Source organism: the organism of the source record quoted next, unplaced genomic scaffold (genome assembly GCF_019419815.1).
Source record: "Pyrus x bretschneideri cultivar Hongxiangsu unplaced genomic scaffold, Pyrus_bretschneideri_v1 Contig43, whole genome shotgun sequence".
In the NCBI taxonomy this organism is placed as follows: Eukaryota; Viridiplantae; Streptophyta; class Magnoliopsida; order Rosales; family Rosaceae; genus Pyrus; species Pyrus x bretschneideri.
The window spans coordinates 2,712,789-2,784,877 of NW_025999757.1; the positions used below are offsets into that span (position 1 = coordinate 2,712,789).

The 72,089-nt window shown below is 37.9% G+C and overlaps 1 protein-coding gene across 1 annotated transcript; it reads left to right on the top strand.

Annotated features, from left to right (window-relative positions):
- The first annotated feature begins 26,566 nt into the window (after positions 1-26,566).
- Positions 26,567-29,302, top strand: LOC125469438 (probable plastid-lipid-associated protein 11, chloroplastic). Its single transcript, XM_048566774.1, has 3 exons — positions 26,567-27,039; positions 27,185-27,250; positions 28,970-29,302. The coding sequence occupies exons 1-3, from the start codon at positions 26,582-26,584 to the stop codon at positions 29,067-29,069; spliced, it is 624 nt and encodes a 207-aa protein (XP_048422731.1). The 5' UTR covers positions 26,567-26,581; the 3' UTR covers positions 29,070-29,302.
- The last annotated feature ends 42,787 nt before the right edge of the window (positions 29,303-72,089 follow it).

A 72,089-nucleotide genomic window follows, 5' to 3' on the forward strand; every position in this document is an offset into this window, starting at 1 on the left:
TTAGTCTAGTACTCAATGAAAATGTCGTTATGCCCAGATATGTCGACAGCTTCCAAGGCCTAATGTCAAAGGCCTGTATAGCATCACTTGCCAAGCCCTGCCGAAGAAGCACTTACTAGAGTAGTTTGTGTACATAGGTCCCATACCAAATGACCATTGGGTCTTCTAGTGATTGTCCCCTTATATTTCCTGACTTCCACATATAGGGTCCCGGGACTCAGGAGACCCCTTTGGATCTGCCCCTAATGTTTCTTCCATTTTTAATTTTAAATATGTCGTTGTATGATAAATTTTATGCTAAGAGAAACTTATAATGACACTGACGCTATTGTTTGTACTTAAAAAAAAGAAAAATTATACATTACACCATACCATTTCAAAATAACGTTGAATCCATGTCAGAAGTCCTCTTACTAATGACATCTTCAATGTATTTCGTTGCATATGCACGAACACCGATAGTTCCTTCAATGTTGGGTATGGTCATTTTGACTTTGTATTTTACAAGAAAACGTTAATTTTTTTTTCGTTCAAAAAAAAAAAATTAACGTTTTCTTGTAAAATACAAAGTGATCAACTTATAAGTTAGCACAAATTAACCTTACTTTAGTGCTTAATTTGCACTTTGAGTGACCCCACGTTGGAGATTTCAAATTTTATATATCCATTCGCATCTCAAAAGATAAATATAGAGCGTGGCATTAGCACAATAGTCAAGTTGAAGTCGTATGAAGAGCGTTTTGATTTTATTAAAATTTATTCTTTGAGGTTGTAACGTACGTTACTTGATGAAAGCAGTGTGCTTTGTTGGGATATTTCCTTTTTCTTGAACCAAATGACAGTTTTGCATAACTTATGCAGTTATACTATAGTCAGTACATTTGTCATGGACTGAAGTTTCTTAATTTCGGATGTAACTAAAATGATATGAATTGAGACTTTCCATTAATTCGCTTATCTGATTTGACACATTCTAGTAACCCATTCAATTAATCCAAAATTGTTCGTGTTGTTGCACGTGGTGTATTGCACTGGTGAATATGACATTTATTTTCAGCCGCTATGTCTCGAGATTGATTTGACGAAGATCCTGAACTTGAAGGCCTATGGTTCTATTTATAGTGGAGAAGGAACAACCTCAACCTCATTGTTGAGCTGGAGCAGAGGTAGATCAAACATTTGGCGTTGACAATGATTGTAATTCTTGGTAGGTAGCCTTCAGTTGTGTCAAGTGGCGTTTCACACGATTACTGCAACAACATCAGCCTGTTGGATTACACATTCATAGGCATATAAGAAGGCGAGATATTTTGGATTTTGGTCCTCTATGTGGCAGACGCGCTTCAGAGAGAACTTTGTCCGAGCCCTTGGACAGGTTGGAGTGATGCGAGGTGGTGGTTTGAGCCCCATGATGAGATCCTAAACTAATCTTTGAAGTTGCTAGGCTGAAGTCGTGCGATTTTGTGCAAATAAAGATGTGTTGGTCCGACAGCAGACATTATTTTTACTTATGGCCCAAACATGTTATAGATGCATGCGAGTTCATACTGACTACAATATCATTGTTTGATAGTTAACCACTCTTTCACCATTCTCCTACGTGTATGTGAATTTGATCATGGTTTAAGATTATGGACGAGTAATGTTAGGGAGACCAAAATTTTAAACCAAATTTGTAAATCATGTCATCAATAGAAAATAAGCACGTTAATTAGCATTTAAGAAATAATCCATTTATATCCACATCATTAGTTTACAAAATTAATTTAAAATTTTGATTTCTCTAGCTTTATCCGTTCTGAACACATCTATATTTCACATACAGTAAGGATTAACAATTACCAATGTGATTAGTTTGTAAATGTAATCTAAATTCTAAAGAACTACAAATTAACACATACGAAGCAACTTTTTCATTTTGGCACATAATCATAAGTAAGCAAACGTGGAGTGTTTTTTTTTACGTCCATTTTATTATTAGCTAGACCATCTCATCTTCAATATGATGTTCAAATCCTCAGATTTGGGTTCAAAAGTGGTGGAAATAACGACTTATAATTTATTTTTGCTTCGAAGCGCATTATTGAATTCTTAGTTAAACTCAAACTCAAACTCATATATGAATTCTAAGTTACATTAATTTAGACCCAGATATGAGTTCTAAGTTATGTTTAGTCCCAGATATGAGTTTTAAGTTATATTCAAATCCATATATATATGAACTTCAATTATGAATAGAAATAGAATTATAGTTTTGGAGTTTGGTTGTGTATTTCAGAAGCCCTAACTTATATTTCAACCAAACACTTAAGGGTTAGGTCTTGCCACTGCCATTGCCTTAAAGCATGTCCACCCGTGGAGAGTAAAGGCTATTAAATTGCCCAAAAGCCAAAATAACTACTCCACCGTCACGTAATGAGGAGGGCAAAAGGTGGGCCACACGAAGCTTGACCAAAAGGAAAGGGATCCTCTCCGGATCCCTTCCTTCTAATTTATCATGTTCGGAGATTCGAGTTGTTGAAATTTAATTCAACGGCTACAAATAAGGGTTCATTTGAAAAGTTATAATAACTTTAGCTATTAGATCAAATTTCAACGATTTGGATTGTTAGAATTCCTCTATCCCACATCGGCCAGAAGGCTTGAGAACAAGCCCCTTAAATAGAATTACCACACTCTAACTAATACCGAGGCCTTTTGTATTAAAACCCCATACCTGACGGATTAAGCAGGTGGTCAAGTAGGGACAATATTGGTGTTGTTGGAGTGGGCCCATGGCCCGTCTACCTGAAATTTAAGATGGTATCAGAGCTAAGTGACGGGCTCGTATTGCAACGTGAATGGGTGGGACCCCTTTGACCCCACAAGAATGGGTGAACCCCGACTTGGCTCCACATAGGCTGAGAGATGCCACGTGAATGGGTGGATCCCCATTGGCTCCACATAGGCCGAGAGATGCCACGTGAACGGGTGGGTCCCTATTGGCCCTACGCGAACAGGTGAGCCCCGGCTTGGCTCCACGTGGTTGCCGATCTGTGGAACTTCACGTGTGACCCATAAAATGGGGTCTTTTACGTGTGGGGGAGTGTTAGAATTCCTCTATCCCACATCCACCAAAAGGCTTGAGAACAAGCCCTTTAAATAGAATTACCCCACTCTAACTAATACAGAGGCATTTTGTATTAAAACCCCACACCTAACAGATTGAGCAGGTGGTCAAGTGGGGATAGTATCGATGTTGTTGGAGTGGGCCCATAACCCGTCTACCTGAAATTTAAGACGGATCTCTAGATTTGGTGGATTAGGAGGAAGGGATTCGGAAATGATCCCTTTCTCGACCAAAAGCTAGGTCAAGATTTACCAGCCTCTATGCCTGCTGACTGGGCTAACATTAGCCAACAGAAACTATGGTCCTAGGGGCTACTGCAACAGCTTCAATACAAGAGCCCAACAACTTTATGACGTGGCACGATGACAATCGTTTGATTACTAGCAATTAGGACAAGTGACACGATGTGAATGGTCGATAATATTATATAAAAAAATGAGCGAATATGATGAATAGATAATGACACATTGCACAATGAGAGTGATTGAAAATCTCATCGATAATCTAAGGCGATAATAACACGTGGAGAATAAGACCAACAAAGCATAAAAAACTTATTAAAAATACATTTGCGAATAGTAATTGTCATGGCAATGGAAAATGGATAGAGTTGCACAAAGACAATTACTTTTTAGATTGGCTAGTAACTGCCATTAGGCTACTCTTGCCATGGCAATGAAAAAACGGGTGAAAGTGCTCTTAGGAAGCTGCAGTCGTGGAATCACGAAGGATTTTCCATTCAAATCAACCTCTTTTCCTTCCATTTCCTTAATTACTTAGGAGTAGTGCTATCTACATACTTGTTTTTACATTACACATATTCTTTGTTAATTTTTATTATTTGATCTTTTTCAATTTATTCGATTTAATAATCAAAATTGAGAGGTGTGTGCGATAAATATGTACATCAACCTTGAAGATCGTCTAAATCTCTATAAATATTAAATGGAAAATTAATCTACCAAGTAGCTTTTGTCATAAGCGAGAAAGATGCCTCGAATCACATGACACATATGACATGAAAAATGGTGATCCCGAAGCGTAACGCATTTTTTTCCCTCAAAAGTAACGCATTTCATTCATGTGCATGGTCATGTGCCCATTAATCCTGATCAATTAAAATAATAATACAATTAATTAACTAATGGTGTCAATGATCATCATATGTTTCTACCAATCCCATCTTGTTTGAAGAGATTCTGATTCTCTCAATTTCGGAAAGGAATTTATATAATTAAGAAATTAAGAAAATCAAGTGACTATAAATTAATTGGGCTATGTCGGTGGACATGGGATGTGGGGCCAGGCTCGCATCACATAGTAATTAAGTAAGATATCGGCTTGGGGCCACGACACGTGTTCTACTTCCGTGATAGGATCATAAGAGACACCTTTTCTTACCAAACGGCCCCTTGCATGCAAAACTTGGACTTTGATCTTCTCAGTGGTCGCCTTCTATTGGCCGTAAGGTTTGAATGCGGTGTTTTGGAGATGATGAATGCTAGAGAGATCAAATTTTTTAAATTAAATTTACAAACCAAATGATATGATTGTATTATTAATTAAGTGTAAATTAATATACTTATTTCTTATTGATGATACATCATTTGATTTGCAATTTAGTTTAAAAAATTTAGTCTCCCTATCATCATCTTTTGGAGAGCAACTTATATTGAACATGTTTGTTATTACTATAACATTTCACTCTAATAATACATCGTTGTGTAAAAAACCTTATAATAATACACTATTAATAGAAACTTCATGTGACAGTAAAGCCATTTCATCCAACTTATCCTGAACAAGTTTGTTCTTACTGTAACATTTTGCTCCAATAATAGATCGTTATGTAAAAACCTTATAACAATAAACTATTAATAGAAACTTTATGTGACAGTAAAGTTATTTCATATAAATTCTTGTCATTGATTTTTGTTTAATAAACAAATTCTAGGATATGGACACTATTCTCTCAACAATCCTTGAGTAATATTTATGAGTTAAACTTAGAACAAGGTTTAAGATTTTAAGTTGTGATTTAAATCAATTTAAGTTGGTAACAAAATCAAACACAGTTACATGGAAACCAAAATGATAAATTAAAATCAAAAGTATTTTATTTCGAACTGAAAGTGAAAAATAAAATAGAAGTTTTTGTTGAAAGATTACTCACACTGGTCGATCTAAAAATGTATTTTACATTTTGTATTTGAATTTTAAGTATTTAAATTAGCTAAAATTGCTAAATGTTTATGTTGAAAGATCTTGTCATGAATTCGGAGAATTGTCAGTTGCAAACACTATCAAACCAAGAACTTCTAGTTCAAAAAAAAAATTAACAAAGCATGTTATTAAGCAAGCAAGACTACCATACTTAATTACTAAACTTGTGTGTATATATATATATATGTGCGTGTGAATTTCTACCTGAAACATCTTCACTTTGCTCATTTTGCTGGCTCAATGACCCTATGCATCCAAGCTATGGAATAAGTTCAGTTGCATTGTTATCATATTGTTATACATTTTTTTAAAGAAAAACTAATGAAAAGAGCTTGAAAACTTTGAGTTTTAATCAAAAGGACAAAAAGGTGTTGTAAGTGAATAGTACCAGGAGTGACTTTTTAGAGTAAAAATGTCATTTTTCGTTAAAGTGAACAGTACCGGGAGTGTTTCGTTAAAACTGCATTTTTTTTGTTCAAGCAAGTTTCAATTTTAAACTAATCTAAACTAGGAGAGGAAGCATATGTGCTCTAGCTAGTTAATGTATTGGCATACTTTTGTTAGCCTGCTGGCTGCTGACTTTGAGCAAGCATAACCACAATGCCACAAAAACTAAAACCCACGAAGAGGTATACGAAATAAGAACAAGGAAAAAGTACGTAGATTTTTCCATGACATAGCAATCAGAATGTAAACTACATTGCAGAGGATGAAGTTGGTACAGAGAAGAGAAAGAATTGGTAGAGATAAACAAAAGAGATTGTATTGATTGATTAGAAAAAATGTCTACAAATGAACTTAAGGAAATGATAGCTACACAATCTCTTATATAGCCATACATCCCAATTACTATGATACCCTTCTAACTATATTAACAAACTCAATCACTAGAATAATGCCATGTGGCATTTCTGTTATATCAATTATCACTCCCCCCCTTAAACTACACTTGGAGTATCCAATTGAAATTTGAACTAGCCAGGTATTTGAGATTGATCTGGAAATGCGAGAGCAAAATATCTGTCATGCTTTAAGAATTAACCTGCTGCAAACATGAAAACAACCACTGACACCTTTGTAACTGTTGACCAAAACCTTTGCTCACCCCATTATGATCACACAAGACTACAACTTTTGCCGTTGGTGAAGCCATGATGAAAGCCACAAGTACAATCCAGCTTTATCGTTAACATACCCAACAGATTTTCGACTTTGAACTGACTGTAAATTACCAAACCATACTAACACACTTACTGTATATGCAAATTACCCCTCCTAAATCTTTATAGAGATTGGCACTAAACCAACCAAGGAGAATGACACTCTAAGAAACCAAAACAACCAAGGAGATTGACACTCCTGATAGTTTCCTAAATCTTCCCAGATGCCAAAATTAACTAAGGAGACCAAATCAACCAAGGAGAATGACCTTCCAAGAAACCAAATCAACCAAGCAGATTGACACTCCTGATAGCTTCCTAAATCTTCTCAGATACCAAAATTAACGAAGGAGAATGACACTCCAAGAAATCAAATCAACCAAGGAGATTGACACTCCCGATAGCTTCCTAAATCTTCCCAAATACCAAAATTAACCAAGGAGAATGACACTCCAAGAAATCAACATTATAGGCTGTTATAAGCTTCTTAACAATTCAAACCTAATAAAGAGACAACAAAAATTCAAGGACTTACAATATACAATCTTGAAATTAAGTCCCATTTGGAACAAATTATGGTAACAACAACTGCATTATCAAGGACCATGAGTAACTTCGACATGTGTGTTTCTTGGGTGTTGACAGGTAATCTCTAGATCACATCCTATAACCATTCAAGAAAAATTGAGGGTTGTGCTTCCACGTGCACCAGAAAAGCAACTTTATGATGCTGCTATTCTTCATACTTCATTTGCAAGGCTTCTTGGTCACCCCAAAGCATTATCCACGGTGCTATCTAATACTTCAGAACAAGTCCACTTCTTCCAAGAGCTTGTTAATCATCTAAACAATGAACTCCAAGACCCAATTGAGAGTAAAATCCACAAACCATCAACAAAATATTTATTCCAATAATATTGAACCCCAATATCAGAAAATCAACATGAAACTCAGAAAAGATGATCGAAAGTGAGATGATTTCATGCCTTAACTTGGATGAAAACAATTGATTGTCACATCCCAAAAGTAATCGCAGTAAGAAATCATTTCAATTCTTCAAAGAATTTAGAGAAAGTAACAAGAAACATAACCTTCACAAAAAATCTTGAGTTGTCATTTCGTCGAACATGTAATGTGCAAGAATGCACTAGACAACTTCTTCCAATCCATTCCATTCCACCAATTCGTAGTTTCAATTCGCTTCTCCATTATTCCACAACTTTTTCCTCTTCATTCATTACACACAAATTTCTCGTCTTCGTCCTTGATCAATCGTCTTTGTTTCGATCTTCTTCTTACGAACGCAAGAAATAAAGAACTGCTAGTTTTTCAAGGTCGCAAAATGTTGGCAATGAAGGTGATCATTGTGGTGGCGGTGATGTTCGCATCAATGTTTTTCCATTGTGGCGTCTCTGCTAGTAATGGGGCGACAGCGGATACCCAGATGAAGGATATAATGCACAAGAGAAAAATAGAACTGCCTGAAAGCAAGGCAGCTCAAAATTGGAGCCTGCCCAATACAAAGCTCTTTTCAGAGGGAGAAATCTTCAAACCAGAATAATCAGCCCAACAATCGTAACAATCACAGAAAAGTCAACCCAAGAACAATCTCGGAAGCACCGAAAATCTAATGAAAATTTGAAAAGAAACTAAGCTAGAAACAGATGAAAAATAATAGGAAATGGAACCACCAGAATCAAAGGCGTGAGACTAGTGGCTCTGATACCATGTAAACTACATTGCAGAGGATGAAGTTGGTACAGAGGAAGAGAAATAATTGGTAGAGAGAAACAAAAGAGATTGTATTGATATATTAGAGAAAATGTATACAAATGAACTTAAGGAAATGATAGCTAAACAATCCATTATATAGCCATATATCCCAATTACAATGATACCCTTCTAACTATATTAACAAACTCAATCACTAGAATAATGCCATATGGAATTTTTGTTATATCTGTTATTACAAAATACCTAGACAAATGCTTCTTGTCAGCCCTAGTTTGTGCGGTGTGGTGGAAGGCTCGTAGTTTAGCAACCAACTCTGTAGAATCCTTAGCAGCATTGATAGCCAGAACTTGTGACCAATAAATTCACAATGTTGATGAAAAGCATGAACAGAGGACATTAGCAAATGCTAGAGGGATACAATATTCAAAAATTACAAGGGTGGAGGTAGAGTATGTCTAGGTTGGGCTATAGCCTAGGGTCAATTTGGAATTTTAGAAAACAGTGTGTAGTTTGATAAGACAAAGTTGTGTAATTTTGAAATTAGCACGGCCTTCTTTGATAAAATTGTTAAAGTTAATCCTTTGCTTTAAAGTTAATCCTTTTATGTAATATGAAATGTTTTGGGTCTTTAACCTATTTCCACATGTATGGCTTAGATCTTTTGTAAAAAGGCAATCTAAATGCCTTATTAGATGTCCCATATGCTGAAATCAAATGAAGAAAATATCTCTTTGTGAGAAATATCTCTTTGCTCTTTGTTTATCCCGTATCCTCTGCCCTCTATTTTCTCATTTTGCTGCTGCTACTGCCTCTTATAAAGATTTTCATCTTTCTCATTTTTATTCAAGTTTTGTTAATGATGAAGATGGTTTGAATACCAACATGGTATCAGAGCTAATCTGATCAAAGAGTGGGGCGTTTTTAGATTCTCAAAAGGGGGAAATTTCTAAGTGAAACCCTAGAATCAAGATTTTCAAATTCTTGGCTGGTTCAAGTAGTAGTGGAGAGAATTGAACTCCTATCTTCAGTGGAGTGAATTATGACTTCTGGAGAACAAAGTTGAGAACAGTTTTTGTATCTCATCATTTGTGGAGCTTGATTGAAGAAGGTTATGTGGCACCTCTATGTACTGTGGTTTTGATAGAGACGCAAACAAGGGAACTGAAGGAAAACATCAAGAGAGATGCAAAAGCTCTTGGGGTAATCCAAAATGCTATCTCAGATGAATTTTTTCCGAGTATTTCGAATGAGACAAATGCCAAATCAGCTTGGGATGTGCTGGAGAAAGTCTACAGAAGCTCTACTAAGGTAAGGGCAGTCAAACTCCAATCTTTGAGAAGAGATTTTGAGTACATAAGAATGAAAGGTGATGAATTGCTATATGATTACCTGAGTAGATTGTTTGAGATTATTAATCAAATGAAAAGTTATGGTGAAACCTTGTTTGATGAAAGAATAGTTCAGAAGTATCTAATTAGCTTGCCAAGAAAGTATAACAACATAATTTCAATCATAGAGGAGACTAAGGATTTGTCAACTTTGAGTGTTGAATAATTGATTGGTTCACTCAAAGGTTTTGCTTAGAAACTATCCAGGCATGACAACAATGATGTAGAAAATGTTTTCCGAACACTTACAATGAATCCAAAAACTGAAGCTAGTTTAAGTCAAGCCAAGTCCAACAAGAATTGGAAAGGCAAAAACAAAGTGTGGGAAGGAAAAGGTAATTTTGAAGAGAAGAAAAAGATTGAGAAGAGTTTGTATGTTTCGAAGCGCAAAATTTGTGACAAAGCTCATTCTGGTGAATGTTGGTTCAAGGGAAAAGTGAAATGCCACAAGTGTAGCAGATTTGAGCATATGCAAAAGGATTGTACCTACAAAGATAATCAGCTAGCTCATTACACCAAAGCAAAAGGTGAAGAGACCAATATGTTTTATGTTGGTCATGATACAACCGTCCAAGAAGAAGCTAAAGTTTGGTTTGTGGACAGCAGCTGTAGCAATCATATGACGGCGAACTGATAGGAGCATATTCATGCGACTTAATTAGCTTGTTCTCGTGCATTTATGTTGTGTTTACTTATCTATTTTAGTGTTTAAGGCCACTTTTGTGTATTTTCAGATTAAAAGGCCAAAGTGTGCAAGAAGATGCAAATTGGAGCCTTTTGGAGCGAAAGAGGAATGAATGAGTTGAAGACGTGAAGAAACGACGAATTCCTACGCCAACGATGAATTCCTACCAAAACGATGAATTCCTACCAAAACGAGGAATCTTACTCAAACAAGGTTTCCTATTTTAGGAAAGTTAACCCTAATTTTCCCGTTTTGGTAACCTTTCCTAATCTTAAACGTCCATATTTTCTAGCCACTTTGTAACCCTTTGCCGTGCCCTTTCATTTCACACTAGCCGTCACTTTTCATTCTCCCATTCAGATTCTCACCCTAACTCACCCTAGTCGACCTAATTGTTTCACTTTAATTCATATTTTCAGCCACCACTCTAATTCCCTCTCTAGCTGTCACACTCCTATCCATTTAGTTGACAAAACCATCTTATTCATTCACCCTAAATCTGCCCATTAACCCTTCAATCCGTCATCCCCATTTTACACCCTAATTCCTCCATTCTCTCCCTAATTAATTCACAAAAATCTGCAGCCCACTACATACATATTCATTAAGCCGTGCCATGCCCATTAACCCTTCAATCCTCTGATGTTTTATTCCATCCGCAAAAATGCCATTATTCTTTGTCCTTTAGAAGCATGCAACCATTCAACCATCCCATATTCTATCCTATTGCTGCAGTCACTAATTTCCCATTAAGCCGTGCATCCCACCATTCCATTCCATAATTTCCATTAGTGCAATTCCCCCACCATTCCACCCACACCACTTCCCATTATCCATTTCATTCGTGCATTGCCATTAACCCTAACACTAACCAATTCGTGCATTACCTCCACTATTCCATTTCAGCCGTGTTCTAACACTATCCCATTTACATCCACTATCCCATTTACATCCACTAAACCATGCATTTGATGCACCATAAATCAGCCACCATCCATTATCACAAACAGCCACACCTTTTCCCTTTCACCAAATACCTTAAACAAACATCCATTAACACCCATTCTCTTCCTATAAATACCCATTCATTCCATTCACCAAAGCATCTCATTTTCCATTGTAATACACAAACACTTCCCCTTCTCCATCTTCTCCATTTCCACTCCATTCCACACTTTCATCCCCCCAACCAACCTATCCTTAAACCTTGTGCTACAACAACGAGGAAGAGAAGAGTGCCTAAACGTTCATACAATTCAAGTTTGAGTTGTTGGAATGTTTAGGTGTTTCTTTGATTTCAAAGTTTCATTTTAATTCTCTTTGTTTTGTACGTATAAGGAATGGAAGAGAAGAGTGCTTAAACGTTCATACAATTCAAGTTTTGAGTTGTTGGAATGTTTAGGTGTTTCTTTGATTTCAAAGTTATGAGGAACTAAACCCCCTTTAGCTAGGGGGTGATTCGAAACTATGTTTATATTTGCAATATGAATTGATTAACTTTCGTTGGAATTTCATAAGTTGTGGATTCAATTTGTTTAACCGTTTGATTGATAACTTATTTATGAATGTTTATTAAGAATGCGCGCTTAATTTTCATGCATAAATATGACGCTAGAATATAAGTGATTTTCACCTAATCGTTATGAACTTATATTCACAAGTAGTGGAGGTTGCTTATAAACAATCGCGTTAAATGAATTCTTGGCACGAGTTTCATGCTCATCATAGTAACGAATGCCTCGTCAACACTTATAGTTTTCATAATACTTAATGATCTTTGATTGTATCTTTATTGTGCTGTTCACGTAAAGGACTTTTGGAGAATGTTGTGAATTGCGTTGCGCAAACCCATCCAATTCATTAACTTAAGGAAAACTTGACGGTTAATTTAAGCGGACCTAATTAATCTGGAGTGTTGAGTTTCATAATTTATCGAAAGACCAACTGAGAATCAATCTTGTATGCAAGTATAACATGTGTGGAGAAGAACCCCTTAGCTAGCCTTCATTCCATTCATTCCATCACAAATTCATATTTACATTCCGCTTAATTTATTAACTTGTTTGGTTATTTCAATTTTCGTCAAATCAAAACTTTCCCCCCTCTTTTACTTTCTTGTTCTTTAGTGCTTAGAATCTGTTTAGTTTATGTTTTAAAGTATTTTGAATCAAGCCATAATCTTAAATTCGTCCAAAATTAGTTTTGAGTCTTTTGGTTTGTTTTAATGTTTTAAATTTTAGTTTTGCATTCTTTGAGTCTAGTTTAGTGTTTTATATTGTTTTTACGTTCTTAAGTCAATTTAGAAGGTTTTAGCAAGCCCTCCTAATCCCCGGTCTAGAACGATCCCTCACTTATCCATTCTACTACAATTGTCAAACGAGGGTTTAATTTGAGTGTCAAGTAAATCTCACATCACGAACAAGAACATTCTCCATAATATTGACACTACAAACCCAACCCGAGTGAAGATGGGAAATGGGCAGCTAGTCGATACATTGTCGTGCATATGAAGAATGGAAAGATGTTCATCAAGGATGTCATGTTAGTTCCTGATTTGAAGCAAAATTTGCTAAGTCTTGGACAACTCATTGAGCATGGCTACTGCTTATATTTTAGAGACAATACTTGCAAGATATATGATCGGAGGAATCGTGAACAACTCTTGGTTAAGATTGAGATGAGGAAGAGTAGAAGTTTTCCTCTTACAATTGAGTATGCAACTCAATATGCACTCAAGATGGAAGTGCAAGAAGATTCAAAGCTATAGCATAAAAAGGCTTGGCCACTTGAATTTTCAATGTCTCAAGAAGCTACAAGAAAAAGAAATGGTGCATGTGTTGTCGAGTATCCAAGAAAATGAAGAAATCTGTGAAGCTTGTGCACTTGGGAAGCATCATAGATATTAATTTCCGCATGGTAAAGCTTGGAGAGCAAAATCTCCATTGGAATTGACTTATACAGATGTTTGCGGACCCATGAAGACCTCCACTCAAGTGGGAAACAAGTATTTCCTAATCTTCGTGGATGATTACTCCATAATGACTTAGGTATACTTTTTAAGACATAAATCAGAAGTATTCTCAATCTTCAAGAAGTTTTAAGCTATGGTTGAGCGACAATCTGGTTATCCAATTAAAGTTCTTAGAAGTGACAGAGAAGAAGAGTATACATCCACATAATTTGATAAGTTTTATCAAGATATTGGCTTGGAAAGGCAGCTTACTGTCTATTAGATCCCACATCGCCCAGGGGAGTGGATCATCTATGCCTTATATGTACATGCCCACCTCCATATAGCATGAGGCCTTTTGGGAGCTTATTGGCTTTGGGTTCCATCGGAACTCCGAAGTTAAGCGAGTTCGGGCGAGAGCATTCCTAGGATGGGTGACCTACTGGGAAGTTCTCGCATGAATTCCCAGAAACAAAAGCGTGAGGGCGTGGTCAGGGCCCAAAGTGGACAATATCGTGCTACGGCGGAGTCGAGCTTGGGATGTGGTGGAGCCTGGGTCGGGATGTGACAATTTGGTATTAGAGCCAATCCCTGGCAGGAAGTGTGCCGATGAGGACGTCGGGCCCTTAAAGGGGGTGGATTGTTAGATCCTATATCACCCATGAGAGTGGATCCTCTATGCCTTATATGTACATGCCCACCTCCATATAACATGAGGCCTTTTGGGAGCTCATTGGCTTTAGGTTCCATAGGAATTCCGAAGTTAAAGGAGTTCGGGTGAGAGCATTTCTAGGATGGGTGACCCACTGGGAAGTTTTTGCGTGATTTCCTAGAAACAAAACCGTGAGGGTGTGGTTGGGGCCCAAAGTGGATAATATCGTGCTAAGATGGAGTTGAGCTTGGGATGTGGTGGAGCCCGGGTCGGGATGTGACACTGTCAGCTACACTTCACAACAAAATGGAGTAGTTGAGAGAAAAAACAGAACCATAGTCGAAATGGTTAAGGTGATGTTGCATGACAAGGGAATGCCTCAATATTTGTGGGGTGAGGCAATTAATACAGCGGTTTACTTGATGAATAGGCATCCGATAGTGGCAATTGAAGGAAAGACACCATTTGAGGCATGGAGTGAAAGAAAGCCTTCCGTGAATCACTTGAGATTGTTTGGGTCAATCTGCTTTGCTTATGTTCAGAAACAACTAAGACAAAAACTTGATGAGTCAAGTGAAAGATGCATTTTCGTAGGCTATGCTTCACACACAAAAAGGTATAGACTCTACAAATTAAAAAAGAAGAAAGTTATGGTTTGTAGAGATGTTCTCTTTAGTGAGAAATCTTTGTGGGATTGGAATCAAGCAACCATCCAAGAGGAATCTACACTAATTAGAATTGAAGAAGAAAATTAGCCAAATGAAGAGGGAGTTGAGCCGGAAATTCCATAATTGTCACCTGAAAACAATCCTGAAGTTCACTCTCCCACACCTTCGAGTCCAAGTTCAATGTCGGTTCGGTTAAGGAGCTTAAATAAAGTCTATGAAAGCTGCAATTTCTATGTTGCAGAACTGGAAAACTTTGATGGTGCAGTGAAAGAAGATACATGGAAGGGTGCAATGTAAGAGGAGATCAATGTCATTGTGAAAAACAAGACATGGGAACCAATGGACAGACTTTGTGACAACTCCGTCATTGGAGCGCAATGGATCTATAAGACTAAGCTCAAACAAGATGGTTCCGTTCAAAGGAACAAAGCTAGATTGGTAGCAAATGGTTATTCTCAAAAACCTGAGATTGACTTCCAAGAAACCTTTGCACCAATAGCTAGGCATGAAACAATCAAAGGCCTTATTTCTATAACTGCTCAGAAGGGGTCGTTGCTACACCAACTTGACATCAAGTCCGCTTTCCTAAATGGAGTCCTAAAAGAAGAAGTGTTTGTTGATCAACCTCAAGGATTTGTTCTTAGAGGACAAGAGCACAAGGTGTACAAGCTTAAGAAGGCACTTTTTGGTTTGAAACAAGCTCCGGGAGCATGGTATGGAGAGATCGACTCATATTTCAATGAAAGGGGATTTCAAATAAGTGAGAATGAACCTGCTCTCTATGTCAAAACCGAAGGTATTTCAGATAACCTTATCATTTCCTTATATGTTGATGATTTGGTTTATATTGGAAGTATTGATAAAATGATCTTGAATTTCAAGAATGACATGATGAGGAAATATGAGATGAGTGATCTAGGCATGTTGCATTATTTTTTGGGAATTAGTATCATTCAATCAAATGATGGTATCTTTATTACTCAAAAGAAATATGCAAAAACACTTCTAGAAAAATTCAAAATGGTTGATTGCAAGCCTGTTGCAACACCTCTAGTTGTGAATGAAAAGTTTCAAAGAGAAGATGGTAATGGTGATGTTGATGAATCTGTATATAGAAGCCTAGTTGGGAGTTTGTTGTATTTGACAGTGACTAGACTCGATATTATGTATGCTACAAGCTTGTTGTCCATATTTATGCATAAGCCTACTCGCATTCATTATGGAGCTATAAAGAGGATCCTAAGATACATACAAGGTACACTTGACTTTGGTATTATGTATGAAAGGAATGTTGAGCCAAAATTGTATGGGTTCTGTGATAGTGACTGGGGAGAAAGTGTGGATGACTTGAAAAACACATCTGGCTATACTTTTACACTAAGGATTGGTGTATTCTCTTGGGCGTCTAAGAAGCAGAAATTAGTTGCACTATTAACTGCAGAGGCTGAGTATGTGTCAGCTTCAATTGCAACTTCTTAAGCAGAGTGGCTGAGAAGAATTATGCAAGACTTTGGTGAAAAACAAGAATCAGCAACTCCTATCCTTTGTGACAACAAGTCAGCTATTGCCATTAGCAAGCATCCTGTTTGTCATGGTAAATCAAAACATATTGCTCTGAAGCATCACTACATCAGAGGTGTTATGGAAGACAATGAAGTCGATGTGGTCTACTACAAGACAGAAGATCAAGTTGCTGATATCTTCACCAAGGCATTACCAAAGGGTAGATTCATTTACTTAAGAGAACTTTTAGGAGTGAAGCAACAAAGCATTAAGAGGGAGTGTTAAAGTTAATCCTTTGCTTTAAAGTTAATCCTTTTATGTAATATGAAATGTTTTGGGCCTTTAATTTATTGCCACATGTATGGCTTAGATCTTTTGTAAAAGGGCTGTCTAAATGCCTTATTAGATGTCCCATGTGCTGAAATCAAATGAAGAAAATATCTCTTTGTGAGAAAGATCTCTCTGTTCTCTGTTTTTCCCGTATCCTCTTTGCCCTTTGTTTTCTCATTTTGTTGCTGCTACTGCCCCTTATAAAGATTTCCATCTTTCTCATTTTTATTCAAGTTTTATTAATGATGAAGATGGTCTGAATACCAACAAAAATTAGCCTACCTTGAAGACAAAAAGAAAAATAGCCCACCCATATAAACTTTCCTAGCTCCGCCCTTGAGAAATTTAGAAAGAACCCTTGGTATTACTAAGAAATCTTTAGCAAAGGTTGCAATTACCAACTGCTCTTGAGATCCTAACGTTGTAGCAAGGTTTTCTCTACACAAACAATGCAATTCCGATTGCACCTCTACCCGCTACCACTTGCACCATCAATATGAGAACAAATTAGGTTTAAAGAATAACATGAAAATCAAATCAAGCCATGACAACCTAACTTGGTAGCGAAACATTCCTAGTTTTTTCTTCTCCCCATTGGTCAAAACTTTGCAACTTCTCACAACCACAAATGGACATATATGCGTGACAACCTCAACAAGTAACAATGTCAAGGTATGATCAAGGTGATGGCTAGTGGTGAAGCCAGGAATTGTCAGGAGAGGGGTGAAATTTAAAAGCGTAAAAGGTTCCAAAAAACCTTAGACAACCAAATCATTTTACTTAGTAGACAATCTCAATATTGTTTATAATGTCATAAACCCAAGAAACAGAATGAACTTCAAAAGCATGGGTGCATTTATTATGCCACTTGTGTGTGTGGGTTGTGTGCACTGCATGTTAGTGTTTGCAACTCAGCATCCCAGAAAATGTGAACACTCAGATTAAAGATCAAAATGTTTTCACCCAACTTTTGTTGGTAGTTTAGAAGAAAAGATTGCAAGTGAAATAAATTGACATGATTGCATAAACATTAAGTGACATAAACAAGAGAATGAGGACAAGAAGAGAAAACGAAAGTGTAAAAATTGTTGATAATTTTATCTTTTATGTGTGATAACTAGTTAATATGGTACTGACACATGATGAGAAAGGCAATTACTTTTGGATTGTTGATCCAAAAAAATATGTCCCATTAAACATAAAAGTGACATCTCCTCCAAGATAAGAAGCAACTTGGAAAATGATCTTCCCTTAAAGGCCATCATCAAATCTTTGGATAAGATCATTTTTTTTTTTGTGATTGAGCATTAGGGTGTAGAAACTAATGGGTTGCGCTCATTAGGTCTAGTGGCAGTTATGATATATCATAACAAATGCAGTACCAATTTTGTAAAAAAATCAAAAGCAAAAGACGATTGTGTTTTCCCCTAAACTATTAATGCGTCGTCTTCTGATTTTCCTCCTAATCGGAAAAGAAAGGCAACCAAATCTCTGTTGTACGTCGTCATTTTTAGGCCTTCAAATTCATGCTCATCCGAATTTGTGGTTTTCTGATTCTTTCCTGGTGTTTTCACACGCAGCAGCAGCATTGAGTGAAGAGGGGTGGATTCTTGTCCTTAGTGTCAAATTCTAATGACCGGAAGGGTGGCCGCCTCTCTTTTCTATGATGTAGCTTCGCCAGTGGTGATGGTTAAAGAAAAACTGTAATATGTTTACTTATGCCACATCTTCATAAAAGAGGATAGGAGCAAAGGCGTCTGTCTTCCAGTTACAACTTATCGATAAATTTACATTATAATTATTTATTTGATACCCAAATTTACATTATAATTATTTGTTTGTATTATTTATTTGTTACCTACATAATTTATTATTTATTGTTTGTATTATTTATTTGTTACCTACATAATTTATTATTTATTGTTTGTATTATTTATTTGTTACCTAATTACATTATAATTATGTTGTTTGTATTATTTATTTGTTACTTATTTTCATTATAATTATTTCTTCTCCCGCATTGTGTAGGAACTTCAAGCACAAGCTTGGTACGCTGCCAAAACCAAAAGCAAAAATAAATCATTCAATTGGTGGGAATGTTGGAATATTGTCAAAGATTGTCCTAAATTTAGAGTTGTGCCAGTCGGTCCAGAAGTGCACATGAACAACACCCCTCTACACTCTACACCCGATCATGTCTCGCATGTTCATGAAGATGATGCAGAAGAAGTGCCCGAAATGCCCCTCCCTGAACAAGCATCGGGTTCGACCCGTTATCCAATTAGGCCTCAAGGTAAGAATGCTTCAAAGAGAAAAGGGAGTGCTTCCAAGAATGATTATGCAAAGTTCATGGAAGAACTTACTCGCCAAGGTGAATTGACTTTGGCGAGGGAACTGGCGAAATATGAGGCTGATAAGGCTAGAGAGGACGCAAAAGCTGTAGCTATTGAGAGAGAATTTCAGGCTAATGAGAGAAAGAGAGCTACTTAGGCAAGAAAGGGAACATGTTAGAGAAGAAAGACGGGCTCAACGAGATCGTGAGATTATGAACACGCCTTTAGAAGGGAAGTCTTCAAATTCTAAATTTTTTTGGAAGTCAGAGAAAGCGGACGTGGTGCGAAGGAGGTGTGCAAGAGAAGCGATAGCAAGCCAAGATGGTCCTAGCACCACAAATTGGTTAAGTGATGATGAATAGAGTACTTTTTGTAATCGGAGCCCATAATTTTCCAATCACTTTGGGTTGTAATTTATTATTTATTGTTTGTATTATTTATGTTGTTTCCAATTTATTGAATATTTATTCAAATTAATTTGGTAAGTTATTTATACTAAGAGAATATTTATTGAAATGACAAAAACACACCAAATAAAATTACATAAGCATACGGAATAATTAAAAACTCACTAAAAAAATTACATATACATACCAAATAATAAAACACACCAAATAAAATAACATAAACATACCAAATTCAAAAAAACACACTAAATGAACTTAATTATCTTCAGCTTGTTTCAATGCCCACTGGTGCTCTATCAAGTCAATTTGTCGGGCATTGTGCATGTTTGGCATTTGAAATGCAGTATATCGTTGAATAAGCCTTTCATTGTAACGTCCATCCCTTTGTAATGGCTCATGTTTCACGGGCTCATCGGTGGTGTCATGAGCACAATATATACGTGTTCTTGAATTGTTCATCGTGTTTGGCTCATATTCATCAACGGCTTCATAATCGTACTCATCTTCCACAATCATGTTGTGAAGAATGATGCACGTCATCATGATGGATCGAAGCGACTCTACATCAAACAATCTGGCAGCACCCTTGACGATCGCCCAGCGAGCTTGGAATGTGATATCCCGTCCCCAATATTATTATTTTATTTTATTCTTGACGTATTTCGAAGATTTGATTGGAACTAGTTCTTTATTTCTCCAAATTTAAGAAAACGAAGTGAGGGGTACTTTAGTCATTTCTAATTTTCTCGACCTTTTCGGTCAACTCTTGAATTGGTTAGGTAGAGTTCGATTCCCTGAGCGCGTAGGCGCAAACAGATCTTATTTCCGAGTCCGAACGGAGAAGTTAGAGTCGTTTGAAGTTGGTGGCATTTTGGTTATATTACCAAAATGCTATAAATTGAGGGGATTTCAGAAAATGGAGGAGAAAAACTGCACTAAACCGTTTTAGGGGAAATTTGACCCATAAACCCACCAAACTTGAACCGCTTGTATCTTTTTCATCCGAGCTCCGTTTTGGATGATCTTGGTGTCCCTGGAAAGATCTTGACGAGCTCTACATCTCTGTGATTTTATATTTTCCCATTTCTTTTCCATCCGTGCAGTTCGAGGTCACAAAGTCCACGACCTTGCCGGCGGATTTATCATCTTTCCAGCGATTCCGGCAACGATTTCCTTCGAGTGAGGTATGAAACTTCATCTACTCTTCATAATCTTCAAGTGGGTATGCTTATTTTGTGCTTTCGTATTCATTTTAGAGTTGGGTGTTTAGAACACCTAGAAATCCGGTTTTCTCTGGTGAAATTGGACTGTTTCCGGTTAGAATTTATTGCCGGCCTAGTTGTGAAAAGTGTTTCCCTTGTTGAGCTCTAGCTACCACGTAAATTTGAGCTCCTCTAGTTAATGTTGAAATTCGGGGTTTGTAAACCCTCCATCTTGGCTTCCACTGCGTGTGGCGGTGCGTGGGATCGTTCACGGGTGTTGTCTAGGTTTTAAATACCTTCTAGTGACCATGTGAACCTATGTCTAGCTTGGTTTCCAAAGATTCAATTGTTGGGTGTGTAGATCAAATTTCTTGATCAAGGGATGTGTATACATGACTTCTGGACTACCGGGAAGTATTTTGGGATGTGTTATATGAATTGGAAGTGGGTTGTTACGTAAGTTGCAAAAAATTGACTTCTTTGCAAAGAAAACTCAAGTTTCGAGTAGCCTTCTTTGGCTCTTAATTTCTAGGCCTTTATGTGCTCCTTTGGAGAAAATTTTTAGTGTGTTGAAAGTACATATGCTCATGATCGTAACCCAATTGTTTTCACTCAATTTCGTTGAGTTTTGGTTGATCAAAACCTTCTTTAAGTTTGGGTCGCGGGCTGCCAAACAGCAGCAGAAAATTGGGTTTCCAGTTTCAAGACTCCGTTTTTCCTTTTGGCATAACTTCCAATTTAGAGCTCCGTTTTCTACAAACTTTGTATGCTTTTAAAGTATAGAACACAAGCTTTCAAACCCATATAATGTCACATGATTTGATTTAGTTTGGAATGTCCCAAAGGGAGCCTAAACTTGGTCTAATAGTGCTGTTTTCTGCAGATTTTGTGGGGAAGTAGAGTACTTTTTTTTGCCACACCTATTTTCTTTTCTAGTTTCCTTTCTAGTCTTCTTTACTACTAATTGAGTGATATTATTTGAGTGGTAGATTCCATAATCAGTGTACTTCTTTAGATAATATTAATTTTGTTCCTTTGAAGAGCCTAATCGGAACACAAAAGTACAATCAAGAGTATAAATACAAGTAGCACACATTACTAACCAAACTAAGCTATTAAAATGTGAGTTCTTTTATAATTGGCCATCGATCTATTTTTATTAAATGTGGTTTGATTATGGATAGGTAATATTGTGGAAAAGTGATTCGAATTGCATATTGAAACGTGAATTATATATATACATACGCCATAGACCCATGTTAATTAAATGTAAATTCTATTGAAGTGTTATTTTATTTGTGGCCAGTGATCTATTTTCAGTAAGTATGATTTGACTTGTGGATTGGAAATATGGTTTGTGTTGTATGATTGGATTGATGTGATGAAATGCGAGAGCTAGTAGTGGACCTTTAATCCATTGTTATGGGGTTTGTTGCTTCGAAACATGTTTCAACCCTCGTGTCATTATTCATTCTCGTTTCATTGAGTCTTTGTACCTTGAGTAACTTGATCCATGTCTTGTTTTATCGATTGGTGTTACACATTCTACTCCGCGATTTCGTTGAGTGATGGTCCGAAATTGTATCCTGGTTTGGATTCCGTTGAGTGATGGTCCGGAATCCTTCCTACTCTACTCCGCGATTTCGTTGAGTGATGGTCCGAAATCGTATCCTGATTTGGATTCCGTTGAGTGATGGTCCGAAATCCTTCCTACTCCACTCCGCGATTCCGTTGAGTGACGGTCCGGAATCGTATCTTGGTTTGGGTTCCGTTGAGTGATGGTCCGGAATCCCTCTTACTCCGCGATCCCATTGAGTGTTGGTCCGGGATTGCATCCCCCTTAGTTCATGGAGTTTAGTTTGAGATGGTTGCAAAGTGTAGGTTTTGGATGAACAGTGTTGCCTAATTCTACTTTCATTGTGTGTATGTGAATATGGGTGTGAGATGTTATGGTCGTTTAAAATGAACTTTTGGATGTCTGGGCGCCTCCCTCGGAGTTTTCAAAAGTTTGGTATTGACTTCCTATGAAAGATTTATATTCAAGGTTTATAAATTATGATTGATGACTGGTTTTATTATTGTATCACATACTTATTTTATTGTCCCTCACCTGAGCCTCTCAGCTTATATGAGTGCCTGAATTACCAGTGCACCAATTCCATAATATTGACATTGACTTTACATATGACAGGTTTGGGTAGATTATGAGAAACCGCTTGATATTTTGGTTCCGTTGAGTGGTCCGGAACCCAATGTTGTTGGATTCCGTGGAGTGGTCCGGAATCCTTGCTCTTGTTCATTCCGTAAGGTGATTTAGAATCCTAAATTCGAGTAGATGGGAATTACCCACAATAGATATTGTGAAAATAAATTAGAATTACAATGTTATTATTCCTAACCCAAATTGGGAATTATGTAGAGTTCTTTAATTAAATTCATGAAATGATATGTTATCTCATTGATTGATTAACGTAATTAAATGTTAATATTGTACTTCGTGATTCCTTGATATGTTACAAGCTATGTATTGAAATATAATGTTGGAAGTATAGTGATTAGTATGATGAAGTGAAATGTGATGTAACTTGGGTATTGGAAATGGTTATGACACATGATTGTAATGCATATTGAATTGCTTGGAAGATGTGAGGTCTAGTAAATGACCGATGACCCATTGTGATGTGGATTTTACTCAAATATTGCTTCGTTTCGTTGAGTTTCGTGAATTGGGTAACTGGAATCATGTCTTGTTCCTTCGAGCCGTTGTTATGTTTCTTGGACTTTCGTTCAATTCGGTTGGGTGGATTGGAACTGAGTTCTGTTTGGATTCTGTTGAGTGATGGTCCGGAATCCCCTTTGGAGCCTTGGTCCGTTGTGCGGTCCAAAATCCCCTTTTTCAAAGATGTAGTTTTCAACTGAATTGTGTTGCTCTAGCCTTGCGTTTCGACTTGTTGTATGTGTTATTGATGATGTGATGGTTGACATTATTGATTAATGTGATTGTGGAATGACGTTGGATATGAGTGGAGTTATCATGAGTATTTTAGTTGATTAATGTTTCTAGAGATTAATATGTTCTTTGTTAATTCTTAAATATGTTACTCGCTATGAAACGCGAATTTATGTGGGAAACGTGAGGAATTTATGTGAGGGTTGAAGTGGATATGTTAATCGTCATGTGGGATTGTTATGTTGGATATCATGGTTATTGTTATGACTAGACTTGTTGATAAATGTGGCTAGAGAATGGTATTATACATCGTTGGTTCTTTGAAATGATATATGTTGTGAATTGCAGTATCATGTTGTGACATAATAGCCTATATATTGATGGAGGGGAAATCATGATTTTCAGATGGGTTGTTATGTAACCCTGAGTCTAGTATTTTCATGCTTGTCAAGTTCTATTGATTGATTGAGAAATGTTATACCTTTTGACTTAATCGGACTGTGTTATATGTCAATTATTGTGCTTGACGAACTACGAATGGCTTGATCCCTGTCTAGGGTACGTAGGCAGTCTAACAGGGAGGTTAGATGCAGCCATAAAGCTTACGAAAATAACTATGTGATTCGATTATTGGGTTGTAATTGGTCATATCCCGGAGGTGGGATATGATTGATACGGATTTTTGGTGACGCCACGTGTCAATTCTGGACGTATGTCGGGATTGGGGCGTGACATGAAGGATACCGAAACAACGCTCTACATCCTTCCTGCACCCCTCTTGACAGCTTGCAAAGTGTTTTTCCTTTGCACTTCGGGGACGTGACACTGTTTTGACAAATGTTGACCATCGCGGGTAAATGCCGTCAGGTAGGTAGTATGGCCCGTCGTACATACGTCCGTTGACCTCATACGTGACTTTTGGTGCATTTCCTTGCAGAACATCGTTGAACACTGGGGATTGGGCAAGAACATTGATGTCATTTTGAGCTCCCGGGACCCCGAAAAAGGCGTGCCAAATCCATGTATCAAAAGATGCCACCGCTTCCAGAATGATACTTTTTGCTCATTTTCTGTCCCCATAAGCGCCTTACCATGCACTTGCACAGTTTTTCCACGTCCAGTGCATAAAATCAATGCTTCCAATCATCCCAGGAAAGCCACGCATCTCGGCCTTCTTCAACAGCCGTTCTAAGTCCATGTTTGTAGGTTTGCGGAGGTACTCAGCGGTGTAGATATATTCGATTGCTCTGCAAAACCTCATAAGGGACTTAAGAATGGTTGATTTCCCCATCCTCGTTATCTCATCCACTTGGTCTGCAGATGCTCAATATGCAAGCATCCGCAAGGCAACAATAATTTTTTGCTCAGGCAGTAGACCCATAGCACCAAAAACATCTTTCTTTTGCACAAAGTAAGAATCATGGTTGCAAACAGTAATCATGATTTTGTTGAACAAATGTTGTTCCAATCTAAAACGACGTCTAAAGTACGTATCAGGGAATGCACTATTAGGAACAAAATAATCATCCAAGAGTTCCATACCTCGTCGTTGCCTGCTTCTATCAAGGTTTCCGGAATGGCTGGGCCTGCAGATCTGAGCCATAGCTTGGATGACTCGACGGGAATGTGAGGCTTTGACCATTCTTACTTCGTCATCTCTCATTCTACGCTCCTCATTCTCTTCCCTCTTATTTTTTGCCCCTGGTGATTGAACATTGCTTCTGATTGGTTAAACAATTCTTCCTCTTCTTGATCGAGTTCCCACATCATCCTTAAGGAAGAAGAAGACATTGTAAGAAAGAAACAGAAACTATGAATAATGATACAGATTTTTGTGAAGAAGGAAACAGAAACTATGAATAATGATAGAGATCTTGAGAAAATTGGTGTGAGATTTGTGAGGATGGATGGTGGATTATATGGAGGATTCAGAAAGGATTAGGTTGTACATAATGCCAAGTGGCATGCCGTCATTCGTTAAAAATCTGATGGAAATCTATCCTCAAAGATTGTGAACAGATTATGACACGTGGCATGTCGTTATTCGTTAAAAATTTGATGGAAATCTATCCTCAAAGATTGTGAACAGATTATGACACGTGGCATGTTGTCATTCGTTAAAAATCTGATTGAAATCTATCCTCAAAGATTGTGAACAGATTATGACACGTGGCGCGACGTGATTGGTTAATAATCTTATCAGAAATCCATCACCAATAATTTTATTTTCGGATAATGACATGTGGCATAACGAGTACGATTAAAAACTTTATTGGAAATCCATCCCTAATAATTGTCTTTTTGGATTTTATGGCAAGTGGCGCAACGATAACGATTAAAAATCTTATCCGAAATTACAAATAAAATTATTTTGTATTATTTAATAATACTTCGGATAATGACACGTGGCGCAACGAGAACAATTAAAAATCTTATCCGACATTACAATTAAAATTATTTTGTATTATTTTATAAATAAAAAAAATACTAATATTTAATTGCCTATTGCCAGGGCTATTGAAGTGTAACGGTGGAGATGCAAATGCTATTGCCAGGACTATTACTATTCATTAAGGGCTGTTACTGTTCATTAGGTGGATTGAATAGTGCATAGCCTGGGGGGAGGGCTCCAACGCTGGAGTTGCTCTGAGTATTGAAGAAGTTATGAACGTTTAAAGTTTACCCAGTTTCCGATGAGTTTTCCAATTTTCCCGCTGACCGGTCATCTTTTAGGCTATTTTCCGGCCATCTCCAACAATCATTGGGATTCCAAATAGGTAATCTTTTTCTACACTTTGTTATCTTCATTTTAATATATTATGGGTCAAATTGAGTTAAGAATCGATTGAGTTACGAAGTTTTGAAAATTAGTGTTTTTAATAGAAAGACCAAAATCATGGATGTTGGCAATCTCAGGTACCATTTCTATTGATTTTCAATTTTAGAGACCATTTTTATTGATCATGAAAATCTAAGGGACCATTTGGTATAATAACTCATCTTTTAATGAAACATTCTATCGCTAAAATTTTGAAAACTAAATTATATGGAATTCGATAATTGAATTATTATTTAAGCGCGTACTCATTTTTAGTAACACATCATTTAATTTATAAATTTTATGTATGAATTTCTATTTTTGAATATTTGGCAATTATCCCCAACCTCTCAAGTTTTAACCGCCAATTATCCAGTTCAACTTTCACTACCAGCCGTGACCTCCATAACTCAAACCTTCAACACTACGCCACCATCATTCCCCCTCTCTCATCACCCCCCATAATCAAATGGCCACGTGCCTCCCCTTCCGCGCTATCCCCCTCAAACCCCACTTCACCCGCCCCGCTAAAATCACCTGCTCCGCCCCTACCGCCCAATCGCAGCTCTTCAAGCAACGCCTCCTTAACCTCATCGGCGACCAGGACCGCGGCCTCATGACCCAGAACAACCCCACAAAGCTCGCCTCCATCGTCAAGGCCATCGACGACCTGGCTGATCTTGGCCGAGACAGCGTCACCACCGGCGGCTCCCTCTCGGCCACATGGCGGCTGCTCTGGACCACGGAGAAGGAGCAGCTCTTCATCATCCAGAACGCTTCCTTATTCGGCACTCAAACCGGCGACGTCTTGCAGGTGATCGATGTCGGCCAAAGGGTCCTCAACAATGTCATCACTTTTCCTCCGGATGGGGTTTTCTTCGTCCGCTCTGATATCGCCGTCGCTTCAAATCAGAGGGTTAATTTCAAGTATGTGTTAGAATTTGGTGTTGAAGTTGAATTTCGATTCGAATTACAATTTGGAAGTTTGGGAAGTGTTTATTTTTCTTTGTTTTGGTATTTACTTAATTATATTTTGTTGTATGATCAATTGGTGATGTTTGGTTTGTGTTAGATTTACAAGTGCAGTTCTAAGAGGGAAAAGCTGGGAAATTCCATTGCCGCCGTTCGGACAGGGCTGGTGAGTGCTTTATTTTCTGATGTTAAGAAAATCCCAAGTCGTTACTGCTTTGCTTGGTATGGTTAGAAAAGTTATGAACTTCAGCCATATAGTTTGCCTCTATCACTTCATCTCTGAGCTTGAAACCGACTATTATGAACTTCACTCATATGGTTAGCTTCGACATCGGTCTCATGAAGGCATGAACTGATTTTACAGTCTCATTAGTTTCTTTGTTAAGTCAGTTTTATCCATGGTATGTCTCCACTTGTTTTGGTTACTGGTTTTTATTTGTTTTGAACTTGATATGTGATGATAAATGTTTCTTTGGTTATTTATTTTACGTTACCTATTCCTTGTTATCCTGACCTTCTGATTTCAATGACAAAGTGAATCATTCTGTTACATTTTGTGGGAGTGTACATATGTCCGCATTTTTTTCTTCCAATTTTGAAACAAATAATAACAGGCCCTAGAGGTGCACAGCTTTATTCTGTTCTATCCCTCACCTTCCATGATTTAACCCAAGAACTCCTTACTGAAGGGGGAACGTGTCGCTTTGCTGCAAGTTCCAGTTATTGGAATTCCTTGGTACTTTGTGCCAACAATAAGTCTACTTATCACTGCTTTTGTCCTGATGAAGTTGCGTTGCATGAAAGATACTTCCTTTTAATTCATTCTTGACGTCTGAATCCCAGAAGTTGCTAGTTTTGAAAGAAGATAGGTAGTACCTATTTGATTTGCTCTATTTTTAATTCTCATTTGTGGGTTTTGAGGTGTGACATAGAGCTGCTTCAGAAAAGATGTAGCCTTCCTCCGTAATTTGGGATTCAATTACAAAGGAGCTTTGTTTGGTGTCCACTTTTCTTATCATATAGGAAGTGTGCCTGGTTGTTCCTCTAGGCAACATATCAGCGTTCCCAGTGCTTGAAACCTACCTCTTGTTGCTAGAGCCCTTTTTAATGGATGCTGAATTTCTGAATGTTGTTATTTTGAGAGAGTTAGCTTCTACTTCTGGATTAATATACTACCTTGAAAGATAGGTGAATGGTGTGACTAATGGCCCCAGAGCATTGAATTTTCAACTTTAGTAACAGACATCTGTCGAAAACTACTGTGCACTATAATAGTCAAGTTGTTTGTTTTGCAGAGCAATTTGAAAACTACTTGTTGAAGATCATCTTTTCTTTAGGTGCTTGGTTTTAGTAGCATGATTTTGGAATTTAGGTTTATCGTGCCACAGAGAGCAGTCTAAACTTTGGTTTTTACGACCATAGGTTGTTTACTCGTAATTGATCAGGTTGAATCTTCTGTCACAAGGAAGTTATGCACCTGATAGTAGCATCCTGTTCATTGTTTTGTACACATGATTTATTCCAGAAGACTCATCACTTCTCCTAAAGAAAACTGCTGGTTCAACTCTTGAGTTGATTACTAACCAAAACTAGTAAGAAAGAAAGAAAGAAATGAGAAAAATTTACAGCCTGGTTTAGTTCTATTTACCCTTGCATGATAGAAAAGCCAAACCTCTGACAGGCAATACTATCTGCGTGAATATCAGCATACAACTGACATTACAGAAATCTGATGCTTTAATTTGAGGTGCATTTTGTATTCCTTAAGGCTTCAATACTAATGTCTTTCTAATCAACCCAAATCTGTATTTGTGATACTTGGGGAGGTGCTGCTTTGTTTTAGCTTTTATGTTTTTTGGTATTAAAGGAATTTGGTTCTTTTTAGGTTTGACACTGTGTACCTTGATGACGAGATTCGAGTTGTGAAGGATATCCGAGGAGACTATTTGGTTGTAGAACGTGCTCCCTACACTTGGAAAGAATGAAGAAGAAAGTTGTTTGCAGTGATCTCATTATTTCTCCTAGTGACACAATGTGAGTTCACTTATTCAAAGCCAACCATCAACGTTTTTTTTCTTCTTCAGAATGTTACTACTTCCCTTCTCGTGGTACTCCAGATCTTATCTTTTTGCTTAACTTTAGTTTTTACCTTAGAGTATGTTGTACTTTTCATTGAATTTTGCATATTTCATCAATCCACAGCCTTGTCAATTTCCCATTTTTTTAAGGTCTGGTTAGGCGTTAAACATACAGTCCGTTGTATCTGAATTTCGTTGTCTCGTGCCTATACTAGGGGTATATATTTGTAAAATTAGGGGCTCATAGTTGCTACTGGTCAAAGTTATAGTATATACTGTCACGAAATGAAGCTCGAAAGACCAGTTGGACAACAGATTAGGAAATCTGAAGACAGTTAACTGCTTCAAGAAGTCAAATTGATGGATTCCTGACCCTTACCTCCGCCTCCTATTTGTGTTATATTTGCAAAGAAAATATCTTCTTAATTTTCTTGCTGAGAAATGCAACCATTTGTTATTACTACAAGAGAAAGGAACAAATTACAGAGGACAAAGTAATTAAAATCTAAATATGATATCAATTGAAAATATTGCAATTGACTGAAACTGCCTTCTACAGAACTTTAATGATGCTCATGATAATCATATAGCTTGTTAGAGATGCACTCTCTACATAATGACTAGGTTCTTGCTATGGTTCGCCAGCAACCATTTTTTTTCAATGATTTTGATCCGCAATTAATTTGATGATATGATAATTGAAACCCCCCCAAAAGCTGTGGGTTTGAATCTGTATATGTAGATGATGATCGTAGAGTTGCAGAAGACATTCATAGAGATTACTTGGTTCTTGACCGTGCCTCCTTATGTTTGGAAAGAGGGACGTGCAAAGAGTTGGTATTTCACCCGTTTCCTGTGAATGCTTTGTTTATAAGTGAATATTTGAAGTTTTCCTTTTACGATCATGTTTTTTGTTGTATAAATATCATTATACACATCTGGTGGAATTTCTCTCCACCTGTATGTGTGCGGTCGTAGGTCTGACTCCCGAGAATGGTAACTTCGATACCAAAGTATTGTTGGCTCATTGTGTGGCTTAACCTAACCTCCGACCCAAGTGGTGAGTTTGGACAAGTGTTTGATACTAATAGTAGTCTTTGATATTTAGATCACAAGTGCCTGCTACAATGGCTCTACTATTTGTTGTGAGTGCAGACTTTTGTGAGGGTTGTTGAATTAGGAGCCTAAAAGATAATCTTGTTTAACATCCCACCTCAGAAGCCACTTGCTCACGCAATCAAGACCAAAATGGCAAGAGTGATATCGGAAGGAGATTTTCAGCAATGTTTACGGTGGAGAGCAATTCTATGATTACGCACGAATACGCCTGCAAATATTGGTTCCATGGCTTTGGAAATCTTCACTCACTCACTCACTCACTCACTACTACGCCTCAGGATTCACCAAATCTCATGTTTTATGATTTCCAAGTTTTCTATTTTCGAGTCATGCTCCTAAGCGTTGCTTATTGGATTACGAAACTTAGATCAATCGGGAATTCATTTTTAATTGATTTGGTTGAAATGAATTTGTGTTTGATGAATTTATCCTTGTAATAGAGGTGTACAATTGAGACAGTTGGGTTTTGGTGTGGATTCTATGCTATGTATCATTCAATGTAAGTGTTTTAGCCGTTCAAATTTGATTTGTGCAACTGTTTGGATTTTCTATTTTTAATCTCCGCAATTTATTTCTCCATCGTCAATGCTATGTAGCATTTTAAAAATTTCCTCTTTATTAGAAGGAAAAAAAAACAAAAAAAAAAAAAAAGGAAAATCAAGAATGAATGTGTAGATCATCTCCAACCTTTGAGTTAAAATTTTAAATTTTAAAGAAAATTGTAGCAATGGTTCCTCAACTTTAATCTAATTGGAGTAATGATCTCTCAACTAAAAATCTATGAACATTGATCCCTTAACTCATAAAAGCGTGCAGCTATAGCCATTTTCATCAACTCCGTTAGAACTTTCATCAAAATAAGTTACCTGGCACGCACGCGAAACTAAATCAAGGGGAAAATATAAAAAACCAAATGGGAAAAATTGTAGCAATGATCCCTCAAGTTTAATCCAATTGAAGAAATGGTCTCCCAACTTTAACTCAATTGGAGGTATGATCCCTCAATTTTAACCTAATTACAGCAATGTTCCTTCTAACATGACTCATTTTCACAGAATTCTAATGAAGTTGACGAAAAGGATCATAACTGCACGTTTTGATGAGTTAAAGGACCAATGATCATGAATTTTCAATTGATGGACCCTTGCTCCAATTGGGTTAAGTTGAGGGACCATTCTTGCAATTTTCTCAAAATTTTAATTCAGAAAATTTAGGTTTTAACCCGTAAATAGTTTTTTTGCTCAAATGGTAATGGGTTAAAATTTTAGTCTGCGATTATTAAAAATAAATTTAGGCTAAAATTTTTTCGGTAGTATTTTTCAAAAACTAAATTCATGTAGATTATCATAATTTATTTTTAAGAGCATTTTAACATAAAAATATTTAGATTCCGAGAAAAACCGAGCTGAAGAAACATGTATTTATAGAGCTTAAGGTTGAATTTTGATTCAATTTTTTTTATTTGTTTTATCCGTTGGATTTTTGGACCGTTAGATTTTTTTTACCAACAAATTTGATCATACCTAAACTCAGCCGTTGGATTTAATGTATTTAAAATTGCTCAAATTTTAAGTCTTAACCCAAAACATTTTTTCGCCCAACAATAGGAGAATGAATAGGTTAGTTTAAAACCTAAATTTTAGTGGGCCAGCCTTTCAACCTTGGCCAAATTATGGGTTAAATTTGTCTTAATTTTAGGTTTTAACATAAAACTTGGAAATGATGAACCTGTATGGATGGATTGGTTGGTTGGGAGTCACCACAAGTCCAAGTCCAAATCTGGGTCGTACCTCAGCCAAATCTATTGAGCCCCACCATCGGGTGTCAAATCACATTGTAATGGGGGTCATGGGCCCTCTTGATCATGAAATTATACGTACAAAAAAAAAAAAAAAAAGAACAGTGGGGTCAAAATCTGACACCTGTAGGCTCCCACCCTCCTCTCTTTTCCCTATCAGGAAAATGGTGCCGGCTCTGTACGGAATCCTGTCCTGAAAATGTGAAGGCAAAAAGGCTGATGAGTGTTTGAGGACTTGAGGGAGGGCTTGATCGGCACATCAATGGATTATGAGGATCTGAAGACTCTGAACTTAACGGGTGAATTAAGTACTGAAGAAAAGAGAAGAACAATGATTTCCAAAGGAGGAGAAAAATGTTATAGGAGTGAGAATTGGGATGAGCAGTTGAAAAATTTGTGGACGGAGTGGGGAGTGATGGAATGGAGGAAGTCTTAATGGGGGGTCATCTTTCTTCTCAACCATACCTTACATAATGTTGGGTCAATCTGAGGAGAGAATTTTATAGAACGAGTTTACCGTTATTTGACGTCTCTTACCAATAATATAAAGTTGTGTGCGAAGAGAATCTCACCCATGCATCTAACTTGTATTAGTGGTTTTAGACACCATGATAACTATTATCATGTTTCATGTAACTTGTTTTCTTATTTTTTACGAAAATCCACTTTGACATTGATGCAGATCTACCGAATACTTTTACTGCTGAAAACGCTCATAGAAAACTCCAATTCATATCTTCACTCACCCCTGAAAGAACTTCAGTCAGCCCCACCCCTGATAGATCCATAGTTTTTATTTATTTATTTAATTATTATATATTATTATTATTAGTATTATTTTGCATCGCAGCTTAATAGTCTGAGCTGTCTATTCTCTTAATTTACCCGTTATTTACACTTACGACCTATTAGGATGAAAATATTGTTTTTTTTTTGTTGTTGGAAGTTAATATATAGTCTTTTTTTTTTTGTTGAGCGATAGCGTTAGTAAGTTAAATATTAGATTAGTCACCGACTGGATTTGAAATCACGCCGTCATGCATGGGCACAATATCTTTCCATCACTGTGGTAAATGACCACTTGCTAATATATAGTGTTGTTAGAAAGGATAAGAGCAGTCTTGGTGAGCTTGACGAAAATTTCGAAGTAACATTTAACCGTCCTACCTTTTACATGTGCTTATCAACAATCATTATCTTTATCTATCTCTTTCATCACGTAAGCCATCTTACTTGACGAGGAAGACAAAGAATGGTTGTACACAACAATGAAAACTAAGATTTCTCTTAGGATGTGTCAAATATATAAACTCATTATATAAAGAAACACTTTCATCTATGTATCTGCCATTGGAGGGAATACGCACAATATTTCTCCATGCCAATGTAGCATGAGCAGACACGTGGGCGGTTGAAGCTGTGAGTGTCACTGAAGAATGTCTGCGCAATCAGACTGTAGAATCGCCCCAAAGATGAAAATCTTAGGTGGTCCCGATGATCTGATTCATGTGTTCTAGGGCGTCAGCAAAAGATTTAAAAATGGTGCTGCCAACCCCATTCCATGAACTTTCCATGCCCTTTTATTTCTGTGATCACGATTAAATTACTTTACATTTTATATTTTTATTGTTTTTATCTTATTATTTTTATAAAAAAATCAATATAAAATGTTGACGTAGCTTAACCGTGATCACATAATATATGAGGGCATGAGAAAGACATAAAATAAGGAGGGCAGACAATCCAAGTCCTTTTCGTTTGGGAACACTTGTGTGTGGTTTACGTACTTAAAACTGCCTTTTTGCTTGCCCAACTCTCTCTCTCTCTCTCTCTCTCTCTCTCTCTCTCTCTATATGTATAACAATTTGACTTCAATATTTTTTGTATATTAACAACAGATTGAATGAAACAATATTATTTACCAAGTTTTCAGTTCCAAATGTTAATGCAACATATGAAGAATATGTGTGTGTGTGAAAGTGTTGACAGAAACATAAGAATCACAAACAATATATAGAAAAGAACTTGACACTGAAGGCACTACCAGAAAGAAAAAAAAAGAATAATTTTTTTAACACCGCAGCATTCGATATATGATATGACCTAATGTTTTTATTTTATCTAATAGGTATTGATGATATTGGCTATTAACGTCCGAAATGGATCTGATACACCAAAAATACTATGGGAAAATTTGAAATAGATCTAATTTTATAGATTACATTTTGAAATAGGTACAATTTTTAGTTACTTTGGATCCATATTAAAAAACCCTAAATACTATTGATGTGTGTGTGTATATATTATATGTAAAATATATCAGATTCATGCTATCTCACATGCTCATTCTACTTTAGATTAGATGTCACTCATGAGCACTCCTTTTTGCTCCCCTCGGATCATGTAAACGTCAAAGTAAAGTTTTCATAACACGATAGACATGATATGAATTGCCACATGCAGGGCCCGGTAGGCTAGCCAGGGTTTTTGTCGATCTTATATATATTTGGGTGCATAAGGATTCGACGTAATCTAGGAGTGCTGGCTGTCAACTACCTGACGTCCTTTTTCTTCTTCTTTATTCGGGCTTGGGATCGGCAATGTAAGATAAACTTACACAGACGGAATTATGAATGTGAAATTTATGAACATGTTGATATAATAGCATATGCATGCATACATAAATAATTAATGTAAATAAAGTTAAATTGATGTAGGTCTAAGTGATGCATGCTATATATGCAAGTGACACCTGATGTCACATCCCGGCCTGGGCCTCCACCACATTCCGGACTCGACTCCACAGTAGCACGATATTGTCTGCTTTGGGCCCCGACTACGCCATCACGATTTTGTTTATGGAAACTCACACAAGAACTTCCTAGTGGGTCCTTTCAGCAGCTAAAACCTGGAGGGGCGCAAAAATAAGGGTGAGTGGTGAATCTCAGTATAGGTGGCTACCTTTGAGGGTATGATCCTTACCCACACTACTGTACTTTACTTATGCTTTGACGTTGCGTGTGAAATGGGCTCGTTCCCGCTAGCAGTGCACTCTGGTCCTTAGGCACTTTTAGGTTTAAATTTAATCATATTTTCCACATCATCGTACTTTATGACTTTGTCACCTTCCAGGTGTTGGCCAGCACAACTCGATTCAGAGTCCTAGTGGACATTTCGGGTTGGGGTGTGTCACCTGACACATATATATGTGAGAATTTAATCCATGAAATGTTGTGCTGATCATACTAATTATAGGAGACGTCGCTTACCACACTCTACACCTATGATGGAAGAGAGGAGAGCGTTACACATGTCATATATCATCAAGGTTCTAAAAGACAATAGACACTAGTTGGGCAGCGAGTTAGGGTTTAGCGTCTAGGCGGCTAGGCAGGGCCAAGATGGGTGCCTAGGCGGACTAGGCAAATTTAAGCAAATTTATTATATAATAAATAAGTACCTATTTATACTTAAAAAAACACACATAATTATATTGGAATCCATAAATTGCAAAGTAAAATGACAAATAAATTATAAAGTATTAGAACAAAATATGGAGAACAAGTATATAATGAGTGTTCATCTAAGCATTCAACAAGTTTCTTACATTTTATTGAAAAATTGAAATGCATAATGAAAGTTATCGATTTCTATCTAAGTGAGAGTCGCGACCTAAGCGGGTTTAGGTGGGCGCTTAGGCGGGCTAGGCGGATATCTAAACGGGTCTAAGCGCACTTTCTTAATTTTCAAATACTTAGGGAGTAATCGGGGTGGTGTACAGCTTCCTAGAGCCTAGGTGGGGTTTAGGCGAAGATTTTTTTTAATAACAGTGTATATCATAATTTAGTGTAACAGTAAAATTATAGGACACTTTTGTATGAGCAAAAGAGGCAGAAGATGGTGGTGGCCGGTTTTGCTGCACTGTATATAATTTGGTAGGAGAGCACGGGTACACCACCACAATAGCTGTGTTAACGGAACCAAAATTTTCTTTCCACTCCCCAGTCAACTACGACTTACTTTGTACTATACTTTTACTGTTACTTCATCCTCTACTTCTTATTGTTTTTAATGATGACGGTTTTGATGATTATAATATGTTTAGTAACCAATTTTTCATAATTAATAGATTTGAAGATTACCTTTTTATTCATAAGCAAATTAATTTGAGCTTCGAAGTGAGATTGGGATAGATGCCTAGTTAGTTAAGAATGGTTGTACGTGATAATAACATATATCAGTGGTTCAAAAACTCAGTAATTAATTAAAGTCATTATGTTACCTTAACTAGTGCTGGCGGCTTTGAGTGAAGCGAAGTGTTTGACCATACAGTGTTAGAGGATTCAAAATTAAACGGGAATTCTAGCATTAGTTATGGAAGAGAAACTCATAAAGCTTAAGCAAGAAGAAGAACAGAATTTCGATTAGATAAATAAGAGAATATCCCTCTACAATTCTTCCATATATTTCGGGCATACACACTGAGCATGTGAGCTCATACACCAACAATATAACCATTGAAGGTGAGAGAGACAGACACATCTCTAAATTCAATCTCAGCCATCCATTACATCCTACACTAAGATTAAGACACCTGTCCAATATCAAGCCCTATGAAACTTAACCAACACATTACATTCTAACACACAAGCTCAACCTATGAGCTGAAGCATAACACTAATACAAACTTATAATCTTCTTTAATTAGTTCATCAATTTACACACTAATACTCCCCTTTAAATTGTGAACTGATTTCACCCCAAGAACTTCTATGAGATAGGTGAATTGCAATCTTGTTAAGGCCTTTGTAAAAATGTTAGCAACTTACTCCTTTGTACGACAATGAACCAAGTCAATCACTTCTTGTTGCAATGCCTCCTTGATGAAATGATACCTTCTATTTATATGCTTGGTTTTTTGGTGAAATATGGGGTTCTTAGTGATAGCAATAGTTGAAATGTTGTCACAATTCAGTGGTGTTGCAACAGATTGCATTTCACCAAAATCTTCCAGCACAAATCTTACCCAAGTGGCTTGTGCAGTTGCCTCCGATGCGCTGATATACTCTACTTCAGCTGTGGATAAAACAACACATTGTTGTTTGATAGAGGCCCTAGAAAAGAAGCCACTACCAAATGTAAAAGCATAACCGGATGTACTTTTCATGTCCTCTTCTGAATCACTCTAATCATTATCACAGAAGCCTATCAAAATAGCTCATTTGCCTTTGTTGTACACTAAACCAAAATCCAGAGTTCCCTAAACTTATCTGAGTACCCTCTTTGTTGTCCCATAATGCTTGTTAGAAGGACAATGCATTAACCTTGCTAACAAACATGCAACATACATTATATCTGGCCTTGTTGCTGTAAGATACAACAAGCTTCCCATAATTTTCCTGCATTGAGCTTTATATGCAGCTCTACTATCATCATCATTTCTCAATTTTTCATTTGTTACAAGTGGAATGCATACAAGTTTACAATCCTGGAGTCCAAATTTCTTCAACAGAGTTGAGGCATACTTCCTATGGTGTAAAAAGATGCAGTTTTCAATTTGCATAACCCCCATTCCCAAAAAATGGTGCAGCAAGCCCAAATCTGTCATTTCATACTGTGCATCATACCAATCTTGAATTCCTCCATTAACTCCTGAGAACTTCAAGTATAGACTATATCATCAACATAAATGAACACTATGATCAAATCTGAGTCTCCTCTACACTTGGTGTATAATGTTGCCTCACTGGTACTTCTTTTGAAACCACACTTTGCAAGATAGGGATCAATCTCTCCATACCAGGCCCTAGGTGCTTGCTTCAAACCATACAAAGCCTTGTGCAATTTGTACACCTTATCCTCACTTCATTGCACAATGAATCCATCTGGCTGATCTACATACACCTCCTCTTCAAGTACACCATTTAAAAAAGCCGATTTCACATCCAGTTGAAACAACTTCCAATTGTTCTTTGCAGCCAGTGCAATAAGAGTTCTTATGGTGTCTAACCTTGCCACAGGTGCAAAGGTTTCATTATAGTCTATCCCAAGTTTTTGTGCATAGCCCTTTGCAACTAGCTTAGCCTTATTCTTTTGAACCAAGCCATCTAAGTTCAACTTTGTCTTATACACCCATTTTACCCCAATTATAGGTTTATCAAATGATCTCCTTACCAATTCTCATGTTTGATTTTTCTCAATTATACTCATTTCATCCTTCATTGCGTTTTTCCATGCTTCATCATGTGCAGCTTCATTAAAGCATTCTGGTTTAACAATACACAAGTGACATCTCTTATAAATCTCACTCAAGTTCCTGTATCTCAGTGGAGTATCATCATATTGAGGTGTAGACTATGAGCTAGTTGATTCATCAAAATCAGTGGCTGGAGAGCTTTCAATTTGAATTTGAGACCCATCAGATATCACCTGTTCTAGAGATTCAGACACTTTATCAATTCTACCTATGTCAAGTAACTCATTTATAGATAGTGGGATGCATACTTCCTTGACTTTATGCTTCTCCCAGTCCCATTTACCATTTTCATCAAAGATTACATCCCCAGAGAGCAGAACCTTTTGATCCCTTCTCACAAACACCATATCCAATGAAAATACCTATGACACTTGTTTCTTCTAATTTGTGTCTCAAATTTCCTGGAATAAAAGAGTAACACACTGAACCAAACACTTTCAAGTGTTTAATCCCAGGTTTCCTTCCACTGAACTTATCAAAAGGTGTAATATTGCCCAAAGCTTTTGTAGGACTTTTGTTTAGCAGATACACATATGTGTTCACTGCTTCACACCAAAGATTGTAAGGAAGTTTTTTCTCATGAAGCATGCACTTTGCCATCTCCACGATAGTCCTGTTTTTCCTTTCTGCAACTCTATTCTATTGTGGAGAATATGCAACAGTGAGTTGTCTTTCTATCCTTAAGTTTTCACAGAACTTCCCAAATTCATTTGAGATGAACTCTTATCCCCTATATGTTTCAATTTCTTCATAGGATATCCACATTTAAGCTCTACTATAGCTTTAAACTTCTTAAATACATGGAAAGCCTCTGATTTGTTTCTCAAAAAAAAAAAAAAAAAAAAAACCCAGCATATCCTTGAGTAGTCATCTATGAAAGTAATGAAGTACCTATTTCCATTCAGACTTGGAGTTTGCATAGGACCACACACATTTGAGTGTATTAAATCCAGTGGCTCCCTTGCTCTCCACATTGATTCCTTGTGAAATGGCTCCCCGTGATTCTTCCCAAGTGCACACCCTTGACACACTTCATCACTATCTTGGATTTCAGGCAGCCCCAAAACCATTCCTTGACTCTGTAATAGTTTGAGTCTCCTAAAATTTAGATGACCAAACCTCTTGTGCCACATCTTTGCACAATCTTGTACATTTGTTCTCAATGCAAGCTCCTTGTTTGTACTGAAAATCAAGGGGAAACACCTATTCCTTTTCTATTTCACATTGACCACCAAGTTTCTTAGAGACCTGTCATCAAACACATCCACTTTATCGTCTCCAAATAGAAGAAAGTAGCCATGCTTAGTCATCTGGCTGACATTGAGTAAATTCTCTGCAAGACCAGGTACAAGCATAACTTCCTTTATGTATGTCCTACTGTTCATTGTTTCGATGACCAGTGTCCCATTTCCTGCCACTTCAACCAGGATTCCGGTGCCTACTTGAACCTTGGCTTTCACATTTCTGTCAATGTCTACAAGAAAATCTTCCCTGGATGTCATATGGTTACTACATCCACTAGTTATATACCACACATCACTCATCCTCTTTACTTCACCAAAGTGATTAGCATAGAACAAATTACCAGCTTCTTCCACCTGATGAGCAAGATTTGCTTGTGGCACAACCTTGTTGGTATTACAGTATCTTGCAATATGACCAATCTTATTACACTTGTGACATTTGACCTTATTCTTCACCCAACATTCACCATAGTGTAGTCTGTCACAAAATTTACATTTATCTCCAGTGTTGTTTACTTCATTTTTCACAGGAACACCAACCTTATTACTCCAATCAGTTTTGTTATTCCACTGTTTCCCTTGTGACTTAAAATTCTTCTGGTATTTGCTATTGTTTGTTTGACCATTAAACCTATTTGGTTTCAATGCAATGTTCAAACTAGCAAATGCTTTCTCCATACTACTCTCACCATGCCTATCAAGCCTTTGTTCATAATCCTTTCAATTGGCAATTACATCCTGAGCATCTATGGTGTCTAAATCCTTAGTATTTTCTATCACAATTGCAATATTATCATAGGATTTAGGCAGGCTAATTAACAATTTCTAAACAATTCGTTAATTACCTAGATTTTCACCATAACTTCTCATTTGATGAATCATATCAAACAATTTAGCAATAGACACAGAGAGAGATTCATTATCATTTATGCAAGTATACTCAAAATCTTGTCTAAGACCTTGAAGTTTCACAGATCTTACTTGTTTATCACCAACAAATTCTTATTTCAGAATGTCCCATGCAGCCTTTGCACTTTCTTGGGTTGTGATTCTTGGGAAAATTTGATCTGAAACGGCATTCTGGATGATTCCCAGTGCTCTAGCATCTTTGACTACAATCTCTCGCATCAGCTTCTTCTCCACCTCTGTAAGCTCTTCATTCTTCTTCGTTGGACTCTTGTAGCCCTTCTCAACTAGATCCCACAGTTCATGTGAATGAAAAATGGTCTTTATTTTGATTTGCCTGAAATCAAAATTCTTGCCATTGAAAACTGGCGCTCTAAGCTCTCATTCTCCAGATCCAGCCATATGAGACTCGATCGCAGATACAAGTTCGAATCACTGTAATGAACTTTTGCTGTGAATCTGAGCTCGATCCCTCACAGATACGATGCCCAGAGAATTTAGACCCAACCTGGCTTTGAGGCCATGTTAGAGGATTCAAAATTAAACAGGAATTCTAGCAGTGGTTATGGAAGAGAAACTCATAAAGCTTAAGCAAGAAGAAGAGAGAATTTAGATAAGATAAATAAGAGAATATCCCTCTGCAATTCTTCCATATATTTCGAGCATACACACTAAGTATGTGAGCTCATACACCAACAATATAACCGTTGAAGGTGAGAGAGAGATATACACATCTCTAAATTCAATCTCAACCATCCATTACATCCTACACTAAGATTAAGACACTTGCCCACTATCAAGCCTATAAGACTTAACCAACACATTACATTCTAACAAACAAGCTCAGCCTATGAGCTGAAGCATAACACTAATACAAACTTATAATCTTCTTTAATCAGTTCATCAATTTACACACTAACATACAGGACTCCAAAATTTATTTAATAATATTTTAGTGGGCTCTACAACAATTACAAGTTGAATATTACATGAGGCCTCCACCACGAATTGTTTTTAACCCCACCTCTTTTATTTTTCTCTTCCTTTCCCTTATATCTCCCTGCTGTTTTTTTTTTCTCCAAAACACAAAATCTCTAATTCATAATTTCATGCCAATTGAAGAGAAATTTCTAAATTATTGAGACAATTCAAGTGGTTAGAGTGATGCAAACTTCAATTAAGGTAAAATATTTACTAGTTCAAGTATATTAAGTTGGAATTTGAAGATTTACGTATTTTTCATCTATAATGATATTTTTTCTTCTTCTGTACCTTTTCATAGAAATTAATCAAGTAATCATCATAGCAAGAGAAAAGCAGTCACAAAAACCACTAGACACATTGTGGACTACCAAGTTTTGTTGTTCATACTTATTATAATTTCATTGTGACTTTGTTTGAGGTATAAAAGATGGCACTTACTAGAAAATATACATTTGGCTACTTGAAGTGCTAATGCATAAACCCATCAATACATTGTAGCTTTATTTACATTTAATGATATTTGGAAATTGATAATTAGTGTGGGTTTTAAAGTTTGGTTCACTTCTAGTTATTGTTTTTAGCATCAATACATTGTTTACTTTTTTTTGAAAGACTGTCTTAAGAATAGCCTCCTTTATAAATTCTACATAGGGCTTCTGAAATTTCATAGACAACCTTGACATAATGATGATGACGAGCATAGTGATATGTAAGTTGGTTAGATCGATTCCTGAGTTCGAAACCTTCTCATTCAATATTAAAAAAAATCGTACTAAATGATAAATTAAACAGTCCAACCTAGCTTTGCCGACCCCTACGCACGCCTCCACTAGAGCATAGATCTAGGAATCTAACTAAAACCACTTATTACACAAGTTTCACCATGGGTAATGCTAGGGAGACGAAGTTTACAAACTAAATGATGTATTACCAATAGGAATGAGCACATTTATCAATGTGTAAGTAATAAACCAATCATTCACTTCCTTGTCCTTTAATTTTCAAACTTTTGTCTACAAATTTAGTCTCTCTAGCATTACCGTTCACGTAAACACTCTTTCATTACACTAGCCATCCATAAGTTAAATTTAGTTATACCTTTTGTTTTGTTTTGTTTTCATTAGATTAGCTTCAATCATGCATCAAAAATGTCTATAAGACATCAAAGTAATAATTCCAAAAGAGAAAAAAAAGAGTGAAGTACAGCCTCACAACTAAAATTGAAACTATCTATACTATCAAATGAAGCTCATAGAGCAAAATTTAAGCAAAGTTCATAGCCAAGCCCATGCAACCCAAAAAATTAAAACTTTAAATTAACTCATGACTCTAAAATTTGATTGTCACCATGTATCGAAGATGTGCTGTCACAAAATAATTCTTTCTCTCAGTTATTTCTTAACATGGTGTCATATCTTTTTATGTTATGTTCTTCGTATTCTTTCTTGTTCTTATTTATTATTAGCATTCATTTATCTTCTTTGTAAAATTACTCTTGAGATTCTTATTGATCGGCTCGGTCCTATTGCAGCTCATATTATCTCTCCTTAGCAAATGACATTCTTGAAAAGTATATGGATTTCTGATTGTAGCGGGTTAGTTTTAGAAGGCTTCAATATTATGGACAAAAAAGTTTCTGCCTGCAACATGGGCATTAAAGTTGATATTGCTAAGGTTTTTGATACTTTGAACCATAACTTTCTTTTCCGTGTGTTGTCTTGTTTCAGTTTCTATCGTATTTTTGTGGATTGGGTCCATAACTTATTATAATCAGCTCGTCTTTCATTTTGGTAAATGACACTTTACATGGTTTTTCTCACGGTGATCCTCTATCTCCGGTTTTTTTTTCTTTTTTTGGGGTCTTGTTGAAGAAGCTCTAAACAAAGGTTTCGCTTTATTGTATACAACCAGGAACATTTCTTCTATTTTGGCACCAAGAGGTTGTTGTCATCCAACTCATGTGTTATATGGAGATGATCTTTTTATTTTTTTATTGTGGAAATGTTCGATCTTTTCGTTCTCTTCAGGGGGTTCTTGTACAAGCATGGTTGTGCTTCTAGGAAGCTTGTTAATGTTAATAAAAGCATTTTTTTATTTTGGGTGCACCTCTTCCCATTGCAAGGCTTAGGTGGAGTAGGTTGGATATGGCTCATTTCATTTATCTTGTGGTTTCTATATTCCATTGTAAACCGAGATGGGTTCACTTTCAAGCTTTGGTAGATAGGGCTAAGGTTGTCCTTCAACATGGAAAGGTAAACTTCTATCAATGGTAGGGTGTGTTCAAATAGTGCAATTTGTTTACCAAAACTTGTTTATGCATAATTTCTTAATTTATCAGTGGTCAACTAGTCTTTTGAAGTATTTTTCTTTTTGTGCACATAATTTTATTTGGTTTGGGGATTTAGTTTTGCGTAAATTAGTAATTATTGCTTGCTATGGGATTATGATTTTTTAGGACTAGAGTAAGATGAATTAGAATACACATGCCTCAAATGTTCGGTCATGGACTCGACATGCTCTGTTGCGAGCTGAATAAACAGAGTAGCGATGCCACCAACATCTTGTTCCGAAATCAAATGGTGAAGTCTAATGACTTTGTTGAGATTGACCATACTTGTTTCATTAGATGTAAAAATCTAATCCAGCAAAGAATCAGCAGGTTTCCTATAATCTTGAAGTCCTTGCAATCTAAGGATTGATGTGCGCCTCAAGTAATCACACTCCTAAGATGATGCAATATTACTATTCAAAAAATCCTCATCTTGCGCAGTCTAGGTGCTAGGTGGCTAGTCATCGCCCTGATTAATCCATAGGCATTTGAAAATTAAGAAATGATGCATACACTTGCTTAGGTGCCCACCGAGACTACTACCTAGGTACCTACGTAGACCTGCCTAGACACCCACCTAGGTAGCGACTCTCGTTGGTAGAAAATAAATAACTTTCATTTTGTATTTTTTTTATACAAAAAATTGTAATAGACTAGTTGAATACTTGGATAAACACTCAATATATACTTGTTCTCCATGTTTTCAATATGTTCTAATACTTTATAATTTATGTCATTATGCTATATAATTTATGCATCTCCATACGATTATCTAATTTTTAAGTATAAACAAACACTTATTTATACAATATGTAATAAATTTACTTAAATCCGCCTAATTTCCTAGCTGTCTAGGTGCTAGGCCCCAACCCGCTGCTCGAATTATGCCTATCGTCTTTTAGAACCTTAGCAATATTTACTTCATAGATATCCTTTGGGATTTTCCCGGTTTAATAAGGATTTTATTGTTTTACTAGGTCATCTCCTCGACTGGTGCAAATACATAGGGTTCATCTCTGGTAAAACACTTATGAAAGAGTCTTTGACTAGCACACCCATCCCCTCGGTCTTTGGCTTGCTTACGACTGTTTGTTCTTTTACATGTACTTGAATTTGTGCATCTCCACCTCCAACGACGGTACACGAATTTGGTTCCAACACTTGACATATGTTGTGTGGGCCTAAGAGTGAAGAAGGCTTGGTCTACATGATCTAGCTACTTTGAACTTGATGGCTTTACTTGGTTTTGGTTTTGGTTGGGTGGCTTTGTAGTCTTCTTGTTTGTGAGGTTCTTTTGCTCGTTAGCACTTTCCTATTGTGTATTATCAAAAGCAGGATATCTACTTGCAATCTGCAATGTGACATGGTTTAAAGCATTTTATTCCTTTTCTACATAAGCATAGTAGTTGGATTATTGGTAATGAAAGGTTAGTTTCATTTTGATTCGATAAATGGTTCGAGGAACCGCTTATTAATCCTTCTTCTTTAACTCTAGTGGTTTCTCTTATTGTTCTTCTTTGGGTTTCTAATATTATTCAAGCTTAGGGTTGGTCTTTGCCAGACTATTTTGTGGATCTATTTCCTTACGTGGCGCAATTTACGTCTTCCTTTGACTTTGACTGTGGTAAGATGCCAAGTTGATTTAGGAACCTTCTTCTTGTGGGAAATTTTTATTTTAATCTGATTGTGAGCTTCTTCATATTAAACATACCGACAGTCATTGGGCTAAGGGTATATGGCGATGTTCATCCCTTCCCCCCCCCCCCCCCCCCAGCGACACTTCAATGTCTGGGTATTTATTCATGGTTTAGAGGAATTTGGTGCTCATCTTTTTTTTCGTTGTCCGTTATTGAAACAACCTTGGACATGGTTGGCTTGTTAGTTTGGTACTTCTCTGCCTTTTTTTTTATTTTTATTTTTTAACGATGTGTTGAGACACATTGATAGGTTTTCAATTTCAGGGACCATAATTTCATGGATCATTTGTGACATAAACCCTTAAAAAAATTTCATTCAAGAATGGTAACTGTGTAGCAGCATCTCCAATAATAATGTTAAATTTTTTCTTATTTTAGCTATTAAATAGTGTTAAAAAAAATTAATTTAGCTGGCCAATTTAAACACTCCCTATTTAACAAACATTATAATATTTTATTATTAACAATCCAAATCCTTGAATATTTTTTCCTTTTTTTTCTTACAAATCCACTTTACTCTCTCTCTCTCTCTCTCCTCTCTATGCCCATCTCTTCCAAATTTCCAATTTCTCACTCTCTCCTCATAGAAGTCTAGAAGTAGAACCATCAAGATTTGCAAAAGACCCTTTTTCTCAGACTATGTCTGCGATTTCTTTCTCAAACAATTTCCACCTCCCCCTCTTTCTCCTCTTTCTCCGTTGAAGAATTTCTATCTGCCATCACATCTGCCAGTCTACAATCTTAAATTTCAAATATTATTGATCCGTCAGATCTTGTTGCTCCACTGTCAAATCTTTTTACTCCGGCTTAAGATCTCGCTGCCCTGTCGTATGGTGTAGAATAGAACACAAGGATTGGAAGAAGAGAGCAAATGAGAGATGACGTAGAAATGGACGTTGTTCAAAGGGTATAGTGACATAATAATAGTTAATGTCTAGCTAGCTGGTTAATTATCTTCTCCTCTTAATAGCTCGTTTACTAATTCGTACTCAAATTGTGAGGAATTGAATTAAGTATAAATTGAATCGAGGAAGAATTAGAATGAGGTGGAATCGGAATTGTATTCTTATTGAAATTGTTTACTAAAACTGTCAGGAATCGAACATTGATCTATATAAACATTTACTAAAATACCTAGTTTTAAATAATATAATTATTTTTAATAAAACTTTTATTCTTTCTTTTTTTAGTAGAGAGTATTTTTTAGTAGAACTTCTATTATTTCATTTTAAATTTTTTTATTATGATCCTGTCCTGCCTCATCTCTATCTTCCCCATTTTTTTTTTCATTTTTACCGTGATCCTCTCCTGCCCCATTTCTATCTTCCCTACCTCTTACACTAAAGCCACCGCCTTTCCTGCCACCATCAGACACCTCTTATGTCACCACCAACGCCTCTCCTTGCTCTATGTCTCTATCTCTCTCTGCATGTTCTTGCTTTTGTAAATGTTTAATTCAGGTCATCGCAAACAAAAGAGATCAAGTTGATGGATAAATCGAAGTGATTTGGTCGTCGCTAAACGACGAAGGATCAAAATTGAAATCTAAAATCCCCCATCTTCTTCTATTCTAATTCTTCTTTTTCTCGATATTGGTCATGAAAACTGCATAATCCTGCAAGCCATGAAACTTGAATAATATTCCTTTGACAGAACGAAGCAGAGATAAAGGTGAAAGGAAGAAGAGGCAGAGGTGAAAGGGGAACGAGATAAGGGTATTTTAGGTAGAAAAAGTTGATTCCTATTGTTCGGTAGTCCGATTTCAAGAAAATCAGAAATCAGATTCCTTATTTTAGTTCATTCCCTCACACCCCCCCCCCCCCCCCCCCCCCCCAAACACACACACACACACACACACATATATATATATATATATTCATTCATTCTCTAATTATTGGTAAAACAAAACCCTTGAATCATCACTTGAAATGAGAGAAATTCCCTAAATTTTCCCGAAAATGGATTGAGGCAGAGGTGAAAGGGGAAGGAGATAAAAGTTTAATCTAGGGTTTCATTGTTCTTAGGTTTAAATTTTCAGAAAAAGTTGTTTTTGCTTTGAGCTGCATCTTTAAGTTAATCATCAGATACCCTAGGCACAAAATCACACTCATGCACTAAACACCCAAACTGCTGCATACTAGGGTAGCATTGTGTTTATGATTTTGTTTTAAGTTTGTGGTCTAGTTTTCCAATTTTCAAATCTTTAAATTGACCTCTTGTTGGATTCAGGTTAGTTTTAGCTTTCAAGTGTGTGACTGGTGAAACTTACTAGAGATTGAATCCAAATTCGCATCAATTTCATCATTACATCATCTGCATAAGTTGATTTAATTTTGGTGCCATAAGGTGAAGAGCTCAGAAGGAGCTGCACTTCGTGAAAAACGAAGGAATTCATCTCATGTTAGGCAAGATTGCACAAAAGTACAAGCTGCTTCGTAGATTATGATCTAGGAATTGAGCTAGTGTAGTTACTTTGTAAGAATCTTGTTTATACTAGTGGATTAAACTCAATGGAGAGTTCCTAGTTTTTTAACCCAGAGGAGGGTTTTTCCGGTCAAAAACATCCTGTATTAATTATTGCTTTTCTTGGATTTATATCTCACTTCTTGCATATGATACATGATTACCTTGATTTGCACATAGACTTGTCCATGTAACTAAACTTATCAGGGTTTGCGTTTACACTGAACTAGACCTTAGTTAACTAGGAACATTTTAGTAAACCTAGTTTTTAATTTGATTATTTCTGCTGTTGTTTAATTGACATACCTGATTTTAATTGACTAGTGCTGTTGACTTATCAGTCAAGCATATATAGAATTTTAATTGCAGGTTATTCCACTTGGTACCAATTTCAATCGGTATCAGAGCTTTGCTCTAGAAATACATAGAGTGATCTCTAGGAGCTACTGGTATTGGGTGGATTCCCACCAATACATGTGCGTCTCATCTCTATGAGAGAGGTTGTACAAAATATGGTATGAGAAATGTGATAATTGTAGCATTTTTGTTAGTTTAATACTAGATTAATAGAATCTTAAACATAATAACCTAAACTTAAATTATGAACTAAAATTTGCAAAAGTTTGTGTATGTTCCCCCATCGTGTATTTTGAGTATTCATGAAGGAACATTTCATGCACCGCCTGTATTCAACGAAAACTAACAAGTTGTGTGCTTTGCCCATATAAAAAAAGTAACAGTAACCACATCAGGATGTGAAGTGCAAGAATATTAATAGTTTGTGTGTATATATATTCTTAATCGATAGAATAGTAGTTAGTTTGTGTACGATGAAACCTGATGTGTGTGCAAAAGTTCATATATACATACATATAGAATCCAAGAGCGTACATCACACTTCAACATCGAGGAGCGTAGTGATAGCACTTGTAACATGCAATATTATACTTTTTAGTTAAAATAGTCCTTAGAGATTTTTATACCACATAATTTTGGCTTCTGAGGTTTAAAATCAATAGAAGTGGTCTCTGAGATTATTCACCATCCATTAGTTTGGTCATTCTGTTAAAAAACTCTGTTAAGTTGAGGGTATAACACATAACTTTGGTCGTTGAGATGCATAACACGTAATTTTGGTCCATGAGATTTGCATAACACATAACTTTGGTCTTTGAGATTGTCCACCATTTATCATTTTGGTCATTCCATTAAAAAGCTCAAGGACAACTTAATAGAGTTTTTTAATGGAAGAACCAAAATAATGGATGGTGGACAATCTCAGGGACCACTTCTATTGATTTTAAATCTCAGGGATCAAAGTTATGTGTTATGAAAATCTTAGGGACCATTTTGGCTAAAAGGCCTACAATATTATTTTGTAAAAAAGGTGGTACTCTTTACATACCCCTTTTTAGCTTTTACACACATTTCTTAATTTTTAGTCATCGAATGAATTGAAGATGATTATATGACAAATATTAATAAAAAAAAGTGTGTGGAAGGTAAAAAGTGGTATATAGATAGTACCGCCATTTTAAAATGGGTGTGCTATCCATACATCCCATTTTACTTCTCACACATCCCTTGTTAATTTCTATTATGTGATCTTCTTTAATTCAATCGGTTCTGACGGCCATAAATTAAAAGGTGTATGAAGTTGTTTGGGCCGAAAATAATATTATTGGGCCGAGCATAGGTTTATGCTCGGCCCAAAGCTTTTCCTAACGTACTATGGGCTGTCTAGTGGTCATAAGCTACTTAGTTAGGGCGGTCGAGTCCTATTGCAAGTAGGAGTGATTTAGATAAGAGCGGATAGGTTGAAGTCCTAGTACGATAAGAAGTCTCAATAGAGTGAGGACGCTGAGATTTGAGAAGTGAAGGTGGCCGAATAGAGAGTTTGGTTCAAAGTCCTAGTAGGAGTAGGATTGGCCTAGCTTTGGTTGGACTAGGACGAAGAATCTTAATCCGAGTATAGTTTTGATTCTGCTAATACGAGATTGGTTGTTATAAATAGGAGGGGGTGCGTCATTCGAGAGCCCATCCAATTCAATACACAAATTGCCCTGCACAAACCTCTCAAACATCTGAGATTTTTTATTTTCTTTTTCCGCCAACACACCTTCAGTTTGGATAAACAACACTGTGAAGGTAATCGGCGAATATCTTCAGTTTGGATAAACAGCACTGTTGTCGTAGAATTAGTCGTCTGAGGAGCACCTTCAGTTTGGATAAACAGTACTGCATTGAGGCCAACTGGTTACCTATCCAAGTCTCGGTTGAGAAGGGTTTTTGAATCTTTATTGGTAGATGTCATCTCATTAGCCTTTTCGGCGAAGTGAGGTGTTACAAGTTACTACATTCGGCACATTGAACGCCAAATGGTTTTATGATTGGATACTCACAAGTGAGTTTCAGAGTTTGACATTCTGACGGCTAAACAACATTTACCATCAAGATACTTCTCTTTTGAGTACCTGTGTAAGTATAGTTTGGAGCCGGTTCGACATGCTTATACTCTTATGAATATAATCACCGTGACCGAACTCGGTGCTGACGATTCGTGAACTTTATAGAACTAGCAGCTTTGTCTTTAGGCTTGAGAACCTAAAGGTCGAGACGTGTTCCTTCCTCGGTCGTAGTTGCAAGATCAAGAAGTCAGTAGCGCATTCAATGCAACATCAACAAATTTTACTCGGCCGAGCTCGACTGACGACTTGGCATGCCCTGCATCAACCGAAGGATGCAGTTAGCTTATTAGTTACTTGGCCTACGCACCACGTAGGCTTTGTAGTTTTTAGAGTCAACATTTTGGCATGCCCAGTGGGGCCCAGTGCTAAAATTTCGAAGTTTATGACCATTGAGACATGGTAGCTCGATTCACTGCGCAATGCGGATATGTTAATAGCGACTTCCATAAACTACAACTATTCAACTTCTCGTTAACAGGTTCAACATTTGCTTGGTACATCAACTTCCCGCCTAATTCCGTCCAGAGTTGGGAGGAACTGGTTGAAAAGTTCCATGAACAATTCTATCGGCCGGGGATGGAAATGTCAGTTTCATCACTAGCTAGGATGGCTCAAGGATCAGACGAGTCACCAATGGAATACTTAACAAGGTTCAAGTTGGCCAGAAATTGGTGCTGAGTACCTTTTCCTAAAGTTGAATTCGTCAGAATCGCTCTAAACGGCCTGGATGTGGAATATAAAAAGAAATTCTTGGGGACAAACTTCCGAGATATGTACGAATTGGCCTAGCACGTCGAGCAGTATGATTATTTGCTCCAAAAGGAAAAGATCTTGAAGTCCCTATCCCGAGGAATGATATACAAGAATCCTACAGTTAGTTACGCATTGACTGAAGGCAAGGATTCCCAATACACCAGTGTGGACGCGGCCAAGATAGTAATAGATAAACTATACGTTTGCAAGGCATTAACTCAAATTAATTCCAAGGACACCAAAGCCTGCTCGGCTTCTGAAGAGATGATTAAAACATCGAAAGTCTACACTTTCGATATCACCAAGGCCGATGCAATTTTCGACCAGTTGTTGTTGGCAAAGATCATTAAACTTCGGCCAAGACATAACATTTCTAAGGCCGAAGAGTTGAAAGGCAAAATGTATTGCAAGTACCATAAATCGAACAAGTATACCACCAACAATTACGTCTTGTTCCGTGATGTCATTCAAAGCTGGATTGATAAAGGCAAGCTAAAGTTTCATGAAAAACAAATGACTGTCAACGTTAATCCTTTTCCCTCGACGACAATTGGCATGGTGGATGCTCATTTGCCTAAGAGCAAAGGGAAAGGGAAGGCCGAGGTCATCCCAGTACAACATGTCCTAAAGCAGAACTCTCAGCCGCAACTCAATATTGATTTATTTTCAAATGAACCACTTACGGAGTTTTTGGGACTGGCCATAGTTGAATCTATGTTAGACTCCAGTGTAGAAGAAGCCGATGGACCAATGGTTTTGTGTGGCTGTTGTAAAACACGCATCGTCCTAACTGAACCTAAGGAGAAAACACTTCAGGCTCTAACACCACGACAACCGTCCACGGCCACAGCGGCACTTCTAAAGGAACTTAGTGCCGGCCAGCGCCAAAAGGTGTTCGAAAAGCTTGGTCCTCAGGTACGAACGAACGACTCAACCTCAGCCAGACGACGTCTTGAATTTGACGCACCGTTTTATAATGAGGATTATTACTCTTATAACTCCAGCGTTCTAGTTCATCGGTGAGTCAAAAAACCTTCAAGCCACCTGAGCCATGCGACCAACGTTGGTATAGTTACAATTCTTCTATTGGCATGTATACGGTGTTATCCAAATCTCATAAACGTCGTCGCCAGCGGATAGACTGCATGGCTCGATGATAGGCAGCATAGGCTACTTCGACTACCAAGTGGCAACCGAAAGAGGCAGCAGGAAACGGCGATGACTAACAAACCCCGTCCATCATGGCCGAATTACTTAAAGAGAAAAAGGTAGTTGATCGCGACTTTGAAACAACCATTGAAGAGTCTGAGAAACGCATCAAACTTCTTCTTCGACCTGGGGAAATGAAAGCTCGTTTCGAGCATTTCAGAAAAGAAGCCGAAAGCAAGCTTCCCCCATTATCCCCGCAAGAGCCATTAATAAAAGTCCGACGGAATCTACACCTTCGATTCCTCGGTGAATCCTTGGAGTACATGCGAGAATTTTACAAGAAACATTCCTCCAATGACTTGTACGGCCAACCCAAGGTATGTCAAGAAGCCTTTGACCTGACTCTAACTTGCCCTGATGCTGAATAGATTATCTAGAAAACCACTGATCTAGCAATAAACGCTAGGTTTCAGCATATACGTGAGGCTCGGGTCCTCGGCTTCGAGGTCGACCCATACACAGACATAGACATCGCCGAGCTTCATTTTTCCCTTGAAGACCTTCAACATTTATGATATTATTTCGAAGTCTTCTTGGTCGTATCTCTCTTCGGCTTTATGGCCGATAAGAAAGATCGTGTGGCGTGTTTAGATGCGTACCTAGACATAAGGAACGCCAGAATCACCTAAGAAGAACGAGCCCGTAAGACACTGCAGGGACAAAATCAAACCTCAACAACGAGCATGCTCGAAAATGACAGCCAAAATGAAATAGATCCAGTGCCATACCACAAGAGCAAGCATCCAATGAGGCAGAATGTGACCATGACGAGAATGCTCAAAAGCATGATACTACATTCGATCACCTGGAGGAAAACGACTAGGACCCGATGGGACATTCAGTCCTTGAAAACATGGAAATCAACATGGTCCATGTTTTACGTACTAAATTTCGACCAACCACACACTTACCAAATTTCTTGGATGGGGACGTGGTTATCGAGGAAGCAATATAAGTCGATTTCATCGCCATCGAAGAAGATGGGCAAGCGAGTAAGGACGACAAACTTAAAGTAGCCTTGGCCGAATTGGTCCCCCTGTAAGATCCCACATCACCCAAGGGAGTGGATCCTGTAAGCCTTATATGTGTATTCCCATCTCTACCTATGACAAAGCCTTTTGGGAGCTCACTGACTTCAGGTTCTATCGGAACTCCGAAGTTAAGCGAGTTCGTGCGAGAGCAATCCTAGGATGGATGACCCACTGGGAAGTTCTCATGTGAATTCCTAGAAACAAAACCGTGAGGGCGTGGTCGGTCACCAAAGCGGACAATATCATTCTACTGTGGAGTCGAGCTTGGGATGTGGTGGGGGCCCGGGCCAGGATGTGACAATTTGGTATCAGAGCCTAACCCTGGCCGTGGTGTGCCAACGAGTACGTCGGGCCCCAAAGCGGACAATATCGTGTTACGGTGGAGTCGAGCCCGGGATGTGGTGGGGGCTCGGGCCAAGATGTGACAATTTGGTATCAGAGCCTAACCCTGGTCGTGGTGTGCCAACAAGTACGTCGGGCCCCTAAGTGGGGTGGATTGTAAGATCCCACATCGCCCAGGGGAGTGGATCCTGTAAGCCTTATATGTGTATTCCATCTCTACCTAGCACGAGGCCTTTTGGGAGCTCACTAGCTTTGGGTTCCATCGGAACTTCGAAGTTAAGCAAGTTCGTATGAGAGCAATCCCATGATGGGTGACCCACTGGGAAATTCTCGTGTGAGTTCTCAGAAACAAAACCGTGAGGGCATGGTCGGGGCCCAAAACAAATAATATTGTGCTACTGTGGAGTCAAGCCGGTGGGGGCCTGGGCTAGGATGTGACACCCCCGCTCCTCTTCTGTTAATCTCTAACATTTGAAGCCGTTGTACGTTACGACTCATATTAAAGGATACCCAATTTCCAAGGTGTTTGTCGATTGTGGGTCCACAGTCAACATTATGCATGTATCCATCACGAAGGCATTACGCTATTCTAATGACGAACTCATATCGTCAGGAATAACCATAAGCAGCTTCGTCGGCGACAAGTCCCAAACCAAAGGGGTGCTCCTGTTAGAGGTAGGCGTTGCAGGTCGCAACCACATGACCGCATTTTTTATAATTGACTCAAAGACCAAATATAATGCATTGCTTGGCCGTGACTGGATCCATCAAACGAGCTACATTCCTTCGTCACTATACCAAGTTCTCATCTTTTGGGATGACAAATCAGTTGTGGTCCACCCAGCTGATAATCAGCCGTTCGAAACCAACATGATTCAAGCCTGTTATTATGATGATCATATCGGCTACATTACCCTACATGGTTTTAATGAGGACGGATGGCTTACTTGGATCTTAGTCTAGAAAGCCATCAAAGTAGGTGTCGAGACTGTACACTAAGATTCGGCGAGACTTGACTTGGCCAACTTAATTACCAATACTGATGATTGACGCCAAACGAGAAAGGCGCCGGGCCGCAGTTTCATCCACCATGGAATGTCTGCTGGCCTATTGGTATGCTATTTCTAAGCATCCATATTTGAGCATAAACTTGATCAAATTTTTGGCCGAGGGAGATAACGGCCTAGTATTATCGTTAGATAAAGTTCAAACCGCACCGGCTGAACTCGAAGACAGTCGGCCCCAAGTTAAGGACCCATAAGGATCGAACTTTGTAAATTACTAAACGAGTTTAAAGATTGTTTTGCTTGGAGTTATCATGAGATGCCGGGCCTCAATCGGACCTTCATTGAATATGAATTACACATCAAAGCTGGTTGTAAGCCTTTCCGACAGCCCCCTCGTCGATTCTTGATTAAAGTACAGCTCTGCATAAAAGGCGAACTAGTTCGACTTTGAAAAACTAGGTTTATTCGGACCACTCGATACGTCGAGTAACTAGCCAATATCATCTCGGTGCTAAAGAAAAATGGTGCCCTACGCATCTGTATCGATTTCCGTAATTTGAATCTGGCAACTCCGAAAGATGAATACTCAATGCCAATCTCAAATTTGTTAATTGATACTGCAGCCAATTATGAAATGTTGTTCTTCATGGACGGCCATCTTGGCTACAACCAGATTTTTATAGCCGAAGCCGATGTTCACAAAACCGCTTTTCGTTGACCGTGGGCACTCGGCACGTACGAATGGGTCGTTATGCCATTTGGCCTCAAGAACGCCGGTGCCACATACCAATGAGCTATGAATACCATATTCCATGATTTGATTGGTACGGTCATAGAAGTATATATCGACGATGTGGTAGTGAAATCGTACAGCCCTTGAACGTATCTGGATAATCTTTGGCAAGCGTTCCTTCGTATGCACCAGCATAATCTCAAAATGAACCCGGCTAAGTGAGTCTTCGGTGTATTGGTCGGTAACTTCTTGGGTTTCTTGTGCACCGTCGTGGCATCGAAGAACATCAGGCGGCTTTAAAGCAACTCAAGGTCTCCCTTACAACGCCACCAATCTTCATATCGCCTTGATATGGTAGGCCTCTTAAGCTATACATTTCGGGGGCTGACGAGTTTATCAGTTGCCTCTTCGCACAAGATAACGATGTTGGGCGTGAACAAGCTATATTTTATATCATCGAGAAACTTTTCTTGGCTTTGTTTTTCACCATGTCAAAACTTTGACATTACATGCTCCTATCAGTTACGCAGGTCATTGCCCAAATAGATGTTATTTGTTACATGCTTACTCGGCCTATACTACAAGGCCGAATTGGGAAATAGACAATGGCATTATTAGAGTTTAGTTTGCAATACGTGCCCCAAAAAGTCGTCAAAGGATAAGCTCTAGCCGATTTTTTGGCCCAGCACCCCTCTCCATATGGTTTCGGGGGCAACGAAGTCGACATCGAACTAGTCGAAACATGAGACAATTACTGAACGATGCACTTTGATGGTTCTAGCACCTCGGCCTCGGCTGGTGTCGGCATCGTCATTCAATCTCCTGACCATTACCGTTGGTATTTCTCTCTTAAGTTAGACTTCAGTTGTACAAATAATGAGGTCGAGTATGAAGCTATTATCATCGGCCTTCACGCCTTCACGACTTAAGAGTAGCCTGTGTCTTCGTCCTTGGTGATTCCGAACTTATGATTAACCAACTAAACGACATTTTTTGTTGCATGAGTTGTACTTTGGCGCTCTATCACATGGTTGCCACCTATTTGGCCGAGTCGTTTGAGGGAATTACATTTGAGCACATTCCGCGTGTTTGAAACACTGATGCGGATAAACTTACTTAAATAGCCTCCAGAGCACAACTCCTAAGGGGCGAGCTAGGCCGAGCAATACCTGTAGGATGACGATCTTACCCAACCTTAGTTAATCACCAAGTTCTCCAGCGCAATCACGTGATACGTACACGAGTGATGTCTTTACCATCGTTGTTAGAACGAGGAGATCCTGTAGAAGTATATGCTCCTGAGACATTGCCAGAGGATTGGAGAAGGTCGATTATACAATATCTCGATAACCCTAGCAACAAACACGACCAGAGGAGGCTGCCCAAGTAATCATCGAAATACACGAAGGGATTTGTGGAGCTCACCAATCTGGGCGTAAGATGCGTTGGCTGCTTCGCCGACACGGTTATTTCTGGCCGAGTATATTGAAGGATTGCATCGACTATGCATGAGGATGCATATAGTGTTAGATTCATGGACCTATACAGAAAGTCCTGGTCGAATTACTCCACTCAGTTACCAAACGATGGCCATTCAGAGGATGGGCAATGGATGTAATTGGCAAAAATCATGCCGTCTTCTGGAGCAGCAGGACACGCGTGGATACTAGTGGCAACCGATTACTTCACTAAGTAGGTCGAAGCAAAATCATACGCCGAATTAATGACCAAAGAAGTTTGCAATTTTGTAGAAGAAAATATTGTGATCAGATTCGGAGTGCCAGAAACGATCATAATTGACAATGGCACAATTTTTACATTCGATAGGTTTAAGGAGTATACGATGAATCTAAATATTTGACTCAAGCAGTCTACGCCGTATTACCCACAGGCGAATGGGCAGGCCAAATGAAGCATTATGGGCCTATCGAACTTCACTCTGATCAGCCACCAGAACGACTCCATATGTGATAACCTATGGACACGACACTATGTTATCGATCGAGCTGAGTATAAACTCGTTGCGAGTGATCGAACAAAGTAGTTTGTTCAGTGTCGAATACAGTCAAGCCATGAGACAAAAGTTAGAAGACTTGGAAGAAATTTGGCTTGACACTTATAACTTATTAGTGGCACAGAAGAAGATTGTTGAGTGAGCTTATAATCAGCGAGTTAGACAAAAAATGTTCGGCGAAAAAGAATTGGTTTGGCAAACTGTGCTACCCGTGGGAATTAAATACCCTAGGTTCAGAAAATGGTCGTCGAATTGGGAAAGACCGTTCTTCATTCACAAAGTTCTCGGCAAGGGGGCATACCACCTCAAGGATCAGACTGGTTTAGTTCACAAGTTGCCAATTGATAGGATTAAAAGCACACCACAAAGTAGCACACAAATGTTCTATTAATTTTCCTTATTAACAATAATATTTATCAATTGTAGCATATGAAAATAAGGGTCTTTTCCGTAGAAGATTGTTTTATCTAACTACTTAGAATGTCACAAAAACTGGGTTGTTGTCCCTACTGACCAGCCACCGAAAAATAATTATTAGACCGACTTATACTTATCTAAAGTCTACGAAATTTTATATGCAGATACTAGACACACAGAGCTACACTCACACAAATGTTTGGGATTTTTGGAGTTGATTTGATATTTAAATTAAATCGAACAAAAACAAGACAGAGACAGATTTTTAAGTAGTTCACAATTAAGAAAAACGAGTTAGGGGAATTGCTATCCACCACCAAATAATCATGCAAACATGTTATGTTTCATTCAAATTCCTTTCATTTTCGGATGAAGATGCTCAAGTTGGCTCAATGTTAGAACCCAACCTATTACTCTTTCTTATGTAGTATGTTAAGAGAATGGCGTTTTCAACTTAACTTAGTCCTTAACATGCAATCTAGAATGGTGTGTTCATAGATTTAACAAGTAGAAATCATTAAGAACGAAAAGAGTTTGAGTCATCACAAGGCATCGTAAGTACTAGCGTTGTCTTACTTATCCTAGAAATTGATTCACATGTTAATCGCAATTAACAAGTACTACTCTAGAACATATGTAGGTCCTCATTCGACAAGGGCAGGCGCACACATATTCATAGCATTAGAATCCTAGTATGCTTACTAAGTATGCATCCGTAGAAAACACAAAAAGAATTCATCAATGAGACAAGTAGTGAACCAATTTTCATCCATTCGTAAAAGTAATTCAAACAAAATGTCATAACAAACTTGCAATAATATTCGGGGCTTCAAACAGCCCCTAACTACTAAAAATTTAGTTACACAATCCTTATGTTAAAACAAAAGATAGACATGAGTTTGAGAAAATAGAACCAAAAGAAATTGACTAAGGCTCTCCCCTTTCCTTCCTTCCCCAATGCTAATTTTAAACCAATTCTTGCTGCATCATTTTCTTCTCCTTAACTCACCCACTAATAGCCATTTATTGATGACAATAAGTGAGAGGAAATGGTGAAACAATTGTAACTCATTGGGTAGCCTTTATGCCAATAACTCCCTCTTAATCCTCATCTTTAATTCCATTTCCTCTGATATTTGAATAGGTGTCAGCTGGTTTGTTCTTGATTGCATCAATTTTGGCTGCTAGATTTATTGGATTTATTGCTTTCAATGCTTTCTTGTCAGTTACAAACTGCTCAGCCTCTTGGGAACCTTTCAGTGTTAAAACGGCCATAACTTCTTCTAGAAAACTGATATTAACAATCCGCAAAATGCTCCAGAAAATAGACATCCGTAGCTTTCCAAGCGTATAAGGCTCATTCTCTAATTCATTCTGAGCTGTCTGCAACTTGCTTCCAAAGTCAGCTGACCTGCACAGGCAGTTTTGACGAATTTGTTACTTAAAATTTCACTTGTGTTATTTTTCTTTTCTTTGCTTGATAAATCCTAGAAAACACAAAAAAAAAAAGTAAATAACTCAAAAATATAAGGAACTAACTAAGAAAAGGCAAGTGAATTTGATATAAAATATATATAAATATAAGCTTATTCATTGATAAAAGATCATTTCATTGATATAAAATATATATAAAGAAATACTACCCAGTCACTTGGGAGATGCGAGAATAAAAGATCATTTCATTGATTTTGCAAAAGGACGAATAAGTGAAATTATGAAAGGTTCCTAAAATCCTAGGGGGTCGAAGTAAGAAAGGCTTTAAGAGTGGCTTTTAACTCCAACCACCTTACTTCGCTCATTATGATTTCGGCTTGCCTCATCTTTTTGTTAAGTTGAAGTTGCTGGATCTGCTTTATGCCAGCCATGAAATCCATCAGTCCAGCCTCATTCATTTCGAAATTCTTTTCAAGTTCTAAAGCAATAGCCGACCTTTTCTGTTGAAGCTCGGCAATTTGACGTTGAAGCTCGAAAATTTGGTGATCAAAGCCGGTCAGCTGGGCTTTCTTTGCTTTTATGGCCTCAACCTCCAACCGGCTAGCCTCATGAGCAATCTTTGCGCCTTTAGGTCATCCTCGACCCTAAGAGCTTGTTCAAAAGTAATAAAGTGTTGTCGGGTTTGCTCCAGGAGATCAGATAAGTATACGACATTTTCGGTGCTCAGTAGGCCGCCAGCTGGAAGGTTGTTCAGGCACTTTCCTATAGATTTGAGGCCTTTACATTGAAGGACCTGTGAGGCAGAGAGGGATAGGATTTCTTACAACTTGGCAAAGGCATTGGATCCGGACATGGTCTTTGAAGGTTCGGCCAACGCAACAGAAGACTTGACTGCTGCAAAAGTATTCAAAAGTAGAGCGTCAAGCTTGACCTCCCATGAACGCTGCACAGGAAAAGATTTTAAGCAGACGGAAAATTATAAGGAACATAGTAAAGGGAGTTTGTTTTAAACCTGCAGAGAGGAGACTTCGGCCATATCCCCTGGTTCATTGCTTAATGGCCGAGCCCAATATTTAAGATTGCCTTTTAATTCACGTGGTCGATGGAGGTTATCCATGTTCAACGACCACTAAGGTGGCTAGGAAATTTAGATAACACCATTCAACGCATAGAATTGTCAGTAAAATGAATAGTTGGGTACCTGACATTTAATATTTTTCTCGGTTTAGACTTGTTATAGTAAAACTAAAGAGAGAAAGGGATCGGGCCTTACAAAAGTCGAAGTGACTTCTTGTGGCTGAACGCCAAGGTTTTGATCCTGCAGATGGATTGGTGTCTCCACCATTGCTTCACGCTTGACGAGAGGCTTTTTCCCATGGTCTGTTACAGGAGGATCGACATGGTCAGTCGCCTCAACCACATGAGGAGGATAAGTGGTAAGGGGTTTGGTCGTTGAGGGCGACTTGTTACTGGGGCTTCGTCGCCGTCATCATCCTGAAATAAAGGTTATTAGTATACATAATTTATTTGAAGAAGTTGCCAGTAACATAATCATACCTCTTCCACCAGAATGACCACTTTTCTTATTTTGGATGTGGGGGGAGGTTTATCTCGGCAAGGTGGCCACTTTCTCCAAGACAGGAGCAAGGGTCGGCTCTGGCACTGCAGATGCTTTGACTATCAGATCATTGGTTGGTTCGACCACAACTTGTTGAGCGGGACGAACCTCAACTGCTCGACTGACGGGAAAATTTGGTTGCATGTTCGTTGAAGTCTGAGCAACAGGGGTGCAAGAAGACTCAGAGATTGCTCCTGTGGTCTGACTTGATATGACATGGATCTTCCGTTTTTTTTTTCGGTTAACTTTTTTACACGTTTTTTGGGGTGAGGAATATTGCTGGCCGTTTCAACTTCTGGGCGAGACCGTTTACTAGGCAAAGTCGGCGAGGCAGTCGCGGTTTTCGTTGGCAAGAGGGCAAGTTTTTTCTTGCCCACGACCATGGCTACTGTGTCCGCATGACTACCTAGAAAAGCTAAAATCAAGTCAGAAGAAAGTTCAAACAAATGACCAATGTAAGATGATATACACAGGCAAATACCTTGAGCTGTTTCTTTGGGTGTCGAGGCAGAAGTCTTCCTCTGGCGGTCACTGAATATTTTTTTGATAACGTTTTTGACTAGTGTGTCGAAAAAGTTTTGAGTATATGCGGCACACCAGTCAACAAAGGTGGTAGTATTGAGAGTTTCAAGGACGTTCAGCCGAAGACGGAATTCTTGCACCTTTCTTGAAATTCCTACTCGGGCTCCCTGCATTCTCTTTCTGAAGAACCAGAAAGGCATCATCGGCTTAGGAGAGAACGGGAGGTGAATAGAGGCAGTGGGCAGCCTTAAAGGTAACCAAGTTGCCGCGCAGTAAAATGGGGTTGGTAGATTTCCCAACTTGCACGCTTGGCATCACAGCCGAAAGGAAGATCGCAAGATAAAGCGAACGACCCCCAGCTGTTTCGGAGGTCAGCGTCTTCACCTTCATTCCATGCCGAGGATGGGAGCTTGATAGAAGGGGGTATTCTTGACGACGGCATATCAAAAATTCGTCATCAGAAAGGTCTTCTAGGCCGAAAAAGTATTTAAAAACTTCTTCGGCCGAGTAAGGAGGAGCGGGTTTAACGCCCAATTGAAAACCTGATGCTTCAGTGGGTATGAAGTTGAGGACTTCTGGCCTGAGGGTGGCAAAATAGACTTGCGGTCAGAGTTGAAGAACCCAAAGTGGGCCGGTCTGGTGTAGGTCAATCTTGTTAACCGTCGTCTTTGCTAAGCAACGTGTAAGTTGGGCAAGGATAGTCGAGCTAAGAGCTAGGACATGACCACTGGCTAATGCTTTAGCAATCGGCATGCTATCGACCAAACATTTATTTAAGTCGGTACAACAAATGAATTTGTTGTACCAATAGAAGATGAAGTCTTCGTGTTCCCCCTTTTTGAGGTTTTCTTCCCCTCGGCCAGCGAAATGTTAAATGAGGGTGCTGTAGTTGAAGAAGTTCTTGTGCAACTTTTGAACTTCTTCTTTCAGGGGCTCTTGATTTTTCTTCCTCAGCGATTCGACAGTGCGTTCGTCGAAGAGCATCTTGAGGTTGAGGTCGAGGTTGGATGGGCACCCAGAGAGGGAGACGTCAATCGAGAGACCCGAAGGGGAGGTCCTGAGAATGGCTGATATGTCGAGAATGGTCGAACCGATAAGGCTGAGCAGAAAGATCATAGTATTGGTGGCTAAGCACCAAAAGCCTAGAGTTGCCATGAGAAATTCTTTGTCCATGGCGATCTCAATGGTCGAGAGCTTGATGGCATCATAAATGTTGAGAATCCTCCACTCTTTATTGAAGAACTTCTCCATCCTTTCAACCCACACTACCCAAGCCGCGGTAGTTGAAGGTTAAGCTCCTTAGGGTTTAGTCAATTCCCACTTCGACCAGTCATAACCTTGAAGCAAAGGTTCCATGTAGTGATCTTTAAGAAGGTTGGTAATGGACGCCGGGACGTTGTCTTTAAAGAGTGGTCCCAGGATCTGATGGGAAGCGCTTGAGTCACCTTCGAATCCCAGGTTTTTCATGGCGCTCAAGTCAATAAAGTCCCGGCACTTGGCACATTCGTCGAAAAAATTGGAAATAAAGGTGTTGGGAGCTATTGTGGAGAACTTGAAGGAATATCTAGATTCAAAAGAGTTTTTCTGGCTAGAAAGGGAGCTTTGAAGGGTGATCTGAGAGTGAAATGTCTAAGAGTTCTGAGGGCGTAAGAGGAAAAATAAAGGATTTTGAGTATTTATAGGGGTTTTGGAAATATGCCAATCGTTTGATTTTGAAAAGAAAGGGTAAGATTAGTCAGACAATTTCACAATCATCATGGAGATTCAGGAAATCCATATAAAAAGACCAAGAAACTCGCAAATCGAGGCTACATGATGGCGTGTGACGACGGACTCAATGATGAGGAGACGTTTGATTGTGTGCACGACTTAAACAAACCGGAAAATTCATAGTTCAAGGTTATAATGATAGCGTGTGGTAGGGTTTTAGGGTGTGACAGGATGTTCCAGTGTCAAAGACGAACATGCCAAGAAGATGACACATGGCAGGTTTTCTAACAAAATCAGATCGTGCGATATTACTTCATAAATGCGCTTGATGGATGGAATATTTGAGGCTTTTCATTATCCTTTAGTTACCTTTTAAGGTTTAATTTCACTTCTTCAAGGTTGAAATTCGGCTAAGGAGTTCTAAGCCAAAGACCTCCGAAGCGAGAGGACAATGTTTAGGCCCAAAATAATATTATTGGGCCTAGCGTAGGTTTATGTTCGGCCTAAAGCTTTTCCTAACGTACTATGGGCTGTCTAGTGGTCATAAGCCACTTAATTGGGGCGGTCGAGTCTTATTGCAAGTAGGAGTGATTTAGATAAGAGTGGATAGGTTGAAGTCCTAGTACGATAAGGAGTCTCAATAAAGTGACGACGCTGAGATTTGAGAAGTGAAGGTGGCTAGATAGAGAGTTTGGTTCAAAGTCTTAGTAGGAGTAGGATTGGCTGAGCCCTTGTTGGACTAGGATGAAGAATCCTAATCTGAGTATAGTTCTGATTCGGCCAAGATGAGATTGGTTGCTATAAATAGGAGGGGTGCGTCATTCGAGAGCCCCTCCAATTCAACACACAAATTGCCTTGCGCAAACCTCTCAACATTTTGAGATTTTTTATTTTCTTTTTCTGCCAACACACCTTCAGTTTGGATAAACAGCACTGTGGAGGCAACTAGCGAACATCTTCAGTTTGGATAAACAACATTGTTGTCGTAGAATCATCATCCGAAGAGCACCTTCATTTTGGATAAACAACACTGCGTCGAGGCTGACTGGTTATCTATCCAAGTCTTGGTCGAGAAGGGTTTTCAAATCCTTATTGGCAGAGGTCATCTTATTAGCCTTCTCGGCGAAGTGAGGTGTTACAAGTTACTACATTCGGCACATTGAAGGCCAAGTGGTTTTATGATTGGATACTCACAAGTGAATTTCAGAGTTTGGCATTCTGATGGCCGAACAACATTTACCATCAAGACATACATCTCTTTTGAGTACATGTGTCCGTATAGTTTGGAGTTTATTCGACGTGCTTATAGTCTTACGAATATAATCACCATGACCGAACCCGACACTGACGATTCGTGAACTTCGCAGAACTAGCAGCCTTGTCTTCAGGCTCGAGAACCCGAAGGCTGAGACGTGTTCCTTCCTAAATCGCAGTTGCAAGATCACAAAGTTAGTAGTGCGTTCAACGCAACATGAACAAATTTTACTCCTTGGCTGAGCTCGGCCAATAAGTTGGCACGCCCCGCATCAACCGAAGAACGTAGTTAGCTCATTAGTTACTTGGCTTGCGCGTGCCTACTACAACAAATTGTTCCTTTAGCGAGAATGTTTTAGCGAGAACATTATCTTTCACGCTGTAGAGTTGCTTTCAGCAAGGAAAATTTTGAGTTCTCACAAAAAAGTGAGATCATTTGGTTTCCTTACATCACTAAGAAACAGCGAGGAAAAAATAATTTCGGCGAGAAAATTGTTTTGCTGCTATACATAATGCTAGCGAGGAAAAATTGTTCTTCTCGTGCTAGGTTTAGCGGGAAATAAAATTCCCTTTCCGCCAAAATATTAGCGAGGAAATTATTGTTTTTCTCGTTGAACAAAAATTTTAGCGAGGACAATGGGTTCTCGCTGTAGCATTCCCGCTATAATTTCCCAAAAGTTTCAAATAGAGCGTCTTTTATTCATACCTACATCGAGAAATGTTGTATTTGGGTCGCATAAGTGTTCAGTGAGAAAAATATTTCTCTCAAATGGTCCAAGTTTGTAAAACTCCATATTTTTCTAAGTGTTAAATGGTGTTGTTTATGGCATAATAATAATAATAATAACAGAAAAGAAAAAGGGGGAATCTTCCACAAGGGACGGCGGGTGGAAAAAGGAGGAGACCTGAAGAAAGAGGAGAAGAGAACAGGGGAAAAGAAAAAGAAAGAAAAAGAGGTAGAAGAAGGATAACGAGGAGAGAAAACTATATCTAGTTTTTTAGAGAGGTCTAAGGAAGTATAGAAGACTACATTTGAAGACAACCTGCAACATGGGTAAAAATTTCCAGCTTTCTTTGATATTTCCATAGATGCTTTGTATCAATATTTCTTATTACTTTTAATTTTATACATTGGGTGTGTTGATCAAAATATCATGTTTTAGGGTTTGGCTTAAAAAGTCAATTTTTGTTAATTGTGAGTAACATTTATCGTCTTCTAATCCTCTTCTCCTAATTATCAGTTGCTAAAATTGTCTTACTAGGATTTGTGTTGGCAACTCAATACATTTACATTACCAATCTCCGTTTCACTTATCACCAACTTTGGTATAATCAAGGCTTCCAATCAAGGCTTTCCTTGTTATTTCCATAGATGCTTTGCATCAATGAAATTGGTTTGACTTTCTCCCCAAGGATTCTTATTTTCTTGGATTTAACAGTTCCACTCAGTAAGTTACCATTTCCTCACTCTTTCTCCCTCCAATTTCATATCTTTCTTTGATGATGCTCATGAAATTAGAATTACGCACATCACAAGCTCACATTTTTACTTGGTTATGGGTGTGGGTTTTCATTGTTTTACTGCAGTCCATGATCCATCCATAGTGAAGTTAATTAGTATCCCTTGTAATCTGAATTGGGTAAAACTTGATTGTTACTTGTTAATGGTTTATGGGTTCTCATTATCTTACTGTGAAGTTAGATGTCATATGGGAATATGATTCTTTGATTGCTCTATAATCTGAATTGGGTAAATCATGATTTTGTTTTAGTAATTATTATTGATTTCTAAAGAGATCGTACTTGGTGCGATGGCAAGTGTTTTCACCCATGAGCAGTAGGTCTTGGGTTTGAGACTTGGGAGCAGCCTCTCCATAAATAGGGGTAAGGCTAGCTGACATTCACCTCTCCCAGACCCTGCGTAAAGCGGGAGCCTTATCCACTGGGTATGACCTTTTTTTGTGAGTATAATTGAAATCAAAGTTATAGACATGATTTTGGGATTGTATGGAAGTATTCTGAAGTTATAATTAGAAGAGTTTGGGTTCTATGTTACAGGGAACTTATGTTTTCTGCAAAGAAAAACTATGTTTTAAGTAGCCTACTTTGGCTCTTGATTTCTATGTCCTTATGCATTCATTTTGATCCATTATCATGTGTTTTGAAATTAGACATGTCCATGATCAAAGCCTATCTGATTTCACATAATTCCACTAAGTTTTGATATGTCAAAACCATGTACAAACTTGAGTCACGAAGTTGCCAGACAGCAGCAAATATTGGGTTTCTGGTTTCACGGCTCTATTTTGTATCTTGCATAACTTTCAACTTAGAACCCTGTTTCCTACAAATCGTAGAGGCTTTTAATGTACTCAAAACAGGCTTCGAATCTCATGCTTGTTTGCATCATTTGGTATAGTTATTGGTGTTCAAAATCGGGCTTACTATTGGTTGGCTAAAGTTGTTTTTCTGGGGCTTTTGTGGAGATGAAGCTGCTGCTTTTGCAATTTTTATTCTTCTCATAATTTTTTTCTTCTAATTTACTTATCTATATTAAGTTTGTGCATAAACCACTTAACCTACACAAAAATTACCCATTTGTCTAAAGTCATGAATTGATGTATCTTTCCATCACAAAATGCTTATGTAGGTACATTAAATGAAAGTTTCTATACGTGTAGTGCCTTTTGTCACGTTTGGTACGCGGGACGGGACGGAACAGAGTGGGACGAAGTGTTTCGTCCCACGTTTGGTACGCCTAAAATGAGTGGAACGTGCTGTTCCACGGAACAAGTTTTGAATGATTTTTTGTTCCACCTCCCCCCCTGGAACGGGTTGTTCCACGTCTGTGGGACAGAAATTTCCAATATTTTTAAACAAAAATGCCCTTGGTCTTTTTCAAAATTTACAACTTCAAAATCAGTTAACAAACCCTAAAAACTATTTCTCTTCTTCTCAGCCGTTTCTCTTCACCTCTGCATCCCTTTCCCCTTCTCAACCTTCCTGCTCATCTTCATCCCTTTCCCATTCGCAACCTTCCTGCTCATCTTCTTCTGTGCAGCCTCGCAACCTTCCTCCTTGTCCCCTCCGCAACCTTCCTGCTCATCTTCTTCTGTGCTGTGCAGCCTCGCAACCTTCCTCCTCATCCCCTTCCCAACCTTCATGCTCATCTTCTTCTATGCAGCCTCGCAACCTTCCTCCTCATCCCCTTCACAACCTTTCTCCTCGTCCTCTTCCGTGTAGTAGCTCTGCGAACTTGGTGGTCCTCAGGTATCTCTCTCTCTCTCTCTCTCTCTCTCTCTCTCTCTCTCTCTCCTCTGTATTTTTGGGTAACTTGAATGTTTGAATTGGTGATCACAAAATCAAGATTTGTTTGTCAGTTACAGTATTAATAAGTGCCTAATTTCATTTGTAAACTATTTCTGTTTACAATAAATATGGATTGGTAATTATTGGATTTAAATGGATTCGTAGTTTTTGATGAGAGAAGTTGTTGAGGTTGTGTGAAGGTTTGTTTTTCTGGGTTTTATGCTGCAGGGGGTTACAAACACGGAGAGGAGGAGAGGAAACATTAGTTTAGATTGTGATTTAATTTTTTTTTTTAATATGTTCTTGGTGATATAAACTGTGTGAGTGCAGTTGTTTTAAAATTATTTGCGTGTGGTTTTTTTATAGTTTTGCTTTTTTCCAGTTTGGATTAAAATGGATTTTGAATTTTTGAGAAGAAATTAAAAGGGTCGTTGGAATTTTGGAAGCCTTTGTGTTTTTGGTGAACACACAGACAATCTTGAAAATTTGTGTTAGAAGACTAATGTTTGTATATAAAAATTGCAGCCATGTGGTAAAGAACAATGGTTCATTCTAAATGTCAATGGACTAATCCATGTGTTGACTGTGTTGAAAGGCACAAATTTTTATGACATGTTTGGGTTTGATCTCATGTGGATTATTAGAAAAACAAAATGGTATTGCTCTGACAGATTATTGGTCGCTTACAGGTCTGAAGACTAATATTACAAATCGTGATTCTAAATCAGCCCAAGATCGTTATTTATCTGTGAGTTTTGCATGTTTATCAGCTTATATGGTTTGGATCTTTTTTTTTTGTTGGATCGTTATTGTGCGTGTCTGATGCATTTTGTTTTCCAGATTCGGGAAACCGTCCCTTTCAGATTTTTGGATTTTCGATTCTGATTCTTGGAACTCTCTGTGCTAAAGGTATATAAATGTATTATTTGTTTTCTTTGCAGCTAAATTTTACTTTTTTTTTTTTTGTTTTGTTTTGGTGATTTGGGACCTTTTTTGTGCATGTTTGGGTTGTTAATTGGTAATGCATGTTTTCTTGCTGATTTTTGTGCTAGCAATTTTATTTAAATCCACAGCTACTTTTTTTCATTTGACTTGCTGTGATGGTTATGCTTGATTCATAAGATTTGAGGTAGTCATGATAAAATTAGAACAGCTGAGTATCCTTATTCTAGGCAATAATATGATAGACTGGTTACCTTCTAAGCAATTTATCCCATATATACATATATAGTGTACTAAACCAAAGTATTATTATAAGCAAAGTAATTTGCAGTCTGTTTTATGAATTCGACATCCTCTTATTGTTAACTTGGATATACAAGCTGTTATGTGACAGACAATATAGAAATGCAACAATGAAAAAAGGTGGCACCTTCTTTTTGCATTCGGCTACTGAGATAGCCTCTTGTGGACAATTCGTCACTACCATCGAACAAGTCTTTAGCCTCATCAATTGGCTCAGTCTCTGTCCAGTCAGGAAGGGAGTGCCATCTCACAAAGTCTTCCAAAATACAACCAGGATTTGCAGCCTGCATATGATCAGAACTTAGTTAACTTGAACAGTCAACACACACCATTCAGTGAATCTATAAAAGTGTTTATGGAGATCTGATGGGTATTTGGACCACCTTGGATGACTCACAGAAGCCACATTTCATTAAAGTGTTTATGGAGAGCCTTTGAGGTTTTAGTATTTGTGGTTTTAGTATGGCGAACTTTATCAACTTCTAAGTGTTTTCATTATTACTTTGGCAAGACATTATTTGTTTTTTAAGTCAGGACGAATGTTTGATTTCGGATATTTCATGTTTAAGTTATGCATATTTCATTTTCTTTGTTTAAGTTCTAAATGTTTAAACCCTAAAATGTTTACGATATGCATGATCATTAAACTTATATATTTTTCAACATTTGTCATGTGCTCTTATGTGGTTTGCCTTGTTCCTGCAATGGGGAATATTTAGAGGGGTGTCCTTCTAAACAAGGCCAATTTTAATGTTTGTAGAACCTAAACTCCCTGAACAACAACCCACAATTGAAAGGACCAAAATTAGGGACTAAAAATTGAATTGGGGTGTGGGTTTTGCAATTTGCACAATAAAATTTGATGGGTTTGTGGTGAAAATTCGAATGGAGGTGTAGAAAACGGGAAAAATTACAAATTTTAAAGGGGTTTGCATGTGAAACACAACATATACCTATTAAAATTTGGACCAAGAAGAACAAATAATGGATAATAGTGTTCAAATTTGAACAACTTATTAAAAAAAAAAAAAAGAGTCATGTCCCGTTCCGCCCATAAAATTGTACCAAACAACAAACGGAACATGGTATTATAGTCATTTTAATCTTTTGGTTCCATTCCGTCCATGTGCTACCAAACGCAGGACGGAACAACCGTCTTGTTCCGTCCTGCGCGTACCAAACATAACACAGAACATCTGTTCCGTCCCGTTCCGTCCCGTCCCGTCCCGTCCCGTCCCGTCCCGTCTGCGTACCAAACGCTACCTTTAAGTCAAAAGTGAGACATATACTTTAAAATAGAAATGACTTTGTAACAAATAAAAACTTAATTACAGAACTTAAAACAGAAATCAGGATTGTATCTTTATTTCTATCTCCCAACTATTTTAACCATGACCTCTTGTAAGTTTCAATTCTACTTGTGTTATTAACTTATATCTTTTTAGTTGGCAGCAGAGAGAACTATCATTTCTAGTTGGAAAACATTGAGAAACTGTATACCATATGCTTTATCTCCTCTTAGGTAAGTTGCTTGACTTCTAATTTTATTGTTTTAACCTCTCATGTTGTTGAAGTTGTAAAATATATGTGGATCATTGATAATTAGAATCATAAACATAATATCTTTTGCAATTAGAATCATAAACATGATATATGACTTATTTGATAGGTGTTAAAGACGTAGGTCATACTTTTTTGTTTTATTAGTATTGGAGGGTCATGAGGTCGGGGCAAAAAATAATGATGCTTTGATTGTTAATAGTTCTTAGCAATGGATCGAAGTTGGATGTTCTTTAAACATAGATTTTGTGATGCATTCACTAATGGTGTAAACTCATTCATATTGCCTACAAAGAAACATTGAATGAGGAATACAAGACACGTTGTCCATGTAGAGACTGCCTAAATGGGAATCTTCATTCTTTGCATGTTATCCGTTCCCATTTATATAATAGCGGGTTTGTACCACACTATAAAGTTTGGGCTTTACATAGGGAATTTCAAGAAAGTGGGTCAAATGCCCAAATAGAGGATGATAGTGAAAATGATAGTGATAGTGAGGATAATGAGATGTTTGAGATGCTACATGATTTTCAAGGCCCAACATATATGGGAACTAATGTTGATGCCACAAGTGGCAATGACAACTCTCACGCTAGTAAATATGAGTATTTGTTTGGCAAAGCTCAAAGGGAGCTTTATCTTGGTTGTGAGAACTTTTCTGTTTTAAGCTTTATTGTAAAGTTGATGCATATTAAGTGTCTCTCTTTTATGATTAACAAGCATTTTGACATGCTACTCAGTTTGTTAAAAAAATCTCATCCAAAAGAAGCCTGTATTCCATCAACAAATAATGATGCAAAAACGATGTTACGAGAGTTGGGGTTGGGGTACGAATCAATTCATGCTTGTAAGAATGACTGTGCATTATTCTAAAAGACTAATGAGAAACTTGATAAATGTCCCAAGTGTGGCGAGCCAAGGTACAAGCCTTGTTTTGGAAAGCGCAAGAAGATCCCACAAAAAGTGTTACGTTATCTGCCCATTAAGCCGAGATTGCAAAGGTTGTATATGTCTAGACATATTGCAAAAGACATGAATTGGCACAAAGAGAGAAAGGTTAATGAAGAGGGGGTTCTTAGGCATCCAACTGATTTAGATGAGTGGAAAGAGTTTGATAAGCAATATCCTTTGTTTGCCCAAGATTCTCGAAATGTTAGATTAGGCCTTGCTACAGATGGTTTTAATCTGTTTGCAAATATAAGTAAACCTTATAGTATGTGGCCAGTTATTCTCGTGTGTTACAATCTTCCACCTTGGAAATGCATGAAGGCAATGTACTCTATGTTGACTTTACTTATTCCTGGACCAAATGCACCTGGGAAGGAGATTGATGTGTATCTTCGTCCACTAATGGATGAGTTAAAAGAATTGTGGGTGGATGGTATTCAAACTTTTGATGCATCTACAAGGAAAATTTTTCGTATGCATGCATGAGTTTGATGGACCATTAATGACTTTCCTGCCTACGGTAATTTGTCAAGTTGGAGCACAAAAAGCTACTT

What these genes read in the sequence shown, in the direction of transcription:
- LOC125469438 (XM_048566774.1), top strand. Translation starts at nt 26,582, where the DNA reads ATGGCCACGTGCCTCCCCTTCCGCGCTATCCCCCTCAAACCCCACTTC. An exon ending in AATCAGAGGGTTAATTTCAA is followed by an intron (nt 27,040 to 27,184) that starts GTATGTGTTAGA and finishes GGTTTGTGTTAG; the next exon opens with ATTTACAAGTGCAGTTCTAA. An exon ending in CCGCCGTTCGGACAGGGCTG is followed by an intron (nt 27,251 to 28,969) that starts GTGAGTGCTTTA and finishes GGTTCTTTTTAG; the next exon opens with GTTTGACACTGTGTACCTTG.